This window comes from Ictalurus punctatus, chromosome 27, assembly GCF_001660625.3.
Source record: "Ictalurus punctatus breed USDA103 chromosome 27, Coco_2.0, whole genome shotgun sequence".
NCBI lineage: Eukaryota > Metazoa > Chordata > Actinopteri > Siluriformes > Ictaluridae > Ictalurus > Ictalurus punctatus.
The window spans coordinates 18086448-18158536 of record NC_030442.2 but is presented as its reverse complement, the minus strand read 5'-3'; the positions used below and the strand labels follow the sequence as shown (position 1 = coordinate 18158536).

Here is a 72089-nt window from a genome sequence, read left to right as displayed (position 1 = left end):
CAGAGTTCCAGTCATAAATATCGAGATAAAATGTTTGCTGCGTGTTTATTGGTAAGTAAAGATGTATTTTGAATAACTTTATAACAGAAATATAGCCATAAGAAACGCATGAGAGTCTGTAGCTGTACACATGTGAGCACCAGTTACAATGATCACCAGAGAAGAAACCAGGCATCTGGTGATGTTGATGGGTTCCAGACTTCAAGCAGTCACGGACTGCAAAGGTTTTTTTTTTTTTTTTTTTTTTTAAGTATTAACCATGACCATTTAATTTATGATTGTCATTGTGTCCAGTTACTTTTGACCCCTAAAAAATACAACCACATCTCAAAAGTCCTGTAGTTCCTACACCATTCACTTGATTTGGACGTAAATATCCTCAAATTACCTTGTCAAATGTCCAAATATTGACATACCTGACTGTATATATTCTTTTTGTTTATATATTAGGTTTAAAAACATTACATCATTGTATTATGTGAGCGGTGGATGCGTTGACTGAAGTGGAGGGAGCACTGTCGGTGTGTGATGAGTGATGAGTGAGGACGAGGTGGTATTTAGTGATGAGGAAGATGATGAGATGGTCACAGTGTCACAGGGAGAACGTGAGGATGAGGATGATGACGACAGTGACGATGGAGGTGGAGTTGCAGGCATGATTAGAGCAAAAAGATTAAACAATGCACTTGTAATACATTTCACATTTTATGTGTTGCGTCGTTGCCTCCAAAATCCCTCAAAATGAAAAAAAATATATTCTGCAAATAAATATATTACATTTAATTATTCTATATTACGTACAAACAAAGAACAGTACAAACTTTAGATTTTTTATTTTTTTTATATATAATGGCGTCATAATGCATACCGTAGAGATGAATTTGCACTTTTATTTGACATTTTCTTGCACAATATTTTCCACTTGAGTGTTTTATTCATCCTTTTATAAGCGCATTTCAGCATTTTTATTGCGCAGCATCAGAGAATGGAATGATATCAATTTATATTATTTACTTTTCTGTCCAAATAACAACCTTCGAGCACATTATCTTTGTAGCTTCTCCACTAAAAGGAGCAAACCTCAGACATGTGTAAATGAGATTCTTCACCAAACCGTCGAGCCGAAATAGTCCGTTTAATACGCGTATACATGACTGAATGAGAAAAACGCACAGAAACTAGAACTGATATCAAACAGTCCATTCATCGACTTGAAAAACACACCTGCATTCAGGTTCAACAATTCACTGGTGTGTTAAATCTCCTTTAAATCTTCCGACTGATCTGATATTCCATCCTTCCTGCTTTATTCTCTCTCACGTCCCTTCTGATCCCTCACGATCTAATCTCGAATTTATAATCTAAATCTCTTTATGACTACATGCTCCGGTTAATCTGCGTGTCGCAGTGCGTTCTGCTTGTATCAGAAATTTCAAAAAAAAATCTCTAGGGGGGTGTTAGGGGAGTCTGAAATGTTTTTTTTTTTTTTTTCTTTCCTTGTGTGTTAATCATCTCCCTCATCATGCTCCCAAACAAAACAGAAGCGTAGGGACAAGCCAATTCCCTTTCCCCACCATCCGTACAAAAATATCTAAAAAAAAAAAGACAAAAAAGAAAGAGGAGTGATTTTATCTTCTGAGCCTCTGAGTCACTTTCTTCATTAATCCGAGTGAAAGATTAGAATTTCTGCTCGCTCTTATCTGCCATCTGTCTTTTCATGAATAACAAAAGTTCTTGATCTTGTCGATTATTGACACGGAGTGAATTTATATAGCTACTTATTCACACACACACACACACACACACACACACACACACACACATTTATAAGTTCTCATTTAGATAATGGACCAGTACAGTTTATAATAACAAATACAGATTAAATTATTTTGAAAGCATAAAAACGTGAAATAACTCCCAAAAAACATGACGGCATGGATTTTACTTTTATAAACATAAATGAAAAGACGTAATATACTTTCAATTAGGCATATTATATAACTGATTATATACACACACATATATATATATATATATATATATATATATATATATATATATATATATATATATATATATATATATACACACACATACATATATAAAAATTACAAAATTACATTCAAGTACATCACAAGTGATACTAAAGAGTTTATTAGGTTTATTTCTAAGCTAAAAATAAATATAATATAAACATCTATAGGTGCAAATGCAGGTACACAAACACACATACAGCGAGAGAGAGAGAGAGAGACACACACTCCTACAATCGAGCACATCACATCACTGGTTATTGTTTCTCATTCAGACAATGCAGCAGGATGGAGGTTATGAAATAAAATACAATCGTAATGTCATTAACGCTGTATGAAGGCCTGGGAAAAAAAATAATAAAAATAAAGACGCTCATCCTCGCGTATAAAACATTAATGTCATTTTAAAGTAGAATAAGGCATAAAGTTCTCCCTGCAGAACAGTGATGCATCTCTTGTTAAATGTTAATGTAAAAGAAGATCGAAGGGCAGCTGCTAAATGATTAAAAGCTCGTTTCATTCCAGAAAGAAAGAAACAAAAGAAGCGCTGCTTTTCAGTTAAAAAAAAGGTGCCACTGAGCAGAATAAAAAAAGAGAGAGAGAGAGAGAGAGAGAGAGAGAGAGAGAGAGAGCTGCAGGATAACAGATGTGGAGATTCATTTTCACTTCAGTGATGTACAAATGACAGTTCTTGTCTAAAGGGAAATAAAAAGGTTGGGTTTTTTTTTCTTGTTTTTTTTTGTTACCATTCACATTTCTGACATTGAAGAAACAAAGACAACAACAGAAGAGCACAATGTCTCCAGCACCTGTTCTTACATAACACACCTCTCATCAGTGCAACTTCTCATCACTTTATTTCACTGCTTTACAGACACAGCAAGTGAACGTCAGAGTTTACATCCGAGATCACAAGTAGATCAGGAGAACAAGATATAACGGTATAAAAAGTTCTATATATTAAAACAGAATTAAAAAATGAATACGATTTTTAAAATTCCATACTGAAAAACCATATTTCACATGCGATCATGCGTTTTACACACCGCTTTTCAACATGGTGTACCTTCAGATTGGAACATCGAGTAAAATAAAAAAAATAAATAAAACATCCGTGAAAATGAATGAATCGTGTGTAAAAACATCTGAACATATATGAATCTTTTTTTTTTTTTTTTTTTTTTAAAATGACATGAACATGTGATTGAAAACGGGCACTACATGCCACAATTGTATGAAATATACGTGTCTAAATACCACATGTCTAAATTTCACATATGAATCAGGAGATTATTCACGTGTCAACTCTGTGTGACGTTTCTATAAGGGCCGTTTATAACGAGGATTTCACGAGTTACGGTTATTAGGGAAATGTTCACATATTTAAAAATAAACATGTCACGGAAATGTCACAAAACTTTTCAAAGTAAGGGTTTAACTAGCCTATAAAAAGTAAACCGGGGCCTTTTCTTTCAGAGTGTTTCTTTGGGAGTGTTTTGCATTTCTCAGTTCTTACAGTGTGAAACGTTATGATGTTTAAGAGGTTAAGGCTCAGAGCGGGTCTAGGGACGGGTCTGTGGGTGGGGTTATGAACAATACTTGGGGCGGAGTTAGTGTCCGTGCCTTTTTTTAATGACTTAATTTATACAGAATTGAATCAAATTGAAAGCACGTTGTGATCCTGTGAATTTTATCATTTGTTTGATGGAATTTGCCTGAGATAAAACTCCTTGTTTAAATGTACAAAAGAGAAAATCGATAATAAACATTTTTCCGTGTGCAAAGATGAGTGTGATATTCAGAAAAAAAAACTGTTAATTTAATGTTAAATATAGTTATAAATAATTAAAACACACAGGAAAGTGAAACGAATAACGGTGATTTTCTCATTACAGAGGCACCTGTAGAGGGGGGTTTATTTATCAGGCAGCGGGTGAACAGTCAGTTCTCGAAGTTGACGTGTTGGAAGCAGGAAAAATGGGCACGCGTAAGGATCTGAGTGACTTTGACAAGGGCTGAATTGTCAGAGTATCTCCATAACGGCAGGTCTTGTGGGGTGTTCCTGGTATGCAGTGGTTTGTACCTAACAAAAGTGGTCCAAGGAAGGACAACCGGTGAACCATGGACATGGGCTCCCAATACGCCTGGGAAGCGAAGGCTAACCCGTCCGGTCCGATCCCTCAGAAGAGCTACGTCATTTTTACTTCTTACTTACTATAGAAGTCCCTTTCCGTCTTTACAATAATACGTTATCCTTTCTGTAGTGACAGCTCATTGATAAGGACCTTTTCACAGTTTTCTTGAAGAAAGGAGTCTCCAGTGTCAGCGCTTTGTAACAGTCAAACTTGAAATATTCCGAGATCTTCAGTACAGAAGAGTTTACGCGTTGTGGTTTCTTGGTAACGTGACAGTTTGTGGATTTTTTTTGGCCTTATTAACTTTAAGAGAGAGAAAAAAAGAGAGGCTGGTGAGGGAACGACGGTTTATAGCTGCTAAGTTACTTAAATGAAGCGTACCTAACTTGTTTCACCCAATATTAAACGTAGCTATAGACAGATAAGATGTACATCATGTCCGACACTGTACTTGGTAAACGGCTGTACAGGACAGTAGGAGTTAAACACACTGGTGCATGTTTTATTACTCCGGCAAGTTATTTTCTATGAATGATGTTTAAAGATATCAAGCGGAATACGTTGTGCAATAAATGAACTACCAGTTACGGACATGTGACTAAAGAGAGAAATATTCAAAGTTGATGTAATGGGAGTGTGGAGTTATTTTCAGGAAAATGAAACCTGGTGTGTTTGTGGCCTCCTGCCCAGGAGCAACGCATTTCAAATGTCACAAATAAACACACTGCGGCTTTTCATTTGCAGAGTTCCAGAAGATAGAGGACAGAAAAATGAGAGAGAGAGAGAGAGAGAGAGAGAGAGAGAGAGAGAGAGAGAGAGAGAGAGAGAGAGAGAGAGAGAGAGAGAGAGAGAGAGAGAGAGAGAGAGAGAGAGAGAGAGAGAGAGAGAGAGAGAGAGAGAGAGAAAGCAGTATGTAAAAAATAACAGCATTAAATATAAGTAATCTATTTACAATCACGCAGAAGTAGGCTCATGATTAAATATTTATTACAGCACCATATGGGAAGGGAACATGGGGAATACAGCGGGAGGCTGTTTATATTCCAGATAGATAGATACTTTATTGGTTCAGTAATAGAGGAATGGAGAACAGTGCAGCAATCCAATAACAAATGATCAGAAAACTTTTAACTTCTTCACTGCAGTCCTGCCATTTTCCCAAAAGCTGATTATGGAGCCATCCATGAGCTGGGATGGGGAAACGCTAAGTTGTGCAGAACTGTGGGTTCTAAGTACACAGCCGGAGTCGAGACATCCTGAAAATAAAACGACATATCTCTGCAGCATAAAGACACATCCACGTCATAAATGTGTCAGGGAAGCTGTTATGCTGATGTTATCATCCAGGGATATGTGGAAGGAACTAGAAAGTTTGCTGAAAAAAATTATATTATGAGGAAGCTAAGCATGTGTAAATGTTGAATTTGTTTAAATATTACGTAGGCTCCTGAGAAATTGTCATACCAGAAACCCCTCCAAATACATCACAGTGTAACTGAAACCCCGCCCAATACATTACATTATCACTGAAACCCCTCCCAATACATTACATCATCAATGAAACCCCTCCCAATACATTACATCATCAATGAAACCCCTCCCAATACATTACATCATCACTGAAACCCCTCCCAATGCATTACATCATCACTGAAACCCCTCCCAATACATTACGTCATCACTGAAACCCCTCCCAATACATTACATCATCACTGAAACCCCTCCCAATGCATTACATCATCACTGAAACCCCTCCCAATACATTACGTCATCACTGAAACCCCTCCCAATACATTACATCATCACTGAAACCCCTCCCAATACATTACGTCATCACTGAAACCCCTCCCAATACATTACATCATCACTGAAACCCCTCCCAATACATTACATCATCACTGAAACCCCTCCCAATACATTACATCATTACTGAAACCCCTCCCAATACATTACATCATCACTGAAATCCCTCCCAATACATTATATCATCACTGAAACCCCTCCCAATACATTGCATCATCACTGAAACCCCTCCCAATACATTACATCATCACTGAAACCCCTCCCAATACATTACATCATCACTGAAACCCCTCCCAATACATTACATAATAACCGAAACCCCTCCCAATACATTACATCATCACTGAAATCCCTCCCAATACATTATATCATCACTGAAACCCCTCCCAATACATTGCATCATCACTGAAACCCCTCCCAATACATTACATCATCACTGAAACCCCTCCCAATACATTGCATCATCACTGAAACCCCTCCCAATACATTACATCATCACTGAAACCCCTCCCAATACATTGCATCGTTACTGAAACCCCTCCCAATACATTACATCATAACCGAAACCCCTCCCAATACATTACATCATAACCGAAACCCCTCCCAATACATTACATCATAACCGAAACCCCTCCCAATACATTACATCATCACTGAAACCCCTCCCACTACATTACATCAGAATTGAAACCCCTCCCAATACATTACATCATCACTGAAACCCCTCCCAATACATTACATCATAACCGAAACCCTCCCAATACATTACATCATAACCGAAACCCCTCCCAATACATTACATCATCACTGAAACCCCTCCCAATACATTACATCATCACTGAAACCCCTCCCAATACATTGCATCATCACTGAAACCCCTCCCAATACATTACATCATCACTGAAACCCCTCCCAATACATTGCATCATCACTGAAACCCCTCCCAATACATTGCATCATCACTGAAACCCCTCCCAATACATTGCATCATCATTGAAACCCCTCCCAATACATTACATCATCACTGAAACCCCTCCCAATACATTACATCATCACTGAAAACTCCTCCCATGTGTTTAGCTGATAATCTTTTCTGAGACATTATTATTTCTCAGAATCGTAAAGCACTATGACCGTATAATAAAACATTTTATGACACATATGCTAAAAAGAGCACACATAGCAAACATTATCATGTCACATAAGCTGTCGAGACATCAGCCAGTACGGCAGCTGTCATGTTAATTATCAGTAACAGACAGAACACTTAAACACAGCTGAGGACTGTGTATGGTATCTGCCCTGACACATTTATATTTTGAGTAAAACCTGCGCTCATCTCATTTCATGCTCTCTTTCATATCAAGCACATTCTGGTCAGCTTTATAACACTTCCTAACTGTAGATTTGGCATGTTCCACTCACACAGGAAGATAAAGCGAGAATGGAACAGGAAACTGTGCTCATTAAAAGGGCATCGATAACGGAGGTCAGTGATACAGAATGAACCATTACTCCCTCATCAACAGACCAGCGGAGCGGCCAACATGCAGAAGCGCCATATGACGGCCTGCTCAGGCTTATTAATATTGTTGACAACGTATGAACTTCTCACAGGTCCAAGTTTCAGATTAATGATCCGTATTTTCACGTTTTGTCTCCAAACAAGTCCACATTCTTCATGTCCTTTTCTCAAAGTCAAACACCCAAATTAACATGTGATCAGCAATCCTGTGTATATATCAATGCATTTATTTATTTTTCATTGCAGGTAGGTTAATGATGTGCGCAGCGCTGTTGCTGAATGTCCAGACTTATGGTTGGTGTAGGGACATACGATTGGTCACAAACTAGGAAACACTAAGCTGTGAAGCTGCAAGTGGATTTGTAATCGTGAGGGTGAAGTCCAGGAAGTCTGCTAAAACATGTTATTCAAAGAAATTCTCTAATAATTTATAATTACTAAATTATTAATCCGGATATAAGGCATCACCGACTTTTAAGGCTTCTTCAATCCTTCATTGGGGCAGTCAGGCTGGAATGAAGGAGTGAAGGAGGCATGGTCTAGGAGTAAATGAGGTGTGAAGAAGGTGTGGTCTAGAAGAGAAGGGGGCATGGCTTAGAACTGAAGGAAGTATAAAGAAGGTATGATTTAGAATTGAAGGAGGTGTGATCTTGGAGTGAAGAAGCAGTGAAGGAGGTGTGGTCTAGGAGTGAAGGAGCTGTGAAGGAGGTGTGGTCTAGGAGTGAAGGAGCTGTGAAGGAGGTGTGGTCTAGGAGTGAAGGAGCTGTGAAGGAGCTGTGAAGGAGGTGTGGTCTAGGAGTGAAGGAGCTGCGAAAGAGATGTTGTCTAGGAGTGAAGGAGCTGTGAAGGAGGTGTGGTCTAGGAGTGAAGGAGCTGTGAAGGAGGTGTGGTCTAGGAGTGAAGGAGCTGTGAAGGAGGTGTGGTCTAGGAGTGAAGGAGCTGTGAAGGAGGTATGGTCTAGGAGTGAAGGAGGTGTGGTCTAGGAGAGAAGGAGGTGTAGTCTAGGAGTGAAGGGGCCTAGAATTGAAGTGTAATGAAGGCATGGGTTTTCAGTGAAGGAGGTGTGGCCTAGTAGGGAAAGACTTGTGTTCTCGGAGCAATGGCTTCCAGTCCTTCATTGGAACTGACAGGCTTAAAGGCCACACCCTCAACACTGACAGACACAGAGACCATGAGAAGATAATCATAATAGTATGAGTATATAATTGATGTATTAATCTCTAATACATGTAATGAGCCATAACATTTATAAAGCCATTGTAACCCTTCATTTTCTAATTTCATGCTTTGCTATGATGCATTGTGTGAAGTGCGTTATATAAGAGAACACTTGTCCGGTGTTGAGTGAGCGATTTTATTTTTTTTTCTGTGGTAAGTAACAAAAATAAGTCCAAGCACAGACTGAAGCATTCATTATTGTTCATTATTGAGTATGTGGTTGACCTTTGACCTCTCATCCTTTGACCTGCGCTGCTCTCATCTCTCACAGCTGCCTCATTTTTATCCAAAAAAAACACACTAATGCCTTTCATGCTAATTTCTCATTCTTCTTCTTTTCTATTCAGCCTTTTGAACACCTCTCTCTCTCTCTCTCTCTCTCTCTCTCTCTCTCTCTCTCTCTCTCTCTCTCTCCACCTACACTATTCAAGTTAAAATCTCAGTAACTCGTGTCACTTTTAATGCACTTGTTGCCCTGAATAATTTTTGCAGATTTATTTGTGCAGATTTTATGTCTCAAATGATGCTCTTTTGTAAAGGTAAGGCCTCATTGTTTCTTGTAGTGGTGTTGCTTAATGTTTAATATATAAAAAGCATAATAACTATCACTTTTTTTTTTTAAACGTGGTAATCCTAAAAATGCAGAAGATAAGCTGGTCATTTTTATCCTGATTGTAGGCTGTGTTATATGATTATCCTCTCAGTTCAGTCTGCGCTATGGTTAAAACCTGAACTCCTCCAGTTTGCTCTCAGTCTGAGTGTCGACCATGATTGAAGTCACTTTTGTTAATGAGAAATCCGTTGATCGTTGGTCTGGACTCTACTCGTGAGTCTCTGAAAGTGTGTGGTGTTTTCTTCTGAGCAAATAATGTGGACTGAAGGGTGAAAAAATGGACAGCAAAAAATCAATTCCAGTATAATCCCATAACCGAAATCCTGTCCAATATAAATGTGTCATAAACAACACTCCATATGGAATAGGTCATAACAACAACCCCATCCAATATGATACAGCAGAAACATCTATTATTATAATATCATAACTGAATCACTGTCTAATACAAAACATCATAACCAAAACCCTTCCCAATATAACTGGTCATGACCAAACCCCCATGTGATGCAATGAGTCATGAATGAATCCCCCAGTGCAGTAGGTCATGACCGTACCCCCTTCCAATTCATTATAAATTCAGTACAAATGTTGTGTCATAAATGAAACACCATTTTATACTTCATAACAGAAACCCGTCCTACCGCAGTGTCGTTACTGAAACAGTGTCTAGGACGATACGTCGTTACCGAAACCCCTCCCAATACAATATGGCGTAACAAAACCCCTCTCATTCTAACGTTAAAACCAATATCCTCCCAGTGTATCCAAAGCAAAAATAATATCGTGAGAGTGCCGTTTTCAGTCCACTCTCTTTATCAGAAAATGTCAATTCTGCGAAACATACTGTGTATCATGAAAAACGTGTGTATGATGAAAATCCTGATTTGAGTTTTGCCCACCTGCCCACGCTGACCTTCATCTGAGGTCAAGCATATTAAAAACACCCTGCAAGTTCACCATTTTCACAGCGCTAACCATATTTGCATAGAACGACTGGAAACGAAGAACAACACAGGAAGCTGTTTGTCAGTGTTATGAGCTCATTTGCATATTAAACAGGATGCAGCAATCAAATTTCAATTCAGCTCACCCGAGACACATTTTGACTAAAATGCATGTGGTTAAAGTCTTATTAGGATCCAATCCAGGTGCGTTCAAGGCCCATGAAAACGCTGGGTCTTTTAAACGTGCTTGACTTTTGTGCCGCTGCTTTACGTCTGTTGTTTTTCTCTGCGGCGTACGCCGGAGAGTTTGTCAGCATCGATATCTTATTTTTCAGGCCGAGTACAATAGGAGTACTCTTTTTTTTTAGGGGGCGGTGCTATTGCGATACTAAAGCGACACAAAGGTTACTGACACGTCATTTAACTTAAATTCTTGATCGCTAAAGTTTTCCTGTTTGCTAGTGAGCGAGCAAACGTTGCGCTAACTGCTTTGCGCAAATAATACGATTATCCGGCGCGAGCTAACGTTATGCTAACCGCTGTGTGTAAATACTAAAAATAGCCATGTTGCTCACAAGCGATCTAACGTTCCCAATTTCACGATGTGCTCATTCTTAGTTCTCGGACAGTCTCCGCTAGCACGATTCCATTGCCGTAGCGAACGATAAATAAAATATGTGACGCATTGAATTAGCTGCTTGTCAGCTGAACGATTGTTCTTGAGTTTATCCAACAGCCAGTTGCTCCTTCTCATTAATAAAGTATTCAGATTAAAATGCAGTGTGTTTTCATTTATATCTGCGTATTTCTGTAAATCTGGTTCATTTTGAATTATTGAATGAATGCAATATTGTGAGGTATCGTGATACTACTTGGTATCGTGACACTCCAGCTGGTATAGTATCGTAAGACATGTTTATGGTATTGTATCGTGACAGCCCTAATACTGATACTGATACAGATAACTGACACCTAAACGAGTAACGCACGTATATTACTCAGTCATAGTGGAGCATTGTATTTAGCTCTGTTTATATTTCTCTGGTTCACATAGTGATCGTAAAAAGCGTACGTTTGCGTGTTCGTACAATTGTGCTGACGTTCCATAGGCTCATTCTTTGTAGTTGATTTTAGATGAAGTGCATTAGCTTGCCACAGGAGTTAGCTTCTATGGAGTAGAAGTTCAGCGGAGAAGAGCGGGTTGTGCTTCACTTAGCAAAAGCGCTTGTGTACCGCTGCAAGTAAAGTTAGTTTTTATTTGTTTGTTTGTTTGTTTGTTTTAATTGCATCACTGTGAATGACTTATAGCAGAACATACGAGCTGTTGTTTTCACTCACCTAGCATTATCTGTAGACATTTTTCTCTCAGCTAGCTTGCGTTTGCGGCTAGCGATGATCCGCTGAGGTTGATGTTTTAAGATGTTTTATCTGGTTACCTCTTGATATCGCAGCACAGTCTGCAGTCTGTTTTGCTTTGCTTGCCATTATCAATCATGAACCAGGTCCCGATCGCTGTCATTTCATCACATGCTGGTTTCAGAGCATTTTTCAGATGGATACCAGGTACCAGTGTCCCTAGTTCGATAACCGTATGATAAACTGACACGGATCCATTTCAGTCCCAGCGTTTTCCGTGCCGCTACATTTCCTGTTCTGAGTTTCTAATCTTTACTCGAGTTGGACAGTTTCTAATCTAAGCCTGAGTGAATAAAAAGCTCCCGAGTAATTCAGTCTGTACGATAGAGATCAGACAGGAAAGCGTTTTAGCTTTACACCGTGTCACGTCTCCAAAGCGTTGTAAATCTTTATGCAGCCTGAAGCTTATGATCGTGTTGATCTTTTGTAATAAAGTCAAACGTGGCGATGCGGAACACCTGAGGCCGTATATTTTAGCGTTTCCAGTTATTTATTTATTTGTGGAATTGTCTGCTCTGATTCAGTTTGATGCAAATCCAGAAGTGCGCTGCTTTTTAACGACGCAAGGCCAGAAAACAGGAACAATGCAAGGAGAATGCTCGGCTTTCCGAGGAAGACACAAAAATGATGTTTTTTTTTTTTTTTTTTATAATCAGAAGACACGTAAGATGGCAGATTACAAAACACTCGAGAACACAAACTAGCACAGAAGATTTGCAAAACATGTCTGAAGGAATGTTCAAGTATTTCCTTTGATGTTTTCTTCTGCAGTGACCTCGAACAAACTTCAAAAGTAAATTACAGAAATTCCAAATAGAATAATGCAACTGATAAATGGATTTATTTATTTTATATTTCACTGATCATGTTTTCCTCCTGATGTGCTTCCAGGAACCTTGTGTGCCCCGATGTGCTTCCAAAATCTGACAACAACAACAAATGAATTCCATGGTTTCACTTTTAAGAAAGGTTTCATCTAGAACTCTTAAGGTTTTTTTTTTTCTTTTTTTTTTTTTTTTTTAATCTTGTCCATCTATGAAACTCTTTAAAGAACCGTTAAACAAAGAGTTTCCCAATACACTATACTGTATAGTCCACTTTAAGAAGACAAAGACCCCTTAATAATCCAAGGAACCATTGAGGAACCTTTTCTCATGATGTTGCAGCATCACAAGTCATTCCGTTTTTTAAAATATAAAAACCTGCATGGATCCTTAGGATGTTTTGGGCATTTTTGGGTTCTACTTTGAACATTTTCTGATTGGAAAACCCTCTCCCATAGGGTTCTACTCAGAACCTTATTTTGGTAAAGTGAAGAACCCATTTTTTTTTCTAAGAAAACTGGATGTAGAACCTTACAACAAAGTACAATCATAAATGCCAAGTGAAAAATGGAAGCAAAGAAACCTTAATTTTCCAATGAACCCTTTTGTTCTGCAGAGAACCTGTCAGGTCTTTAACATTTAGCTGAAATATCTCTGCGCTGTCTTAAAAAAAAAAGGGAGTTTTTGAAAGGTTCTTCATGGGTTCATTGGATAACCAAATATTCTCAGCATCTGGTTCTACTCAGAACATTTAAGAGTTCTCCCAGAGGCACAAACCAGAAAACCTTTCACAGATCCAGATTTAAACTTTTTTATTTAAAGAGTATCTCAGTACATTTTGGTTCCTCAAGGTATGCATCATGTACATGTGCCCTCAAAGTCCAAATCCAAAGCTCCAAAGTCTCACAAGAACCTTCTAAAGGACTTTTTTTTTTTTTTTTAACAATTCCTCAACCCATTAAGGTTTCTAACCTTATTTTGGTAGAACCCAAACAAAACGCAGTGACCTTCTGAAGATATTTTAATAACAGCAGCATCACAGCTCCATCTCTAATCTTTAGCTTAATTGAAAATGAAATGGTTCTCTGTTTGTTCTCGAAATCATTCTGAGTCTGGCCTGCAGCACACGCACAAAGAAAACAGATTCATGTTGTAATTTCTGCATCCAGACAGAGCGGGGAATAAAACATATCACAGTTAAACCCCCAGTTGTGTTCTCCACTTGTGCTGCTCTGATTGCCAAGTTGCTGAAGAGCCTTGCATGAACCATCTGCTGCTTTATTCACGTTCCAGACTAAAAAACTTGTCTATGCTGTTTCCTTCTGTCTCTGTGCTTCTAAAAAAAGCAGATTCGTCTTCTATTTTTTTTTCTCTCGGGAGTAATTGTTTTTTTTTTTTTTTTTTGGTCTACGTTTTCTTCTTCTCCGTGATTGACGTTTACTTTGTGATAGACTCTGGAAGGTTCTCCAGGTCACGTTCCAATGGATGATAATTGGAGTTGATCAAAATGTATTGCGGCTGCGAGGCCGTGACCGAGTCGCACGTAATCATCACCGTCAGGATAAGTTTGATATGGTGATGATGGTAATTAAAGTGGTCAGGAGGAAAATCAAACAGACGGCTTCAAATTGAGATGGACGTTGATGGTCAGCGTGGAATGTGAAATGATGGTCCACAGAGAAAATCACTCGGTTTACAGCGTGGGATCTTTTTTTGTTTATGAGAGTGTACAGGTATCATTTTGTATCTCAAAGTACAAACAATGCAAATGTGGCCTCTTCCTGAAAGCTTCATTAAGGGTGCATTGTATAATGTATGATTTGCTTGTATTTTCTCATTTGTAAGTCACTTTGGATAAAAGCATCTGCTAAATGAATAAATGTAATGTAAATGAAAGGCTTCTTAGTAGGGTTCCACTGAGAAACCATTCTGATAAGAAAATGTTCTCTTTTTTTTCGTTGGGTTCTGCATGAAACCTTTAAGGGTTCCCCGGTCGTACAACTGAAACAAAACCCTCGATTGTCCAATGAAACCTTAAAAAAAAAAAAAAAACCTCGAAGAACCCGTTTTTCCCCCCTAAGAGAGTGTGTATTAACTGGGTAAGTCTGCGGTACAAACTCCAACTTATTGCTGATTATGTTCTTTTTAATACCTAGAACCTGTCTGGAGTTTAGATAACTGTCTTGGTATCTCTTAATAAAAGGTTCTTGAAAGGTTCTTTAATGGTTCACTGGATGATTCATTGAGTTCTTAGCTTCCAAAAAAAGATTCTACATGGACCCCCCTCTGATAATAAAAAAACAAACAAACAAACAAAAAAACCTCTTTGTTATTTGATTCTACATGGAACCTTTCTTCTTAATATCTAGAACCTGCCATGAGTTTAACATTTAGCTAAACTGTCTCGGCCCTTTCTTAGTCTTTTTAAAGGGTTTATTAAAAGTTCATTAAGGGTTCACAGTGTAACTAAAGGCCTTCTTAAAGGGTCTACTGAAAACTGTTTCAGACTTCTTGTAGCATTCTACACAGGACCTTTACTTCCTTAGACAAAATGGTTTTTGGAAGGTTCTTTAAGGGTTAATTGGATAATTAAGGGTTTAGCATCTTCAAATAAAAAAAAAATTCTTTCTGGCAAAACCTTTTGAAAAAACAAAACAAAAAAAAACAACATTTTGTTGTAGGGTTCTACACAGAAACACAAAATAGAGAACTTCTTATGGATCCAGACTTAATGTATGTTTTTGAGCCTCAAGGAACCAAGGTCCAAATTCTCAAAAGAAACTTTTTCAACCCTAATAGTTCTCTGCAAAGAATCTTAAAGGGTCCTACCAAAGGAGCAAACCGGAGAACCTGCAGGTTTGCCGATCTCACAGGTGGAGAAATATGAAAGCACTTCCTGTCAGAATTCCATATAAAGCGAAAGCACTTTACAAGTGCAGTGTGTTGAAAATCAATACTCTGACTAGAAGCTCTTCAGCGCAGCACTTAGTACTGATCAAGAGCTCGGCATCGCTTAATGACGGGGATAACATCACGTGATCAACCGCAAACCATTTCAGGATTTCGTCTTCGCGGAAATCGGGTTCACTTAGTGCCACCCCGATGTCTTCCCTCAATAAATACACCGATAAATAAATAAATAACCAACGATGACCTGGCGAATTTATCGGCGCCTCGGAACGTCTGGAGCGTTCAGGGTCTAAGTGCGGGTCCGAGATTTACATTTCCAACCCTTTATTTATTTATTTATTTATTTATTTATCTGTTAAATGAAACGATGGTTCCGTACATGAGTCGGGTCTTCTACAGAGGTCATAAAACATGCATGTTGCAATGATATTGCCGGAATTGCCGTCTTGGTGGGATTTCTCTATTAAAAATTCAGTTTTTAGTCCAGGACTAGACATAATCAGGCTTGTATAGTAACGAAAATGGGGCTTATTATCGAATATGCAGCCCATTAGCACATCGGCATGTGTTTTAGAGCTCAGCGAGGTCTTTACTGTTTAATGCGCTGCATCAACGTGAGGCGTAGAAGCCCTGGTGAGACGCTGCCCTCTGCTTTGATAGTGTCATTTATATTTCATGAGCAGTCTAATGCCAATGAGTGTAACACGGATCCACCTGAGTGTTATGAAGATGGACACGAGGTTGGGCGATGTTCAGCAGATTTTATAAATGTTCAAAAGCATTAAGAGGAAGAAAGACGAAGACATACGGTGACATACGGAGTTATATAGACCGAGGACTGCTTTCAAGGCGATTAAGGGGTCCAAGCACTGAGCGATGGAAATGTCCTGAATTATTTAACTATTCTTGTTATTATTATCGATACAGTTACGGTTATGGCAACGTAATGAGCGCTGTTGTATGTACTGCTGGTTTTGTCTTTATTCTTTTATGACATAACAGTTTTATCATTGGCAAATCGATGTGCTGTTATCACTCTGCGTCATCACACTATGTTGTCGCTGATTGTTTTACTATAACTGCTTAACACAGAGTGGTTTATTCAGTACTTGGCGAATACTAGCTTCAGTACATCAACCTGCTTCGGGTTTATCTGAAGCAGAGCTATAATTGAAGAGTTGTTTTAATAGAAGAGGATTGTGTGCTTTGTGTGAGAGTGAAGTGTAAACAAGTCCATGATCACTTCTTTTTTATTTCGTTTGTTTGCAGCATTTTTCTTTTTTTTTTTCTCAGTTTAATGGAACAAAGCAGTTGACCGAGCTGAACGAATCTATCCGTGAAGAGGAAGCTACGCTAGGCGGGAATTTTTTATTTATTTTCTGGATGAAGTTTAAGTGCCGCACTTATAGCAGAAAAGCTCTCACGGCACCGAAAAAGTCGCCTCTGATTTTATTTATTTATTTATCCGTTTATTTATTTCTTCGTTTTTTTTATTTATTTTTTTTTTTAAACAAAGTCCTTGTGGATTACAATATTCTGATGCAAATCAGGCACATTGCATTCACTTGTCCAAACCGTGACAGTGTTTTGCTTTTGTTCATTTGGAAAGGTTAACAAAAGGCCCCTGGTGAGATGATTAGTTTGGAGCTCTCAAGGGTAGAAGATGGAATGGAGACAGGAGAAGAGAAATGTGCAAAAATCTGTCCAAACACATTCTCACACACACACACACACACACACACACACACACACACACACACACACACACACACGCACACACACACACACACAAGCACAGCTTGTTAATTAAGCAGAAAGACTTTAATCAGAAAACGGTGAGGCTGAAAAAAAAAAAAAAAAAAAAAAAAGGAAACAATCTCTGGGACTCACTCTGGTTCTGTGCTGCTGGATGTGATTGAAAAGTGTACTTTAAACTAATTAAACCTGAGAGAAGATGTCGAAGAGCCAAACACAGATACAATTAACAAGCGGAACCTCTCATGCACACCACTGCAAACGACTCCTCGTGCTTGATTGAAATGTCTAGCATGGAGTGTAAATACTATATATATATATATATATATATATATATATATATATATATATATATATATATATATATATATAATGTGTGTGTTTACCAGACGTCAGACAGTAATCATCGGGCAGCAGATGAGGCTTGATTACTTCTCACACTGCTGCAGGAATCAGACTTTGATTAAGCTACGAGGCATCTCGTGTAGGAAGTTTAATGAAATGATGTTCGAGCTTCAATTAAAAACCGAAGCGCTTTACCTGAAGGTGATGCGGTGAAATAAACAAACACGAGTAACGTGGATTATCCAGGGAGGAAAAAAGAAAAAAAAAAAACAGAACAGATGCTCAGGTGGAAGTGTGATATCCCCGCAGCGAAGGATCAGCGTGGAGTGCCGTGCCAAAAAGATTCGAGATTCAACGTTGGGTTAGAATGTAGCTGGAGGAGGTGAGGACGTGAGCGATTTAAAGGAACAGAAATGTACTCGATGGCCACCAGTTTAGCATCACACAGTTTAACAGCAGGGGTAACGTCCACACAGCTTTTTGTACCTATTAGGTGTTATATAAAGGAAATAGTTGGCTATACATAGGTGTTTGTTTGTGTGTGTATGTGTGTGTATATAAATTTGGCTCAGAGGTTAGGACTGATCAGGAGATCATAAGTTCAAATCCCAGCATTGCCAAGCTGCCACTGTTGGGCCCTTGAACGAGGCCCTTAACCCTCGACTGCTCAGGTGTATAAATGAGATAAATGTAAACGTAACAGGAAACATGGCAAGCGCATCACACACACACACACACACACACACACACACACACACACACACACACACAACACTGTTGCCAAACTTATTAACAAAGTCGAAAAGACTGGAAGCGTTGTGGTTCATGGACGTCCACTGAAGGCACGACCGGCGTGGTGCTGTTCTGGGACACCCTGTAGTAAGAAGTATAATTGTTGGCAAATTGCTGTGGTATAAGAGGAACATAACCTTGAGGTCGTGCTGTTACAGGAAACTAAATAACTTCAGAGTGCTTACAGTCACTCAGCAGTGGATTGGGAAAAGGATTTCGTTTTCTAGTGTGTTTTTTTTTTTTTTTTTTTTTTTTTGTGGCGGGAAACAGCCCGTGAAGTGTTTGATGAACATGTAAGCAGTTGACATAAAACTACTCCTTTTTTTTATTTGGAAGGAGAAATAAATGTTCTGTTAGGAAGAGCTCCTGTGAGGGACACAAAATAAAAAACCCTAAAATGCGCCAATGCTCAGGGCTAAATAGTCTTCAGCTCGGGTGTTGAAGGAAGCCCGCTGGAGTCGCTTCGTAATCCACAGCGAAGAAATGAAGCCTTCAAAAAGTACAGTTACTCCTCAGGATCTCGAATGAACTGTGCACTATCATGAACACGTGTTTAATGTGGAATATTACACTACTGGATGGATTCGCAGAGCCCGCTCGTTCTGAGGGAAATGAAGCCGTCTGAGCCTTGGTGCTGAGATTCGTTTACAAACTGAAAGGCGTATAATCAGTTTTTTTTAAATGTAAAGATTAATAAAGATCACTTTGTATAAAATATGGGTTAGGTCATGTTTTAATGCATACAGCTTTATACGTATAGCGTACAAGTCTTTATTAATAATGCAGTTTATACTCCGCCGGCATCTTTTCAATAAAAGCACAACAAATCTTGTGAGCAAAGTGCACTGAGGGGAGCTGCTGAGGAACTGCTTTAACATTAGGCTCCAATTATGTCAAGAATATGGAAAGCCAAAAGGGTCTATCGAGCGATCGGGGCAATACGATAAAGCAATAAGACAAAACCTACGAAGACATACAGTGTATGTGTGTGTGTGTGTGTGTGTGTATGTGTGTGTATATATATATATATATATATATATATATATATATAATATGCTCAGACATTCTGTGAATATTTTGAGGCTGCAATGTTTTGTTTTTGTGGCTGCTGGTGGCTTCAGTTCATATTATTCAAATGTAAAAATAATAAAATAATAATAATTATGTTATTAAAAAGAAAAAGGTGATCAGGTCTATAGCTGAGCACCGAGTCTGTGCTAAAAAATAAACTAAAAAGGTAAATACAACTAAAACATGTGTTTTGGAGTATTACACTAGGGGAAAAAATAATGCATTGCATAAAATGTATTTATAGTAAAAAAAAAAAAAAAACTCAGAAAAGAAAAGAAAGAAGAAGAAGAAAAAAAGGAAAATGTTGAACTCCAAACAAACAAACAAACAAAAAAATCAACATAAAATCAATAAATATCTGTTTTTGAAAGAATTGAAAAGAAGAATTGAAATGAACGCACATAAAGGATTTGAATGTTTGAAAAAAAAAATCTACAATGTAGAATTCTACAAAGGCGTTAAAAACAAAAACAAATTAATATGTGGAATTGTACAGACTTTAGATATTACAGGGGATTATTATTATATTATTATTATTATTATTATTATTATTATTATTATTTTATTAAAGTAAAATTCTAGAGATAAGAATGACTTTAAAAGTAAAAAAAAAACACTTCTAAGAGCATCACATTTTAGGAAAAAAAAAAGTAGAAAAGTAAAGACAAAAAAGTTTAAGGAAATAAACAACAACAAATGAATGTAGAATGTCCAGAGCTTCAGATGTTCAAGAAGAACAAGAACAATCAAAAAAAATACACATTTATATCTAATTCTAAAGACTTTTTACATTTTAAAACAAATGTGTGTTGTGTGTGTGTGTGTGTGTGTGTGTGTGTGTGTGTGTGTGTGTGTGTGTGTGTGTGTGTGTGTGTTTTATCCTCAGTTATGTTTCTGATTTGTTGTTTTTTCATTTTTTTTAAACAGAATTCACTTCATTTGCTGTGAGACTGATTGAAGCGCTCAAATTCTCAAACATTCACTGCGTGTGTGTTTAATCGAGCTCTGTAATGAAGTGTGTGCTGACATTTCAGACAGAACAGAACTTCTCACTGCGTTCTCGTCTCAAACACGCACACACACACACACACACACACACACACACACACACACACACACACACACACAGCGTCCGGATCCTGAAGACAAGCATTGTGGGATTGTTCAGGTTCCTGTTAAACCCCAGGAGAGATTGGGGACGTCGATGAGAAGGGACACTCAGGACTCCGAGATTAAATTAGGATCCGTGGCGTTGTGCCGATGTCGATGTGGACTGTGATGAAATCCGCTTCGGAATGTTTAAAGGAATATTTACTTTCAGGCCCTGAACATGACTCGATTGATTCTCCTCGTCTGCTTCAGGGACTTAATTAACATGTGTTTTCTTCGATTCCTCGTACACACGCTCAGAGATACACACACACACACACACACACACACACACACACACACACACACACACACACACACACACACACACATATACACACAGACACAACTATGTATACATACACACACATGCACACCTGTACACACACCTACACACCTATATATATATATATACATATATACACACCTACACCATACACAAACACACATTTATATACACACACATACACACACAAACACACACCTATGTATAAACACCAACACCTTACGCACACATATACCTACACATCTATGCACACACACACACACACACACACCTACACGTGCACAAACACATACGCACCTTTCTTCCCTTCTTTCTTTCTTCCATACTACATTTATTTTCCTATTTCTTCCCTTCTTTCTCTCCTTTTTTTTCTCATTTTTCCTGTCGTCGTTTTCTTCTGGTAAAATTTCTCCCTTTTCCTCATTTTCTGCTTTTCGCTCATTCTCTTTCTGTCTCGTTTTTTTATCTGTTTTTTTTCTCTTTCTTCAGTTAATTTCCCCCCGCTTACCGCACACTTTCCTCGCGTTCGCGTTCCTCTCTCCGTCCCTCTCCTTATTCATCTTTCATTCTTTCTCTTATTTTTGTTTCGCGTTTTTTCCTTTCTTTCTTTCTCTTCTTCATTTCTATTTCCATTTCTCACATCCTCTTTGTAGCTACATTTCTTTTTCATTTTTTTTCCCTTTATCCTTCCGCCCCCCTCGCATTCCTTTCTTCCTCTTCTCTCTTGCTTTAACGCTCTCGTTCCTTTTCCTCTCTTTTTTCCCCTCACAAAAAAAAAAAAATCAAATCCATCCCATCATTCTTTTCCCTAGATAAACATGTAGCTAAAATGTAGTTGTGATATCAGCAGGTGTTTAAACAATAAACACACTACAGTTTCATTATTGTCTTTTAATAATCTTACCGTCGTCTAACAGCGACTCACCAATCAGATTTCAGCAGCACAGACGTCGCTAGCCGATCAGGATCTGGCAGAGAGGAGAACCCTGCTAGCTTTAGCAGTGACGCTACAGGTGTTAAATAACTGTCCTGTCTCATGTTTCACTTCACGCTACAATGAAATAACTGCTGATTTGCTAAAGTGTAAAAAAAAATTCAGTCATATTGCAGCTTTTTATTCATTCACAAGCGGATGAAAGGGTAAATATTAGGACTAAAACGCCGGTTGATGTGTAGTGAAGTGCAATAAACATCTCCGTTATGCCTTAGAGCGGCGGCGCAGTGATACACACCGAACATGGCGGGTTTTATGTATTACCCATCAACGTTGCGTGAGCGTTGCATCATATCATCGCTGAAAGCAAACAAACAAAACGAACGAAGCTGTCAGGCGAACAAACAATTGAGATAAATGCATTTAAACATCAGCGTTGGGAGATGTGTCTGAAGTTCGAATTACTTCCTGCTTCAGATGGATGATATTACTTTGCCAATAGCAATTTTTCTGTTTCTGAAGCCTTTTCTCTCGCCGTGTTCGATACCGACTCGAGCTCGTGGCTGTACACGTGTGAGACGTTTCATGAACAAATCTTGTATCATTAAGGACAGATAAAAGTTTGTCCTGGAGTGGTGTGTGTGTGTGTGTGTGTGTGTGTGTGTGCGTGTGTGGTGATAAAAAAAAAAAAAGACAACAAGAAATAAAATGTATTAAAAATTCAATTAAAAACATTATATATATCTATATATATAATAAATAAAGCCAGTGTTAGTGTTAATTCGATGCTCGCGGTGTGAAGGATAATCTGACCTGATAATCTGACCTAGCGCTCATCTGCTATGCTAACAGACACACTTTAACTTCTTTTATCGCTGTATACATGAAATATTCAGTCAAGTTCAAGGTCAGAATCAGTCGTAACTGAGACACGCCTCCGTTGGAGATAAACTCCGCCCCCTGTGTGGGCAACCTCTGTATTCGCTGGATTATATATATATATATATATATATATATATATATATATATATATATATATATATATATAATTTAATCTAAGGAAATCCATAAAATCCATAAAATGTTTTAATAATATAATACTTATAATATTTATACAAGTGTAAGGTTCATTACTTTTGTAAAATATATTTAAAGCCATCAGCATGATTCAGTGGTTTGAACTGCATTGTTTTGTAAACTGTAATTGTTCTGAAGATGATCGTGTTTTTATTCCTAACGAAAATACTGTTCGCTTCTAGTTTTCATTTCCGTTACGTAGAAAAACAGTTCCACATTCCACGGTTCCGTGGTTCCGGTTCCACGTTATCGTCATCGTGAACATGAAACATCTCTTCCTCACGAGGTACGAGTACGTAGAGTAATAAAATATGGCTGCATTTCAAATCAACAACTAAAGTTCAACGGATTCGTCAATATTTATCTGGGGGAAAGTTCCTGGTATTCAGAGTCGGGTTACACGCACACACTTGAGGGAATTTCCTGAGTGTGAAGTTCACTCCTGCGGGGTTGATATATATATATATAAATCTAACATGTGTCTCGTATATCACCGATATATCACTGCATGAATAGTCCTAGTTGTGATTCTCACATTAATCCTCAACATTGAACAAAATGTCTCCCACACTCGTTATTGTATTAATATTTAATTTATATTTCATACGCAGCTCTGACAGTTACTCGAGCGCAGCTTCATGAAGCGAGGAGATTTTAAATGGAGGTGATGAAATCGTAAAGTGCGTGAGATGCCGGAGATTTTATCGCACTTTTGTTTAATCCGCCGCTTTGATTTGTTTCGTTAATAAAATAAAGCCACTGTTTGTGTTAATGCGATGCTCGCGGTGTGAAGGATAATCTGACCTGATAATCTGACCTAGCGCTCACCTGCTATGCTAACAGACACACTTTAACTTCTTTTATCGCTTTATACATGAAATATTCAGTCAAGTTCAAGGTCAGAATCAGTCGTAACTGAGACACGCCTCCGTTGGAGATAAACTCCGCCCCCTGTGTGGGCAACCTCTGTATTCGCTGGAATCTGTAGTTACAGCTGAGATCTGAATAGTGATGTGTGGAATTTCAGTATTAAATTCTCACGACACTGAATACGGCTCGCGGTGCATCGGTGTTCATTATGAAGTCGGATGAACCCTCGCGCTGTAATTAGCTTCTGCGGCGTCATTCTGTCGTTCCTCCCTGAAATACACACTGCGCTATTGTAATTGTGTTTCTCCTCCACGTGCTGCTTCATTCACACTCCTCAATGACAGACTGTGTATCATTCCGTCATCCCTCCCTCACACACACTCATCCACCGTCAATAATCTCTCTCTCTCTCTCTCTCTCTCTCTCTCTCTCTCTCTCTCTCTCTCTCTTTATATCATTCATCATGTATCTTTCTTACTCTCTGTCTCTCTCTCTCTCTCTCTCTCTCTCTCTCTCTCTTTATCATTCATCATGTATCTTTCTTACTCTCTGTCTGTCTCTCTCTCTCTCTCTCTCTCTCTCTCTCTCTCTCTCTTTATCATTCATCATGTATCTTTCTTACTCTCTGTATCTATCTCTCTCTCTCTATCTCTCTCTCTCTCTCTCTCTTTATACCATTCATGTATCTTTCTTACTCTCTGTATCTCTCTCTCTCTCTCTCTCTCTCTCTCTCTCTCTTTATCATTCATCATGTATCTTTCTTACTCTCTGTATCTCTCTCTCTCTCTCTCTCTCTCTTTATATCATTCATGTATCTTTCTTACTCTCTGTATCTCTCTCTCTCTCTCTCTCTCTCTCTTTATATCCTTCATCATGTATCTTTCTCACTCTCTCTATCTATTTCTCCCTCTCTGTCTCTCTCACTCTGTATCTCTCTCCTTTCTACCTCTTTCTTTCTCTGTCTGTCTCTGAATATCACTCTCTTTTTCTCACACTCTTTTTGTCTCTTTCTTTACACCATTCTGTCTTTTTCTATCTATCTATCTATCTATCTATCTATCTATCTATCTATCTCTCTATCTATCTATCTCTCTATCTGTCTACGCCTGCATGTTTTTGTCTTCTTTGTCTCTCAGACACTTTTTTCTCGCTCTCTCTTTATACCATCTGTCTCGTTCTCACTCCACAGTGATGAGTAAAGGAGTGTGTGAACTGTTCTGGAGAAAGTGCTGACTCGGGAGCGGTGCTGAACCCTGCGAAGCACATCTGTGTTTTCTGCCTCCTTCAGTCCTTCAGTCCTCCCTCCTGTAAATGAAAGGTAAAAACACACACACACACACACACACACACACACACACACACTCACATTTGACATTAAGCAGAGTCACTCCCGCTGTGTTGGGGTTTGTGGTGTAGTTTAGTAAATGACTTTGTGCATCATAAAACGCTTGTAAGATTCCATTTAACAGGAAATGAACTCTGTGAAAAGTTTTCCTGATTATTTTAGCTGCGAATCATCATCAAGTTTAAATACATCGATAGAAACCGATTTGCAGGCGGTTTAAAGTTCTCCTGCTATCACGTACCATTTGTAATCGCACCACCTCCGTTCGTTTTGTCTCCCAGACTTTTTATTGTAAAGTCTCTCGTTCCTCCACACACTCGCTAATCGATAGAACAAACCAGCGAGGATTGATAACGCCGAGCCTGAACTTCACGGACCTATTAATAACCACGAGACGATTCGATGAAATAATGATTGTTGAGACGGGGTTCTGTTTCTCCCGCAGGCTGTAATCCATACGTCTGCTCCTGAACCAGCTCCAGATCTGGTCCGTGAATTGCTTTGCATTATTAAATCATAAATAATAATTAAGGATAAGTGACTGTCAGACTCCTGCAACATTTATAAAAAAAATAAATAAAAAAAGTACGGTTAAGAAATATTTTTCCATCATACACGTTTATTCATTCATTTATTTATTTATTTATTTATTTAGCTTCCACGTCATTTATTTCTGGCTCTCTGTGTAAATGCACGACTCGCGGATCTCTTCGTTCAGACGTGACAGAAGGGAAACAGTATTACGGCATCGCCACTATGTAAATATTTCACATATGCTTGACTTAATTTGACTTTCCGTGAAGACTAAGCGCTTAAAAATTACCTAATTAATTGCGCCGTTCCCTTCTCCACATCCCTACGAGGAACTAAGTGCAGTAGATTCAATTATGTTTTGTAGGTTTTTGTCTTTTATTTCCATAATGTAGGCTTTAATGGAATTGCTTCTCTAAGAGCAAAGCGTTGGTATTTATCATTTGAAATTCAGATGGGTGCCTTTTGGAAACTTGCTGACAAAATTGAAATCCATAAAAGTGCTACGCAAAGCGGTTTCACCTCATTTAATTAGGCAGAGAGGATCGTATGAGTAAAACAGAAGTACGGAGGCTCGAAGCTGCCGAAGATAATTGTCACGATGAGCCGGTTCTTGGCGTGCCGAGACGTGCAGACGTCCTAATCTGCTCGCTTTCCATCAGGAAATGCCTAATTACTGAAGATTGCACCGCGGCGCTGCTGACTTCTGGATTGTGATTGGTCAGAAGGTGTTGATTAGTTTTCTATAACAGCAGCTCTTTATATAATGTACACAGAGCTTCATTTGTAAATCTGCAGGTCCTGGAACAGTAACAGGGAAGTGATTCGGCGGGTCGGGAGGCACGGAAGGTCCCGGTCCTCGAAGGTCCTTACAGACACATAAAAGTGCTTCCGGTATCTCACATAGCCAGCGATTCTCGATGCTGATAGGTCGGCCTATGTAATTAATCTCACTGGTACAGAGACGTAACGAACTCGATAGCAGTGAGTATTCTCAAAGATAAATATTTATGGATCGCACATACGATCGGCCTCCGTGCCGTCACCTTCGGTTAGCTACAGAACACACTTGCACAAAGCACTTCGAAAACTAAGCTACGTTTCATGAAGTTAGCGTACTTACAATGAACTAGCATTTGTCTATTTGAGTCCCGGTACTCCCTAACTCTACGTAGACTGTTAACTCTATTTCATTCTGGGCTGTCAAACTCTCTTTCAAAGCCATGCGCAGGTTGATAACGTTTAGCCTCGTAACCGCTTCTAAAAACCCTCTACACTCAGGCTAGCGTCATCAGTGCTAGTCGTGGGAGCGCTCACCAGACTGCTTCATCAGTGACCCGCTGCCGCTCGCGCTCTTGGACTCTCGCCTTTTCAGTATTTTGTTTGTGTTTTAAAAAAATGCTGGTAATGATATGTGCTTTCTTTTCGCCATGACACACACATGATACGTGACTGTAGGCTTTGCTCCGTGACGACGGACTCGGGTGACCTTTGAACTTGAAACGATTACGCTATGTGAAAAAGGCTATCGATTGGCTATTTGCAATATTTGAGCATTTCTATTGGTGTTTTTTTTTTTTTTTTTTTTTCGTTATTCTGTTTTACTTTTGGTAAAATAAAACTATGTTTTGTTTATATTGCTGCGGAATATTAATGAGGTGTTCATTCAGACGCGGAAGTAAACCCGAGGCTTCAGTGATGAGCTTCTTGCGTTAACGAATGAAACAAAGCTGATGAGTAGCGCAAAAAAAGACCGAAAATCAGCATCAGGAAGTCTTTATTCAGCAAAAACGCAGCTTACAGGGGCATATGACAAATCAGCATAAGAACACACACATAGAGTACATACATATACATATAAATATATCCATGTATTCAAGCGCACCCGGCGAAATCCCATCTTTCTGTTTATGTGCGTGAATATTTTACCTGCATTTTCAGCATTTTTCAGTGATGAGCATCATTACTCTCTCTCTCTCACACACACACTCTCTCTCTCACACACACACACACACACAAACACACACACGCACACACTTACAGAGACTCGGATTTCTCAATTCATGTTGGGATTGGGACAAAAACTAAACTTATGGTTTGTGCGCAATTGCTCGAAATAACACTTGCTCTTGACTTAGTTTTGAGTCAGAATGAAGTCCAGAATATAAAACACAGTATTTCTTTAAAAGTCATAATATTTGAAGTCAAGCCATGAGGCATAAGGTTTGAAACTGACTGAGTCATAAGTCATAAGGTTTGAAGTCCAAATCAAGTCATGAGTCATTAATCATACGTTTTGAAGTTGACGTTGAATCATGAGTCAAAATGTTTGAAGTCCAAATCGAGTCCTGAGTCATAAGGTCTGAAGTTGACGTTCAGTCATGAGTCAAAACGTCCAAATTAAGTCATGAATCATGAATCATGAGGTTTGAAGTTGATGTTTAGACATATGCCACAAGGTTTGAAGTCCAAATCGAGTAGTGAATCATATGGTTTGAAGGCCAATTCGAGTCGTGAGTCATAAGGTTTGAGTTCCGTTTCAATTCATTAGTCATATGTTAAAAATGAAAAAGATTCACCTTCAAGAACAATCTATGATTGTCTTTAAGTGTGAAACTTTTTCCCTTCCGTTCATTTTATAGCTAACAGTGTCTCAGAAACCGCATTAAAAACCATCATGCACGAGGATAAACTGCTGGCTATAAGCTTCGTCTTCTTCCTTTACCTCAGAAGATTCCATGTAAGTCTATGCTGACGGGTGAAATTCGGGGAAAACGGGATACTGGGGACATTAAGCTTGCTGTTTGTAGCTCCTTGCTTGGATCACTTGCTTAACTCCCTCCATTAAAGAAATTTTTCTAGAAATATAAACTAAAGTAGATGAATTAATAATCATAAGCTTGCAGATTCACTGTATTCAGGTATTTACAGGGAAACGAGCCAACCAGCTGATTCAGGGATAATATTAAATAAGTGACTAAATAAAGAATTAAAGATCTACCTGAGGGAGGACGACACACACCTGGTGTTTCCCGTCTCAGCACTAACGCTGGCTCTCATCAGTGCTGTCCCAGTTCCCCTCCGTCTCTCCGCTCCGTTCCCAGGCAGCCGTATCATTTACCACCAACACACCAAAACCTTTTGTTTACACAAAAAGCTTCTCACTATTGCGTCTCCAGGCACTTTGTTGACACTGTTTTTTTGGGGTTTTTTTCCGTGTGCGTTGTCATTTCTGCTGTCACGTCTCATATCTCGCATCGCTCAGAGCCTCTGCGCTGAAGTGGGTGCCGCATACATTAAAGCAGTGTCAACAGCTCCCTTAATTACGCAGGAATTCTGGGAAATCAAAGCTGTGTTTGGCACCGAGAACAATCTTACACTCATTAAAAAAAAAAAAAAAAAAAAAAAAAACAACTCGTTCAGCTTGAGGCTTTTTATTTATCTTGTGTTTTAAGATGTGTAACGTTTACCCGAATCGCCTCGTTTAGGGAATGAAACGGAGTCGAATGTTTTCTTTTTGGCTGTAGATGATTTCATGGACAGTTTCAGATCAGGTGCTGTCTCTAGGCTTTTTGTGTGTGTGTGTGTGTGTGTGTACTATTCGTTTCACTTTATTCAGTTATATGTGAATGCTTTCTTCAGCCTTAATGCTTCTGCTGTTAGTATTGCAGCGTGCTTAGAGCAAACTTTTGAAAAGTCGTTAGGACTTGAGAAGAGTTTAGGTCATGATGTTTAGCTATCTGATGGTAAAGGGATATGTGATCTACATATATAATGTTTTTTTTTCTGTATGTTTCTGTAAAATGCAATCATCTCAAAGCGCAATGTAAAATGTTCTTTACTATTTAACGTCATGTACCATGTTTTCATCGGTGAGCTAAGTGGGAAGCTGTATAATGCTCCCGCAGCTCTCTCAAGGCCTTCTGTCTAAAGCTGGACATAATGCAGGGAAGGCCATTCAAATAAATGCAATAAGCGTACATGACTATATAGCGCCATGGCTCTCTGTGAATTATATTGTCCATTCAGAGCACAAGACGCAGAAGGCGTTTGGCAGACGTTTTGGCACCAGGCCTTCACACCTACTGTATATGAAAATCCGGAATGCTCAATCACCTCAGCCGTAAATCCCGCACGCCGGAGAGCTGAGGTCAGTCTGTGTTTTACACTCCATATGAAAGCCGCTTGAGCTGAAAAAGTGTGATTTTTAGACACGGTGATGCTTTTCGTTTTCTTTTTTCGAGCTTTAAGCTCGAGCTGAATGTTGACCGTGAAAGCTCTGTACTTTTCATCCGCCCTCTTTTCCATCCGAGGAAAGCCATTTTCATTTAAGGACAAAATCATAGCATGTGTTGCATCGACTGCTCAACTGTGGGGATGGAGGAAAAAGCAGCACACAGAAAGAAAAAAGCAGCTAAACGCACTTCATTACTCTGGAAATATTTCAGAAGAAGCTGGTTCTACAGTTACTCTTCAAAAACAAAATAAATATTTTAAATGTTTTTTTTTTTTTTTTTTTTTTTTTTTTTTCTCCAGTCTTATTTTTTAAAACGATTTCTTCTTTACTTTTAATGGAACATTATCACTTTCATAACAGTTTATGGTTAGGTGTAGAGGTGTGCACAAGACTGAGTTTTTTTCCCAGTCCCCCTCTTGCCTGTTCCCAAAGGAATTCTGACCAATCCCATCCACTCCCAAAGGAATTATCACCCACCCTGCCCATTCCAGAAGGAATTATAACCAACCTCACCCATTCCAGGAGAAATTCTCATCAATCTCAGCCACTCCCAAAGGAATTCTGACCAACCTGCCCATTCCTGAAAGAATTATGTCCAAATCTGTCTGTTCCCCAACGGAATTCTGACCCATCCTTCTGTTACTGAAGGAATTACAACCAACCTCACCCACTTCCCATGGAATTCTGACCAATCCCTTCTGATTAAAATCACCCCGGAAGGAATCTCATCCACTCTTGAAGGAATTCTGACTAATCCTACCCATTCCTTCCTGCTCTCGAATGAAATCTGATCAATCCCGCCACTCGTGGAGGAAATCTAACCGCTTACAATCACTCCAGAAGGAATCTCATCCACTTTTGAAAAAATTCTCACCCATTCCTTCCTACTCTCCTAATCCTACCCATTTCTTCCTACTCTTGATGGAAATCTGATCAATCCATCCACTCCTGAAGGAATTCTGACCAACCCATTTACAGCTGGATGAATTCTGACCAATCAAGCCCTCTGCTAAAGAAATTATGATCAATCCCACCTTCTGCTGAAGGAATTCTGCCCAATCCCATCCACTCCTGAAGGAATTCTGCCCAATCCCTCCACTCCTGAAGGAATTCTGACCAATCCCTCCACTCCTGAAGGAATTCTGACCAATCCCTCCACTCCTGAAGGAATTCTGACCAATCCCTCCACTCCTGAAGGAATTCTGACCAATCCCATCCACTCCTGAAGGAATTCTGAGCAATTATGACTGTTCCTTAGAATTCTGAAGGATCCAGTCAGCTGCCAAAAGAATTCCACCAAACTCCCGAGGGAATTCCAGGCATTCCCACCACCCACTCCTGGCTGCATGAGAGTAAAAACTCCCTGATCCTGTGACTCCTTTATTGTTTCCCGTGGGATCTCAGTCCTTCAGTTAAGCGCTCCGTGTTTAAGTGTCTAATGCTTTAAAGCAGCATAACCTGACAGATGTAGTATTTCACACTTTTATTGCACTGATATATTCATTTTTGTTGTTAAGAGCGTAGCATTAAAAAAAAAAAAGAAAGCACTGAAGCTGGACATGTAATGTGAAGCCTGTGTGTGGATTTTAACTGAAGTGCAGTTTGAGTCGTTCCCTGCTGTTGTTTATCAGCATTTGATCATTTTTTTTTTTTTTTTTAAAAGGCTAAAAACCGAGAATGCCCCGTCAGTTTGGATTTAACGACGGGAAAGACAGCTAGTCACAGAGGAAAAATGAATAACCGTGCACGCCCTGATTCATAGTCGTTCAGTGAAGAGAGAGAGAATGAATTGGATGTATTTGATGATAATAAAATAATAAATGAAGTAATAATTTACACCCGGCAGTGTGAGAGCTCTTTGTGTTGCGGTAGAGAGGTGAGGTAGGTAGGTGAGAGACTTACTGACCTTTCTGAACACTTCCTGTCCTGCAGCGTCGCCTCCGTCGCTCTTTATATTAACATTTCAATACATCCAGCCTGCTCTGGGAAAAAAAAAAAAAAAAGATCTTCATATGACCTTTAGGGAGAACAGACTTAAATGCTGCCCCTCATTTAACCTTAAAAAAGAGAAGACAAAAAAACATGAGGTGGCTCTCATTATCGACTGACGTGAAGAGAAATCTTTCTTTTTTTCTGTGGTGGAGTTGTGGAGCAATCTCTGTGTGTGTGTGTGTGTGTGTGTGTGTGTGTGTGTGTGTGTGTGTGTGTGTGTGTTGGCACTCTCTCCTTTCTGCCTCCTGAATTTGGTAGGTCATGAAGATAAACAAGGCACTTCTAATTACAATGCACACATTCAAGCACTCACACACACACACACACACACACACACACACACACACATACACTGAGGCACACAAATAACACTGAGACCACACATCTGCCTGGAAGGGAAACAAAATGGATTCATGCCTGTTAGGTCCCTGGCAAATGAATACTGTTGACAGAACAATTAGCATTTAAAAGGAAGAATAACCTTCGCTCAATGCATCACTTTTAGTACCGTGGACCATCGTTTTCACCAGACATCACCACTCTCACCCCTCTCACTCCGCCTCGGGGCTCATAAACAGGCTTAGAATCGTGACATGTCTGAGGAATCTTTACTAATCAAATCAGAGATACAGAAGGAATGAAACACTGTGTGTGTGTGTGCGTGTGTGTGTGTGTGTGTGTGTGTGTGTTACAGTAAAATCAGTGCGGTGTGATATAACAAAGTCACTGTTACCACCCTGATTGTATTTCCTATAACAGCACGTCTCTAAGAGAAGTATTCCTCTTAAACCACAGCAGTTTCATAAAAGTCATCTGTAACGTGTAACTGTGGACCCCTCGAATCTGATTGGTCAGGAGGTGTTGATTAGTTTTCTATAACAGCGGCTCTGACAGGAGCGCGGCTCCACATCACAGGTTTATATGTAATGAATGCGCTCGTTCTAATACGTCATCGTTTCTATAGCAACAGCTCGTTCACAGGGACGTGTACGGGTCTGTAAAACATTGGAACAGTACGGCGAAGTTTCCCTGAAGTAAGGAGATGTTTATGGAACGTGTAGGGAAGGAGTCTCCAGTGTCAGCACTTCGTAACAGTCAGCTTTACGGTTTACGGTTTCTCGGTAACATGACCAGCTGCGAAAAAACAAAAGAATAAATGACTGTTTATAGCGGCTGTAACGTAAGTGAGAAGAGGAACTAATTAACAGAGGTTTCCAACATTAAAATGTCATTATAAAGGGATAAATTGCTGTGGTATAAGACGAATAAAACACAATAACTCCGATATTCAGTAATATCACTCAATATTTATATTTGACTGCATGATACACGGTGTTTTTCAATTCTCACTGATCTCATGGTGATACTTTGTATACATTACCATATATACTGTGTGTGTGTATATATATATATATATATATATATATATATATATATATATATATATATATATATATATATATATATATATACACAGTATATATGGTAACATTTACAGAGAAGCACCATATATACTCGGTATACTGTGAGTGTGTGTGTGTGTGTGTGTGTGTGTGTGTGTAAATTTATTTGCTAAAGCGTCAAAGTTGTACAGATAAACGTTTTCACACTACACAGTGGATTTCTCTTTCACAAGCACTCGCCTTTTATTCTTCTCTTGATCCATCTTCACATCAGCGTACACACACATTCCCACGATGACAGCGTGCGTGTGTGTGTGTGTGTGTGTGTGTGTGTGTGTATGTGGTGTGTGTGTGAGCGTTTTCTCTTCTCCCAGCATGCTTGATGTACCTGACCACACATTTAATGCCTGAACTCTTTCCTTTTAGGGTGATGGATGGATTTATTTATTTATTTATTTATTTATTTATTTATTTATTTATTTATTTATGTTATGTTATGTTTTTATCTGATCTAAAGTGAAATCTGACAGTGTGGAGGTGAAGGACGTGTGTGATGTCTTATTCCAGAAGACAACAGGATGCTGGGTTCAGTTCTGCTGCGGTGTAGGAGGTGCATTCAGGTATTCTTTTTCTTTTTTCATGAGCGTAGAGTAAAATAAAAGTCAAATTCAGGTAGATTTTCCATTTAACCCGAGGTGTAGCTGATGTAGTTGCATATTACGAGACTCACGTAGCTGAGAACTAGCTGAAGTTTACGGTTTAGATTTAGAAGTGTTTTAGCATCACGCTAAAGTCACATTTGAGGATAATCAAATACACGTTTTATTAGCCAAATGTAGCTAACTGGCTACGTTTCAGTCGTTCTTATTTAGTTTAGCTATGGTGTTGCGCGGCTAATGGTGCCAGCGAGTTAACACGCTTCTAACTAGGCTACATGTTAGCTAAAAATAAGTAAATAAATTGCTTTTCGTGTCATGATATTTCCCACTTTCTCGAGAAATTCCTGCTTTCAAGTGCACTGCTAACATTAGCCAGTTAGTTTAGTTTTTTTGCATCTTAAGATGTTAATCACGGTGCTCATAAAAGACGAGAAGCCGTAAAATCTCATAAAGTAAACAAAGCTTCAAGACATATGAAAAACAAACAAACAAATCCAACAAACATTTGACCAACATTTTACAGAGCGTTTGCTTTTTACGCTCACAGTCTTCTGTTTTATTTGACACGGCGAGATGTTCATGAGCGGCCGGAGAACGGAATTCGCTCCGTATAAATACATTTATTCTATTTTATTTGATGTATTTTATTCGTTTTTTTTTTTTTTAATTTGGTCCCAAATTAAGTCTAATTGTTGGCCTGTGTGTTTAAATGGACCTACACTGAAGAAATTTAAAAAAAAAAATAAAAATAAAAAAGATATCTTAGGAAGTAAAAATATCTTGAGTGAATTTAGCTAATATTTCTAATGATGAGATTATTATAAATGAAATATAAAATTATTCAACCTGTTTTGAGATGCTTTTACACAGTTCTTGATTGTTTGTTGTTTCTCAACTTACTGGAAGTTAGGGAAAAAATGATATCTGCCAATAGAAAAAGATTTTAAGCTTTTAAATAACATTAATTCGTGATTTAAAAAAAAGAGGGTTTTATAAGCATATTTTGTTTGTGTTTTTTGTTGTTGTTTTTTTGGTAAACATATAAGAGGAAATTGTACATAAATTGGAGTATGTTTAAAACAATTTACTTGCGAAAATGCCATGTTTTTAATCTAAATGTAGGATTTTTAATAACGTATATGTTTTTAAATTCGAGGTGTCAAACGCCCGCGCTTGTGGACTGTGATCCGAACACTGCTCCTACATTATTATTATTACCGATTATTTAAATATTACCAAACAAATGGTCTAGTTTATGTGCTTCTGTATTCTGGATACAGAAATATGTAATCATGTACCGCAGATATAATATTTATTAGCAGTGGTTGTTAACTGCGTGATTAGGTTTCAGCACTCACTGAAACACACTTCCTGCTCTTTTATCAACTCGTTTTCATCCGGCTGTTGTAAATGGCGCACTTATTGCTGTGATTCATTTGATATTATGTAGGATTGTACTTTGTTCACAATCGCTACATCTTCCTGCTTTCTTAAAATAAACATCGCAGACTCTAAAGCTAATCAGCATGCGATGCTAACCATCTTCTTCCACCCCACGACTCGGACCACCTTCAGACCGATTTGAATCTCGCAGAAGAGAACGGTCCGGGCCTCGTTATCTTTCAGAAGGCTCCAGTGGAGAGATTTGAATCTACTCGCTGGTCAAGCGACCACTAAAATGAACTCCATTCCTCCGAACGATCTCCTTAAGCGAATATGCAGCTACCGACTCGGTGACATCGCTCTCTCGCTCGCTCTCCCACGCCGTTTAGCATCACATGCTATAAAAAAAGTAAATACGGTCAGGATAAACCCAGCGACTCTAAAGCTGTCCCCTTTTTGTGTGTGTGTGTGTGTGTGTGTGTGTGTATTTAATTTCACACATATTTGCACAGCAGAATTACATTTTTACTTATCTAATACGGCCGAGTAAATATCGGGTCCATCTACAGGATGGTGGACTGTTAACAAGCAAAACCTCCAGCTTTAACGTTTCAGCTGGAAATAAAAATTCAAACAGAGCTTTGACACATTAATGACTTTATACTAATGAACTTATCAGTTTGAAATTACGAGCAATAAAACAAAAAAAGTCATTTATTATAATATTTTACAGTTTAAGCCTTTATTTATACCGCAGTGCTCTCAGGGAGTCTTTTCATCCCCTGTGTTTCCTCCGGCGTGTTCATTTTGTTCATCAGAAAGCTGCTTTGTGATCGTGTGCATTGTTAAAGTCTAGATATATACATAGAATTTTATTGAAATAAAATAAAAAAAGTTTGTGCACCCTTGACCATTGAACGTCCCATTCCAGATTTATTCCCCCTTTGCTGTTATAATGCGCTCCACTCTTCTGGGAAGGCTTTTCACCAAACTTTGGGGCGTGGCGGTGGGGATGTGTGTCCATTCAGATACAGTACAAGAGCGTTAGTGAGGTTCAGATCATGCGCTGATGTTGAAGTGAGGAGACTCCAGTTCCAGTTCATCCCAAAGGTGTTCAGTAGGGTTGAGATCAGGGCTCTGTGTAGGATACTCGAGTTCTTATACCTTCTCCCAACCTTCACACATCACGTCTTCACGGAGCTCGCTTTGTGTCGTGCTGGAACGGTGTTTGGTTCCTCTTAGTTCCAGTGAAGGGAAACTGTAATGCTACAGCACACAGAGACGTTCTACACAATCATGTTCTTCAGACTGTGTAGGAAGAGTTTGGTGAAGAAACACATATGGGTGTGATGGTCAGGGGTGCACATACTTTTGGCCATGCAGTGTAACTTGTTTCATGGCTGTTCCACAACATTATATGTAGAGTAACTATATATCAGTTGATTATTTTACAGTAACATCACTACAAACATTCGTTTATTCCTAACATCTCACGCTTTGTATCATTAAGCATAAACATGATTATTTTTAGACAGATCTGGGCTTATTGGGGACGTGTGTATCATTAAAAGAAAACGAACACTTCCTTTCCTTCAGTGGCCGTTTGTGCTGTTTTTGGTGCTCGAGCATCACAGCGAGTCGAGTGTCTCTCCGCGGATTTGCTGCGATAAAGAGAAATCGACGCTGAGGAGAAGGCGTAGAAGCTGCAGGAGATCTCTCGCTTCCCTGTTGAGAAAGTTATGAACTTGTCTGGGAGACTGAATTAGAAGACCCAGGGTGAATGCAATATTTATTATTCTCTCGGCGTCGGCAGCAGACACAAACAATGTATAATGGATCAAATATCTTCGTTAAACGCGGGTTCTCGTAAAAAGGGAAAATAAAATAAAGAGCCGGTGGCTTTGCTTTGCTTTGCTTCCTACTCGCGTTTTTCAACCCAATTCCAGGCGGTTTACTAAATACAAATCCGGCCGGTCGCAGGGCTTCATTTCGGCACGTTTGTGGCTATCTACACTGCTGCACTTTTCTTTTTCTTTTTCTTTTTTGTTTTCATTTTAGCCTGAAGTGAGTTTTCATCTTCAAAGTGTAGCCGAAGTTGTTTTGAAGTGCGAGCAGGTTTGCATCCCTGCATCCTTTGTTATACTAATCATCCCACAGGCAAACATGGCAGATAACAAAGCCTGGAACAACAAGCTGTTATCTGGAAAGAAAAACGGGAAATAGATAGCCCCAATGTGCATAATTTCCTCCTGTTCTCATTTCTCTCCCTACTTTTCCCTCTGATACGGCGAGTGCGAAAGCACCGGCGTGGATGAGAGAGAGGATATGAGTCTCTCTGCTCCTCTACATCGCGCTACGATTGATGATCTTTGCAAACAATGGAAAATAATACTAGTCAATATAATCTTCAGACCCGTGGCCTGTTCGCATGCGGTGTATTGTTTTAGTTTTATTTCATCCCACAGCGATGTCTAATACTGAATTCTTATTGGTCAGGACGTGTTGATTCATTTTCTATAATATCATTTTCAAGTCACTGTCGTGTCAGGAAAGAAAGAACCGTGAAAACATTTTCTACTGAAAGAATGGCCCGCCGAGCTGTCATAAAGATTTGGAAAAACAAGCGGAATGTACGGGAATGTCTCCATCGCCAGCACGTCTAGACCTTCTTGCAGCGAACGTGTGTGCTAAAATATCTTTCAAATATACTTCAAACCGGAAGGAATCTGTTGAAGAAAGACTATTTCAGACGGTTGACCTTGCTGTGACCTTGACCCTGTTTGGATATTGTTATGTCTGAGGACGTATGTTTAGTTCGAGAGGCGTGTTCACGTATATTCTGTGTTGTATTTGGATGTGTGTTTGTTCTCGGCCTCCGTTCTCTCTCCCTCCATCGTTAATGCAGGCACTCTGATTGACCTGTATTCCGTTAATCGATGTTTGAGGTGATTGAATGGCGTACGGGCGGAGCAGAGGTATAAGCGGCGTTGGATATGTGGAGAGAGAAGAGAGACTTCCTTGGACGAGGAAGAATCCTTCCTCCTGTTTCCAAGAATAGTGTGTTGAGGAATAATGTTGAGTTGTTTCTGAGTAAGTGAGCTCAGGGGTTTGTGATGAAGAGTTATTTAACAGAAAGAGAACTACGCTTGTTGAATTTGTCTTGATTTGCCTTTACGCTCCACTTCTGCTGTGAGTAGTTTGTTTTCTCTGTATCTTTATTTCTTTCTTGTTTGGGGAATGTGTGTGTGTGTGTGTGTGTGTGTGTGTGTGTGTGTGTTGCCACTTTTATTTCCCATCCTGATTTCCTCCTGGTCATGGTTAGACAGGGAGAAAGGGAAGGGTTTCGTGATATTTTTATTTTTTTCTAGGTAATTTAAAGAGGGTTCTCGGTTAGTTGTTTGTTTTGTTTGTTATTTATGGCCGTCCCCTCCCCTGAAGCTATTGTCCCCAATTCTTATTATTATTCTCTTTGCTATCATTACTTCTGTTATGTTTATTGTTGCTTTTGTGATTTTTACCATTCTTTACAACTTATTTTCCTTGACTTGGTGGTGGTTGTGTTGATTCTGGGACAGGAGGTTGGATGTCCTGGTTCTCTCTCCAAGGTGTTCTTTTTCTTTCATTATCTTACATTTTTATTTACTTTGTTACTGGCTGCCCAACTCTAGACGGGTAGTTATGTAACAATATAATGATGATATGATATAAATCCTTGTTCTTGAAATATCACGCTAACGAGAAGCTCAGATGGATAGACGGACGGACGGACAACCAAAAACATTACGCATCATCACTTAGAGGCGGAGGGGGGGGGGGGGGGGGGGGGGTCAGTCTGAATATTCAAACAAGTTTCATTATAATTGGTTCAGATTACGGACGTGTCAGGTGTATATTGTGTTCCTGAATGAGCTCTGTCTAGATAATGAATAAAAAGTATCCAGTCGTTGGCTTTTCTACACAACGGCTTTGATTTCTATCAGTCATGTTTCAGCATCATATCACAAACCCTGCACTGATGGAGGTGGACCAGGCTGAGCTTTGAGCAGAAGGCTGACTGCTGGTGTGTGTCTGAGGACCATCACTGCTCATCGAGGTGAAAGTGTGTGCTAAATAACAGACCTTCATCCCCCCCCCAGGGAGGCTTGAAAAGGGCATTTGCTGCTCTCTGAGGGAGGTTTCAGGGATAGGAAGTCGCTCCTATCTACGCATGACCTCCTCAGACCTGGAACTGTCTTGACTGAAAACTTGTCCATTGCGCCCCCCTCCCCCCCCTCCCCTCGAGGAACTTCATCCAAAACCTCTCTGACATCCCGCCATCTCAGGAGATGATAAATAAATAAATAAATAAATAAATAAATAAATAAATAAATAGGCGACTGCTGTGTGGAGTGTGGAGTCGACTCGGTCCATCCTGAGGCGGAGAAGCTCCACTTCTACTGACCTTGAGTGTGGAAGAAAGACCTGGAGGTTTGGATTGGACGGAGTCGTGGAAAGGTCGCATCTTGAGAAGATGGAGAAAAATATCCCGGGGACTCGGGTCCATTTCTGGTGCATGGTTTATAATTCTTGAAATATGTTTTTTTTTATGAATTCATGCACACAAATGGGCAGATTGTATGAGTGAGAAATGGAAAATACTGTACGCTGATACAGATACTAGTTGAAATAAGGAATAAAGTGTGCTGATGTTTATACAATAGTTGATGTAAATAACTTGTTCTACAGGCATTCTACAACATTATATACATTAAGTGAATGTAAATGGATAAAAAAAGTACACGTCATTCTTTATAATGTCATCATTGGCAAGTTGCTGTGTTGTAAGAGGAATAAAACACTTCAGGACATGCAGTTAAAGGAAAATTGTCAACTTTATGGATATATATCGACTTGTCGTCGATTATTTTACATTATACAACAACGTTATTCCTCACTCGTCACCCTTTGTATCATCTCACAAAGAGAAACACACGCTGCTGAACTCTTGTCTGTAACATTTCGATAAACTGTAACGTCTCCATCATCATCAACATGAAATATTTCATTTAATTTTTAGGATACAGCTGAAATAAATAACTCTTGTATTTCTAATGAATTCTGAACCCAGACACGGTTAATACAGAGCCGCAGATTGAGACTATTCATCACTTTGTGCTAGATTTCCCCGAGTTCTCGAGTAAATCAGAAAAGCCAATTTCTTTCCAGCTGACTGAAGCCTGAATAATTGGTCTTCTCTATGAAGATTGACAGGGGACGAAAGTCGGTTATTAATATGGAGTGAACCGTGGCAGATTGTTTATTAGAAGCTTGTCATTGTTTACCACTAAAATGGCTCGGCGTTCAGACTTCGGTGACTGAAAAGTTGGACCGAGGTTTTAAACAGCAGCCATTTGCTGTGAGCATGTTCTTCATTTCTTCCATGAACGTCCATGTTCTCCAGTCCTCGGTCGCAGGCTCTGCTCTGAGACGTCCACCCTCGTCATTTTAGCCTTCTGAGGGAGCGGAAATCACAGAGATGTAATGAGTTTCTTTTAACCCGTACTTTACTGTAGCTTTGAACTGTCGGAGTGAAAGAGAGCTGAGAAATCCTTGAAATGAAAGTGTAATAGCGTTTCTAAAGAAGCTAAATTCAAATACAAACTGCAAATGGAATGGTTCTGTTTGAACATACTTTCCCAACTATATGTGAGTAATAAAACGCTGTGTGTGTGGTGCTGTTATAGGAAAATAATCAGTGACAGGATGATGTGATCAAGCAGAGTTAGTAGTACCTCCCTGAAGCTGAGATTTTCCTATAACGACACGTCTCCAAGTGTTTCCGTCCTCTTATACCACATTGTGACGGCGAGCCCATGCACACAAAAACTGACGCCCAGAGTCCTCACGCTCTCACCATTCCCCTTCCCTAACGTATTAAAATAAAACATCAATCCTTTTTGCACCTAATCTGCCTCCTGAGTGTCTGTGTTCAGACTGTCGCAGCCTTGAGTAGCCACTCACACATTTTTTTTAAAGAACGGCACATCATACTTTTTATCTGTTTATACTTTAGCTACGTTTAATGTTGTGGAAGGTCCAGTTTCTGTTCTCACTTGCATTATAGCAGCTATAAACAATCGTTCCCTCACCAGCCCTCGCTTTTTCATTTCATTCTTCAAGTTAATAAAACAACAACAACAACAACAAAAACAGAGCAGGAAACCACAAAGCGTACACTCCTCTGTCCTAAAGATGTCAGAAAAACGTCTGGGTTACGCATGTAACCCTGTTCCCTGAGAAGGGAACGAGACATTGCGTAGCTTTGTCATACCAGGGCAGGCCTGTGAATCGCGTCTTCGCTTCAGATAATAGAGGCTGACGGCGCGGTTCACAGGTGCCGTATTTCTATCACGCGACGCACGTAATTGCCACGTCACCTGATCATGGCAGGCCTATGAATAGGCATGATTTTACACAAGCTTCAGATGCTGGTCACGAGCAAGGGGCGCTCCCATAGTGTTATGCTAAATGCAACGTGGAGTTCCCTTTGAAAGAGAACCTAAAGTTACAGCTCTGACTGTTACAAAGCTCTGACACTGGAGACTCATTCCATAAGTGGTACATAAATATCTTTCAAGAAACATTTACCATATCAACATTTATATGCTTCTTTAAAAAAAAAAAAATCCATTTACATACTGTAGATTCCTGTAGTACAGATGGTCTGATTACTTTAATTCCTACTGTTCCTTCTTCTAGCTTAAATACAGAGTTCGCTACCTCTAGATAGATAGGTCTATTTTTTACAATGAGGGAAATATCATGGAAGATACCAATATGAAGGAAGGAAATGACCATGGGATGTATGTAGACAGGATGCCTACATATCAACGTGACCACCATGTGACACTGTGTCCACTACTAATGTACTATCCTCACCTGTTATTGAGCACGAACACTAACTGGTTACAGTTTAGTGTTTCAATTATTAAAAAAAAAACAAAAAACCCCAAAACTCTCATATACCGTAGCATTAGCAAAGCCACCAAAATGTCTGTTTATCGTACCAGGCTTCGAGAATTTCAAGGTTAGTAAATAGTTTTAAAAGTAAAGTCAGAGTCTTTATTTGAGACGCAGATCATGACAACGATCACGAAGACGGCGTTTAACATCACTGTGTGTGGAATCGCTAAACATCGTACGCTTCAGAATCAGACGAATGACGTGGCTCTGACATGACAGCTAACGGATGCCTTAACGTTCTGTATAACTTTGAAATGATACCTGGATTTTAAAATCGAGCGCATTCTGCATCAGTGGTACTTCAGCAGTTAAGATCCTCTCCTAGTGATTAGAAGATTTGAGATTCTGACCAGAAAATGTGGCACTGTTAGGCTTTGGGTTTGGACTGGATTCAGTTGCGAGTCAGTATAAAACTGCCATGCAAACATAAAAGTGAATACATTTTTGTGAATTACGAGTCGTCGTTTTTTTGGGGAGAAACATCCAGAACAGATGGTAATGCAGCAACGATGCTGAAACAATGCGACACTGCCAATAAACCTGAATCCTCATGTTTTTTAATGCATCCTTCCCATGTATAGTTTATGAGACATCCAGGAAATGCAGAAAACCTCATAAACTGACAAAACCAACAGCCTCTTCCTCTCTGTGTTTATTTAACAAAAAACAAACCCGGCCTAAATCTTGTGAGAAGCGCAGGCCAGATTAATTCCCCTGCTAAGACCCATAAGCAACGTGCGACTCGGTGTGATATTGGATGGAGAGCTCGAGAAGGCCCTCTGTCCCTCTTTTTTTTCCTTTTTTTTAGTCCCTCCTTTTTTTTTAGTGCCAATTATCCGTTCCGAGTCCTTTAATCATATCAAGATGACAGTCATGGCCATAGTGGACTGTAGACACCTGTGTTTCTGAGAAGCAGAGCTGTGAGAAGAAAGACCTTGGAGGACAACATTTCATGCCAGCAAACTCAATAAAGTCGAAATGTGAAAGATTTATCCACCAAAACAAAGGCAGCAATGGAAGAGCTATAGTACGTGTTGACAACCTTGAGACCCATGAAGAATAAAGCCGGCGAGAATTAAATGGAAGAAACATTTCTCTTTTTGTTCCTCTAAAGGACTCTGTGCCTTTTTTATTTATAGCGTTTCTTTTAAAGCACAGTCAAGGAAAAGAAATGAGAAAGAATGAAATTTTAATGAGATTTTAATTAAAAAGCTTAAAATTCTCATAATGCCCCAAATTATTCATATCACAATAATTGCAAACGTATTATCGTGCTTTACGATATGCGATACATCACCTTGCTTTTCTAAATAAGCAGGTTCAGACTATCCTGCATATCCTGGACAGCAATGCAGTGATCTGACATCATGTAGAAGTTCACAGCACATCTGAGACTCGTGTGTACATATTTAGATTGTTTTCTTATAACAGAGTGCGTTATTCCTCTTATACCACATCATTTCCAGGTTCTGCAGTGGTAGCTCAGTGGTTAAGACATTGATTGGAAGGTTGTGAGGTCAAACCCCAGAACTGCCAAGCTCTCACTGGTGGGCCCTTGAGCGAGGCCCTTAACCCTCAACTACTCAGGTGTGAAAATGAGATAAATGTAAGTCGCTCTGGATAAGAGCGCCTGCCAAATGTCATAAATGTAAATTAAAGAACAATACAGCAGCTGTATATACAGCCAACCCCAGCCTATCATTTTCTCTCTCTCTCTCTCTTGAATTTAAAAAAATACTGCTGACACTGGAGACTCCTTCTGTAAAAATGTTAAATAAATGTATCCTTACAGAAAACTTTCATGTTTTTTTTTAAAAATCTGAATATGTAGAGCATCCTCCATACAAGTCCCTGTAAACGAGCTGTTACTATAGAAGCTATAACATTTTATAACGAGAGCATTAATATAAACCTGTGATTTTCTGACGAGCTGCTATTATAGAAAATTAATCAACACTCTCTGATTAAAAAACAAACAAACCTGTGTATCTATGCAGAGTAGTGAAGGCCCAGTTTCCACCAGTTCAGTTTACTGATGCAGAACAGGGCCACAAATTAAACTCAGTAGAGAGCCAAACATCGACCATGGAGCAGGCGTTGGTGGGCAGCGAACCCCCGTGTGCTTTTGATTAATATTGAAAAATGGTTGGCGAGATCCAATCGTTTGGGCCCGGCATGTCCCGTCTGAAGTGTTGGGAGTAAATGAATGAATAAATGAGAACGAGATGAGAGAGAGAGAGAAAGAGAGATGAGAGGGCGATGAGGCTGATTTCTGGCCCACCTGCTGCTGGAGATTTTCCACACGTGACATTTATTCTGAGGAGGGCATGGACGATGCTTCAAAGTCGCTTTGTGAAACAGCCAAGAAAGCTGAGAACGCTCCCGTCTTTCACATCACACACAGCTGGGAAAATCATTTAACCTGCACTGGATGACAGAAGAGCTTCAGGATTCTGTGTTTACAATGCTGGGGCTCTGCGAATTACCTAGAAACAGTGTTGCCAACTCATTTCAGGGGACAGCTGATGCACGTTCAATAAGTAGCTACAAGTCGCCATATAGTCACAGACTAATTTGCATATTCATATGTCGTCATGATCATTTGCATATCAAAATGTGTTCCATGAAGATTTTCTGAAGACGTAAGTAAAATAGAGTACTGCCAGTATTTTCAGACTGTAATAAATGGTGACTCTTTTCTTATTGAAATAAGTCTTTGGTCATGGCACCTCAAACGAACTATTTCCTTTTTATTTAAAACAATCTATAATTTATATCAAATGAAGCAGTAGTAGTGGGGAGCTGGGAAACAGAGATGACGGAATTGGTTAAGAATGGAACAACTCACTTTTTTTTTTTTTTTACTGTAAATATCGCCAAGAAGAGAGCGTCTAGTAAACAACAAAGAATTGTGCTGTTGGGGGAACAATGATGATCTGTGATTGGTTCTTTGGAACAATGGTGATCAGTGATTAGTTGTTGGAAACAATGGTGATTGGTGATTGTTGGGAACAATGGGGATAAGTGATTCGTTGTTGGGAACAATGGTGATCAGTGATTAGTTGTTGGGAACAATGGTGATCAGTGATTGTTGGGAACAATGGGGATAAGTGATTCGTTGTTGGGAACAATGGTGATCAGTGATTAGTTGTTGGAAACAATGGTGATTGGTGATTGTTGGGAACAATGGGGATAAGTGATTAGTTGTTGGGAACAATGGTGATCAGTGATTAGTTGTTGGGAACAATGGTGATCAGTGATTGTTGAGAACAATGGTGATCAGTGATTAGTTGTTGGGAACAATGGTGATCAGTGATTGTTGGGAACAATGGGGATAAGTGATTAGTTGCTGGGAACAGTGGTGATCAGTAATATTTTTTGGGGGAACAATGGTGATCAGTGATTAGTTGTTGGGAACAATGATGATTGGTGATTGTTGGGAACAATGGGGATGTGATCAGTTGTTGGGAACAATGATGATTGGTGATCGTTGGGAACAATGGTGATCAGTGATCGGTTGTTTGGAACAATGGTGATCAGTGATTGGTCGGCGGCTTTATCTTGTATAACCAGTAGCTGTGAAACGAGGCAGAGAACTGTATCCTGTGCAGGACAGTCGTTAACGTCTACTTAAAAAGTCACACGAATTATTGCTTTTTTTTTAAGAGGACAAAGTCATTCAGTTGTCAACACTGCATACAAAACATAAAAGGCACTTCATTTTATTTCAGCACTAGCCCTCATTAGCTTTCCAGTTTCTCATTCTTACACTGCTTTTCTCCTGCAAATTCAAGTCGACATCGTCCATTAATCATCGTCTAGACAGTAGTAGAAAGCCATCAGATGCAATGAGCTACAGATGAGCAGACATACATGACCTTCAGGTCCAGCATACCCATCAGCGTCCTGAAGGAAAAATGGGACAGTAATAATTCAGACGGTCCAGTTCGAGGGGCCAAAACAGATGGATTGATAGCACTATTTTCAAGCCATTATTTTTCACACTCGCCGGTGGAATTCATAAAATGCAGCACTGTGAAGCACAACAATAATATCTACAGTGATAAGTCAAAATTAGACTGTCAGGCTTTCTCTTAACACTCCTCCTGATTGGAAATATATATATTTTACAAGGGAAAAAAAACAAAAAAAAAACGTCACAGCTTTTGAGATTGGATGAAGAGTAAAAAGGTCAGAGAGAGAGAGAGAGAGAGAGAGAGAGAGAGAGAGAACTAAAGAAAGAACAGGTAGTAAAAAATATGCAATAATATATATATATATATATATATATATTTTTTTTTTATATATCATTGCATTTTTTTTTTGTTACTATCGGTTCTTTCTTTTGTTCTCTCTCTGTCTTTCTCTTTAATCAATTAAATTAATTTAAATAATTAATTAAACAGTCTGTGAAGAAATAAAATGAAAATAATGTGACCGTAAAGAAAATGTTTGTGACAAATATTAATTATTAATTAAAAATGAATAAAATTCTGACTTGGAATGGAAGCTATGAATTTTTCTTTTTTCTTCTTCTTTTTTTCCTGACAGAAAGGTGTATGGAATACAACCTGCCCCTTAACTACTGCACTTATTTACATAACAGCTGGCCTGGGTTAATTCCCACCGATTGGTTGCTGCCGTATAGAAAAGCCAAACTGCCAAAGTTGTAGATGTAGACATCGCTTTCATGAGCTAGCGTTTAGCCTGTAGTCAGGAGCAGTCTGTCACACACCTGCTGTCAGTGCGGCTCTGTCTCCTGTAGTTATTTGTAAAGAAATCAGAGTGAAAAGGTCCACCTTTGTGTTTCTGTCACAATCACTGTACATCTGAAGGTCTGTTGAGCAGTCATGACCGTCATCCTGCAACGCTACAGGCAGGACTGCAGTGACGTGGTGGACGCTGTCAACAGTCAGGAGCCGTGCAGAACGTCACGTTCGTTTACGAAAACCAGTTATAGTCAGTGTTCCTGACCTACTGACTGATGGACCTTCTGTGACCGAATGATCGGTGGTCCATTTTACCAAAACCAAAAATCACAAGGAATAATTTGAAGTAAAAGAGTGCAAGCTCATTCCTATTACCTTTCACTGAAACCAAAACAAAACCAGTTTACAATCAAATATACACTACATTTAAAAGGATGCGTCAGAGCAGCAACACTTCCAGAGGTTTTAGGTAACGTTTATAGCCTACATACCTGTTTTGGTCGTGTGACATACTAATGACCAAGCACAACTGGCACTTTAAACAGAGAACACTAATCCATGTGAATCAGTCAGAATTATTTATTACAGATGTCCTCTGACATTACCTGTCAGGCGTGTTTGTAAATGTTAACCCACAGAAAGAAAAATGAGTCCGTTTTTATTGCTCTTTTGTTTTGGTTTTTGTTATATCAAAGATGTACATAGATTTTAAGATAAATATTTTCTTTATCGCGATACTGTGAAACAAGGTTAGGGCACCGAGATAACCAGGTTATCATATGGTGGAAATTTTAAACTGTATCACGCATTAAAGGTTCCAGTAGTTAACAAACCAGTTAACGGACTCACAGAACAAATTGTGTAAAGGTACGACTTTTTGTGTGGGGTTGAGGTAACTACAGACATCATGAAGTTTACGAGCAAAATATTTTAAAGCATTTTAAATCTGCCTTTCCTCAAGTCCTAAAATGTCAGAGTCTGACTTAAGCCCTGGCTCTTACCCTTAATGAAACGGCTTAAAATGATCAATAGGTCCTGACAGGAGAAATAAATTTCCAAAACACTTCTCGGTCTGAGTCAAAGCTCGGGCTCTAAAACATATCTTTCTTAGATTACCCCGGTATATGCTGTCCCTTTCTGTTTTTCTCTCTTTCCCTCTATGCATGTCTTTTTTGTTTTGGTTGGACATGTTGGGGATTTTTATTCAGAAGATGCCTCAGCCCACAGGTGCTGTGCATCTTATCATTGCACTCACATCTGATGAAAATCAGACTCTGACAAACACAGGTACTGCCACATTCATCTTGTATGTTTTCATCAAAGGCGGATAAGCCGGATGACAATATAGACAAGACAACAACGCCAAGGCAAATCTCACCTGAATTTACTCCTCGGGATGCCTGATATGGAGTGACATTTGATTTTAAGAGAAAAAAAAGTGAAGATGGGCGAACTGACAAGGCATTGGCCATCCAAGTGGATGAAGAATCACAGCCGCTGGTCTCTTTACCACCTTCTCTGTGTGCATCCAACTTTCATCTCGCCACTTTGCATTTAATAATTTGGAGGAAACAACTGGAAAAATCTCCTGTCATCGTGCATGCATGCAGATCCAGGTGTTTATTTCTTTCTTTGGTTGAATTATTTTGAAAGCTAGAGGGTCGGAATTACTAAGGCAACAATTACAGCTGCAATCAAAATGATTCAGCCCCCAGTGCAGATCAGGTTTATTGTTGAAATGTTCAGACTTTCAGCTGTTTGCGATGAACAAATCAAACAAAAGCGATTGAAATAGTTCGACACAATGAACGCTTCAAGTGTTTCCCCAAATTCAACTGAAAATGCAACTTCTCCAGTTTTAAAATTATTCACCCCCTTCATGGCGAGCATCTTTAGTATTTAGTAGAGCTCCTTTTGCCGTTATGACCTGCTGTAAACGAGATGCAGATCTTCTGCAGCGTTCCTGAGGAATCTTCTCCCGTTCCTCATGAGCAGTGGCCTCCAGTTCAGTAATATTCTTGAGTCTGCGTGCTGCAACCGCCTTCTTCAAATCCCACCAGAGATTTTCTACGGGGTTCAAGTCAGGTGACAGTGATGGCCCTGTAGAATCTTCCAGGACTTCTGCACCCAAGCCTTGGTGGAATGTGAGGTATGTTTGGGATCGTTGTCCTGTTGGAAGGTCCAGTGACGCTCAAGCTTCAGCTTCCTCACAGACGGCATGATGTTTTCTCCTGGGATTTCCTGATACTTTAATGAATCCATCTCGCCTTCCACACGCTGCAGGTCTCCAGTGCCAGAGGATGTAAAGCAGCCGCAGAGCATCACCGAGCCCCCACCATGCTCGACTGCGGACAGAGTGTTCTTTCTTCATTCTTCTTCCTCCAGACATACCGCTGATCCATCGTGCCGAAAAGTTCCAGTTTTGTTTCATCGCTCCACAGAACACAATCCCAAACCTTCTGTGGATTATTTATATGATTCTGAGAGACTTTTCTTGTGCTTTTGGGTCAGTAGCGGTGAATGTCTTGGACTTCTGGCATGGAGACCTTCTGCGTTTAGTACACACCTTACTGTGCTCACTGAAACCTCAGAGCCTGTTACACCAAGTCTCGCTGCAGGTCTTTTACAGTCACTCGAGGGTTTTTCACCACCTGCCTTCTCACAAATCTGCTTGCAGCCGTCGATATCTTCCTTTTTCTGCCCCGTCCGGGTATTTCATACATTTTCTACCCCTAGCCAGTTCAGGTATTTCATGTGTTCCAGCTCAAGCACACCCGGAGCAACTAATGAAGCCCTTGATTAGTTGAGCCTTGAGACGACACCTGTTTCTCATATGTGTGCTGTTGTGAGGGATTCTATTCAGGGGGTGAGTAATTTTTAAACTGGAGAAATCATTATAATTTGCATTTTCAGTTGAATTTGGGGAAAACACTTGAAGAAGTTCATTGCAAAAAGCTGAAAGTCTGTAAATTTTGGCAATAACATTGATTTGCAATGGGGGTAGAATCTTTTTGATTGCAACTGTACATGGCAACCAAACTGATCCTATGTACGCTCTGGCCGTACTGTTCAGGATGGAAATAGAGAAGAATATAAAATATGAAAAGGGGTTTTTTAAAACTTTTTTTCTGACCTGGCGCACATTAAAGCCTGTGGCTGGTTTTATACTGGACATTTTGATGTTCACGCTTTCATTTCCCATGAACAAAATGATCACAAATGATCAAACATCACTTTAGTCTAGAGAAGACAGCCCAACGCATTTCAAAATTAAACTCCGTTAACTCTGACTGAAGGTAATGTTTTTGTATCTTAAAAATTCATATCACCGGGGCTTCAATATTTAAAGGGATCATCAAGGGCTCATCTACAAAGTGCTAAGGTGATCGGGGTTCAATATTCCATAGAGTTAGCTAAAATAATTGCTAACTACATAATTTTTTGTGTTACTAAAAACCCATTTTTCCAGTTTAAGCCTGAGCCTTTAATCTGGCCAATAGAGTAACATGATGCTTTGCACTGCATATTATAAGTGCAGTTAGCCATTTAGTTATACGGGTTCCAGCTAAGTTAAGGAACTTGCTGTAACCATTCTAACACATAAAACGTTACAGTAACCAATCATACTACATTTCCTGCACAAAATGTGTTTCAGTAACCGGTTGGACCCTAGTTCCCGCCCAACATTTATTGTTATTGTAACCACCTGGACCACAGATGCTGTCTAAAATGTTACAGTAACGAATCAGAACACCGTTACTTCTCACATTGTGTTACAATAAACAGTAGGAGGACATTTGCTGCTTAAAGTCCATTTCAGTAACCAGCTGGACCACAATTCCTACCCAACATGTGGTACAGTAACCAAAAGGACAGTGGTAGCTCAGTGGGGGACAGTGGTAGCGGTAGTGGTGGTTCAGACATTGGACTACTGAACGGAAGGTTGTGAGTTCAAATCCCAGCACTATTAAGCTGTCACTCCTGGGACCCTGCGCAAGACCATTAATCCTCAACTACTCAGATGGTTAAATAAGATAAATGTAAGTCTGCCAAATGACAAATGTAAAATAACCATCGTACCTGACTTCTAATTCAGATGACATGAAGAAGATCAAAGCTTTTTTCCCTGTTCTGCAGGAGAGGTAATGAATCATCTGAATAATCATCTGAATGAATAATCTTAGTGCGTTCTAGATTGGCTAGAGATTATACAATTGAGGCCTCAATTATAACATATAGAATTTCCCATGCAGTGTTATAACCAAGAGCTCAAATCTGCCATGGACATGTTACCACTCCTCTGAATCCTTCTGCACTAAATGGTGACTTTCCACCATGCCACAGCTTTCAGCAGTCACATTCTGACTGACAGGCGCTCCCCACAGAACACAGGGTAATTGGCATTCAGGATCATCCAGATAATAGGAAGAAAGCTCTGATTTTTTTTTCTGCAGACACTCCCTCTCCTTCGTTCTGTTCAGGACCCAGAGAAAGTGGGTTGCTTTGCATGCAGCCTGTTGGATCGTCCCTTGAGGGAGGGGTTTGAGTGGCAGAGAGCTGCTCTCTCTCTCTTTCTGTCTTTCTGTCTCTCTCTCTCTCTCTCTCTCTGTCTCTCTCTCTCTCTATGCATGAGCTGAAATCTTTTTCTCCTTCAGCTCTGTGTTTTTCCCCAGTGGCGTTCTGTAGGGATTTATGACCTGTCACCCTCAGAGTTGATTTCTTGCCGTCACTTTTCCGACGGCCGACGTGCCACTCTGGAGCCCAGGTTTACTCGGCAAACCGCATCAGCTGAAATCCACATATTAACAAGGGGACAGGACGTGGCAGATTTGCAGCTTCAGCTATTCATGACATGTCAGTCTGGGAAATAATAAAACCATTCAGCAAGGCTTACATACCTCAGAAATTCCAGGACTTTTTTTGTCAAGTGATTTTGATGCACTGGAAAGTGCCAGTATTTATGACCGTGATGTTTCTGGGTGATGAAGAAGATAAGCTGTCTCTCTGTGTCAAAGAACATTTAACCAGTATATAAATACCTAAAGGTGCTGTATTTAAATGGCTACAGTATAAAGATTTGATCCAACAGTCCAAATGTAATTTCCTTCTTCCTGCAGGTCTTATATTTCTGTAATCGAGTCTCGGTGCTGTAAATCATATCTCAAGCCCCTTTTCATGAAGATCTCTACACAATAATTCAAGATTATGAAAATATATTGTATATCACTGATTCAGCATTCCTCAGGAGATTGTGTGGAGGAGAAAATGTAGCTTTAAACTGCATCTGTTTTACTATAGTTTACTCCATGAAATAGATTTTTTTTTTAAAGCAAATAAATAAATAAAGGACCAGTATACACCAACATGATGCAGGTCTCCATGTCCTGATGTTCTGTTTGTTTCAGAGGTCATTAAAATATATTACACCACTGCCCTGTGAATTCTGGATGCTGACTGGTCAGAACATCAGACTCATTTTCTTTAAGAGAACATCCTCAAGTGTTTTATTCTTCTTATACCGCAGCAATTTGCCATTGATTACATTGTTTATTAAATAACGGATGGCACATCATAAAATGTATTGATTTATACATTTGAGTTAGTTCTTGTTCTTTTTGTTCTATAATAACATCTGTAAAGCCATTCCATCACCATTCTCTCGTCTCTCTCTCTCTCTCTCTCTTCCATCCATACATTTTCTATACCGCTTATCCTACAGAGTCACGGGGAACCTGGAGCCTATCCCGGGTACCGTGGGGTACAAGGCGGGGGATATCCAGGATGGGTTGCCAATCCATCGCAAAGTACAATCACACACCCATTCATACACTACAGACACGTTTGGACATTCCAGTCAGACTACAAGGCACGTCTTTGGACTGGGAGAGGAAACCGGAGAGCACGGAGAGAACATGCAAACTCCACACACACAAATCCACAGAGGGAATCGGAACCCTCAACCCTGGAGGTGTGAGGTGATCGTGCTAAGTACGAAGCCACCTCTCTCTCGCTCTCGCTCTCGCTCTCTTAATAATGATTAAATAAATTAAAACCTAGCTTGTCAAATAGTGAGAAACCACAAAGCGCAAACTCCTCCGAAGATGTCAGAAAATGTAAAGTTACAGCTTTTACCTCTGACTGTTATAAAATGCTGACACTGGAGACTCCTTCCATACATGTGCAATAACAATCTCCTTGCAGAAAATTTCACCCCATAAACATTTAAAAAATAAATAAATAAAACCTGTTAATAAGGAGGAGATGCTGTGCAAGTGCCTGTTATAGAAAAAAAACAACATGCTGAAACGTGCGCGTTAAATATAAACCTGTTCATCGCAACAGCGCTACTGTCAGGACTGCTGTTCTAGAAAATTAACCAACACCTTCTGACCAATCACAATCCAGAATTCAACATTTCTCCACAACCATTTTCTTCCCAGTAACAAGAACAATGAAATGTATTCAGAACCACAATCACCCTTCATTTTTATGTACGAGAACAAACAGATTGACAAACTCTGCCTTTTTCTGAGTTTGACTTTTTTTTTTTTTTTAATAGATATGTTTTGTAACTTTTGAACTTTGTAGCTGGTCTATATTTATGCTATAGTCACAGTATGTTCTCATTTTATACCATTCTATTTCGTTTTCACTCGTCTCTTTGTACACTCTGCATAAGTCTGAATGCTTCTTAGTAAATTCACTCATAAATTCTGCATGCCGGACTATTGAAATTCTGACTGTTTTATAAATAACAGCCAATTAATTTTCCCAGCAGACGTGCTGAAATTCCTTTGAATATTGTTTGAAGATCTATGCATGATCTCGCAGGATTAAAGGTCACAGAAAAGTCCAAGAGAATTAGATTTCCCCCTCCGACTAGAACACAAGAGAGCAATTTAATTTTTCCAGAGATATTGAAGATTAAGGCTTTGATATGTCGCAAGTGAACATCAAACAAAAGAAGGCAAAAAAAAAAAAGGAGTTTGTTTCCTGAAAGGATCTAAATTAGGCTTTTTCTTTCAGCCGCCTGCGAGATCAAAAGCAGCTTAAGATATTCTTCAGCGAGGTAAATTTCAGAGAACAGCCACAGGAAATCAAAGCGTCTGTACTTCCTGTCTGGGTCTCTCCTGGTCTTGAAATCAACAAATCTGTTGTTGAGGAATCAAAGTACGCAATTGAAAAACGTTTAAAAAGATTTGCGTTTTACTCTCAACGTGAGATCTACATTAATGATGATTTTTAAAAAATATATTAAGTTAAAAATATTGTATATTTGTATGTTTTCTGGAAAATTTTTAAGGCTTGTGCCAATAGTTTTATACAATATGTTGGTTTATGGAAAAGAAGCTGACTTTGTGGAGAACTGTGAGGATCTTAGAACAAATATTGATAGAGTATTGAAGTTTGATATGAATATTGATGTAATCTGTAAAACAAAACAAGTCCTGCATATTTTTAAGGAATATAGTACATGGCGATATAGTACAATAATGAGTGAAGTTTATTATTTTCCTGTAAGAGCACTTCCCCAAGGATTCTACTCTGATTACAATAGATAGATAGATAGATAGATAGATAGATAGATAGATCGATGGAATGATTTTAGTTTTATAATATTCAAATTGGACCAGACTTAAATGGATTCATTCTTCTCACTAAAACTTAGCATGTTATGCTATCGGCTGTCGTTTTCTGAACACTTGCGGATGTTTTCTCTACACCAGGGGGAGTGAAGCCTGGTGTTTGGAAGCTCTCGGTGAGTTTGGCTCGTTACAGTGAGCTCACCTGGAGGCAATTAGCCAAGCTTGAAGAACCCTGCTGTGTGTGAGCTTCATTTGGCTTCAGTTTCGGTCACACTGCATGCATTAGCTGTCTTTCAGTGCAGGTTTTGCTGTCTCTGAAGTGTGCTTGTGTTTTCAGTGAGAGTTTGACACACAAGCGACTTCTACAGTGTGCCATGATGGAAGTTATAATAAAAAAAAGAATGTAGGAACATCTACATCACTTGAAAAAAGAAAAGAAAAGGAAAATGATGTGGGTGGTAAGCGGAGGAGGAAGGATTGGTTCTTTAGTGAAGTGGACACACACCTGCGGTGTTCTTTCTTTTTTTATATTTATAAATGTCTTCTGTGAAGGTCATTTTCTTAACTTCAGTCAAGGGTAAATCATTAAAGTATTTTAAAAAAAATAGCATTTCTTACTTTTAAATACATATTTATGCACCACGCTACAAAACCTGCTAATCTTGAACCTGAGATTGAAACAGTGAGATATGCAAATTCTAGAAGTATAACTTTTTTTTTTACTTCTATCTTTCTTTGTTTATTTGTTTGCTTGACAATGATGTGTTTACAAACTACAACATATAGAGAGGTGCTAATCAGGACGAATCGAGACATAGGTGATCGTGGTTAAGACATGCAATCTGCTGGGGCTGATGGGAAATGAAAGTTCAGCGTCCCTTTGGTGCTACCATGAGAAATGTCATTCAATTATTATTTGCAACTGTACAAAAAAAAAGTCAATGTATTTATTATACAGCTGCAATCAAAATGATTCAGCCCCCAGTGCAGATCAGGTTTATTGTTGAAATGTTCAGACTTTCAGCTGTTAGAGATGAACAAATCAAACACAAGCAATTGAAATAGTTCGACACAACGAATGCTTCAAGTGTTTCCCCAAATTCTGAAACTGAAAATGCAACTTCTAATGATTTCTCCAGTCTCAAAATTATTCACCCCCTTCAGGGTGAGCATCTTTAGTATTTAGTAGAGCTCCTTTTGCTGTTATGACCTGCTGTAAACGAGATGCAGATCTTCTGCAGCGTTCCTGAGGAATCTTCTCCCGTTCCTCATGAGCAGTGGCCTCCAGTTCAGTAATATTCTTGGGTTTGGGTGCTGCAACCGCCTTCTTCACATCCCACCAGAGATTTTACTGGGATTTCCTGATACTTCAATGAATCCATCTCGCCTTCCACACGCTGCAGGTCTCCAGTGCCAGAGGATGTAAAGCAGCCGCAGAGCATCACCGAGCCTCCACCATGCTCGACTGTGGACAGAGTGTTCTTTCTTCATTCTTCTTCCTCCAGACGTACCGCTGATCCATCGTGCCGAAAAGTTCCAGTTTTGTTTCATCGCTCCACAGAACACAATCCCAAACCTTCTGTGGATTATTTATATGATTCTGAGAGACTTTTCTTGTGCTTTTGGGTCAGTAGCGGTGAACGTCTTGGACTTCTGGCATGGAGACCTTCTGCGTTTAGTACACACCTTACTGTGCTCACTGAAACCTCAGAGCCTGTTACACCAAGTCTCGCTGCAGGTCTTTTACAGTCACTCGAGGGTTTTTCACCACCTGCCTTCTCACAAATCTGCTTGCAGCCGTCGATATCTTCCTTTTTCTGCCCCGTCCGGGTATTTCATACATTTTCTACCCCTAGCCAGTTCAGGTATTTCATGTGTTCCAGCTCAAGCACACCCGGAGAAACTAATGAAGCCCTTGATTAGTTGAGCCTTGAGACGACACCTGTTTCTCATATGTGTGCTGTTGTGAGGGATTCTATTCAGGGGGTGAATAATTTTGAAACTGGAGAAATCATTATAAGTTGCATTTTCAGTTGAATTTGGGGAAAACACTTGAAGCAATTGAACTATTTCAATTGCTTTTGTTTGATGTGTTCATTGCAAACAGCTGAAAGTCTGTAAATTTTGACAATAAACCTGATTTCAACGGGGGCTGGATAATTCTGATTCCAACTGTACTAATCTAGTGTTCATTTGGTAGTGAAAATAAGTACTCAGCATCTGATTGGTGCATCAATGCAAACGTGATCCTTTCACAAACACAACACAATAATGGAGGTAGAAAAGAAAGACAGAACCACCTGCTCCGTTTCCCAGAATGCTCCGGAGTACCCACAGTCTGAGAGAAGATGTTAAAAATGATTCTCAGTCTTCTGTTATTATGAAGATCCGTGTGTGGTGATGCATTTGGGAGAACATTGGCTCTCGAGGACAGTGATTACGCTTCTCGCTCCTCTCTATATTAAAACCCATACACCTGTTCCACTTTCTCCAGCTCTAATTCAGTTGTCGGGATAAAACAGTAGAGTAAATAGAACAGCGAGAGGAAAATACAGTAGTTAAGCCGTGATGATAGTGGTGCGGTAATTAAAGCCTCGAGTCTTGAAGAGCCCGGGCTTACTGCAAAACAATAGCGACAAAATCAAATGAACGTAATCATGAACAGATTACTTCTGAGCACTTATAGTGTTGTATTTTGTCTTAGTAACAAGGGGAGCTAAAAAAAAATGTTGCACTTCAAAACCTGCTTTAATATTGGAACTTAATTCTTTATTTTTATTATTGCTTATAACCAACTCATAATTAGCTTCTTACTGATGGATATTGCCAGTCCAATACAGGTGTACAGTCAGTCCAATAATGTGCTCGTTCACTCGTACTCCTTCCTATACCGACATCCAACATCAGCTTACATAAGCCTAGTCGCACTAATGATCAGAGGTCTGGACATATTTCCAGAACTGATTACTGAGTGATTAATAAGTAAGGAGGTTACACATTTCGGTATCGACTTGTACCAAAAATACCAAAAAAACATGGACTTGTACTCATACCCAGTCTGAGAAATGAAATATCGATGCATTTATACTTCTATTGTGGATTTAACAACTCTAAAAGAAAGGTTGTTTTTTTCTTAAATAAATAGGTAGGTTAGGGTTAGGTTGTGAGTTCGAATCCCGGCACCGCCATGCTCCCATTGCTAGGCCCTCGAGCAAGGCGCTTAATCCTCAGCTGCTCAGATGCATAAATGAGATAAATGTAAGTCACTCTGGATAAAGGCGTCGGCTAAATGCCTTAAATGTAATGCAAATACAAATTGCAATCCTTGGCACATCAGTGTTTTATAAGAGGGATAAAACATGCCGTTATATAGGAAAATAATCAACTTTGGAATGGTAACAGTGATTTTCTTTCGATAACCGATTAGATATTTTTTTTTTTACTAGAACAGCAAGACCCTGACACGTTTTATTCCTTACTAATCTAATTATTCATCCATAACTGACTCTGCTCCTGTGTGCGAGACCTTTACACCGCAGTGGAATTGAGCTGATAGTCACACAGACTCCTAAAAATAATCTCCACCACCGGTCATGAAACTCAGCGGGTGGACACGAGAACCTTTCCGCTCCTGACCTTGTGGAGAACGGAGACACCTGGTCAGGCCAGAAATAGAGGTGTGAAGGTTCAGAACATGAGAGCAAGTGTCACCGGATGACAAGCCAGCACTCATTTATCTTCATTTGGCCTCCGTTCTCTGGCCTGTTGCTACCTCTGCGTACAGAGAGATGTGTAATGGGACAAGCCGGATAATAAAGCTGAGCCTGACTGAGGGAAAAAAAAACCCTTACACAGACATTTTCAGACTGTCACTAAACCTGTGCGAGAGGGTTCCTCAGCCTGGCAGGAGGAGGAGTGTGAATGGTAATGGGAAGTGAGATTAGAGATGAATGTAGAATTAAGGCCTGTTCACACAGGGATGCTGTGAACGTTTTGTGGCGCTGAAAAACACTCGTTTATCACTGAGAAGAAGAAGAGAGCCGGTGGTGACGCGTTTGCAAAAAGACGAACTGGCTAATTTTATACAATACACTCTTTTTAAATAAGCAATGATTTGATTTACATAAAAGTCACAGCAGTAGCATTTACATACTTATGGGAATACCCGAATTATTTTATTTTTTTTGGAGGGGGTGTGTGGGTATATAATATTAACGTTCCTGCAAAGTGATGAAGTGTTGACTATGAAAAGTCGTTTTTGTGGTCCATATGATAATACAGCAACGCAATAATGGAACACTTAGCTATATGAATAAGAGGCCAAGAATACTTATATGCAAATATATGCCAGGTGCAAAATAAATACAATGGACTATCAATCCGCGGATTATCGTTGAGCAGAGACGTGAAACATTCGCCGGGAAGAGACAATGAAACAAACGATGCTATTTGGTGTTGTCACGATCTCCGCTTTTGGCAGCGCGCTCGGAGAGACGAGGGTGCGCGCATGCACGGGCTACGTGCACGAGTGCTCAGCGAGCGCATGCCCTTCAAATGTTGATAACCGTGACATTGTTTACTGTGGACACGTGCGTTTGTTTGGTTTCTGTTCTGTCTCCTCCCTGTTTTGTCAGTGGTTGTTGTTCGAGGGTGTGGCTTCATTGATTTCAGCTGCCAGCACTTAACGCCGATTATGTTCTGGATATATACCGCTCACTTCCCGTTACACCTCGCAGAGTATTAGATATAGTTAATATAGTTAGATGGATTTAGCTAGATTAAGGTTAGATTAGTTTACCTAGACTACGCTGGTGGTTTCCGCTCCCAGTTCCCAGTCTTAGGTTCATGTTCCATGTGTATGACCTTGTTTCTCGTTGCCTCATTGTGATTTCCGCTTAGCCCAGTTTACGCCTGTTTGCCGATCACCTGACCCTTTGCCTGTCTTGACTACGTTTTTTGGATTACGATTTGGATTTGTCTGCCTGCCCTTAAAATAAATACGTCTTTACCTGCACCTACTTCTGTATTCCATTCAGCCTCCGTTTCCGAGACGTGACAGGTGTAGAAAGCAACACTGAAAGAATTAAATGGATCGCTTGGAATATATCCTTACATTTCAGTGTCGTCAACAAAATAGCCATAACATAATCGTATTAAACGAGCCATGACGTTCTCATCGGTTTTGAACTAGAATATGGCCGACTTGAGGCTTTAGCTCCATTGTGTTGCTGCATATATACTTTAGGAGCAGTCTGGGTCATTTTGAATCTTGTGCTTTTAAAGGATACCTTGTCTATGTGTGAGGGCAGAAGGATTTATTAGCAGTGAGGCTTTTATTTCGGGTTTGTCACTTATGCACTCTCTCACTAAAATGGTGGATGCTGGTAAAGAGGTTTCAAGAGGAACCCGTGGACTTATTATCGCAGGTTCCTGAAAACCATTTCACATGATTGTTTTTCAAGGGTTTAGTTGCGATGTTTATTAAGTACCACAGCTACTTATGGACGTTGGCATGTCGATTGGCGTTGATTTGTAATAATACAGCCACAACAACTCCCTCTTATCAATATTTTTGTAGTCGCTGTGGCGTTTGTCATAAAGTTCTTGGCGTTCAGACACCAGCAGCATAACGTTCATCCTGCTTCTTGCTTGCATCTTCTTCTTCGTATTCTTATTCTTCAGGTACTGACGTGTGCACAGCAAGACAGTTTTGTGCTTGAGCGCAACCAAGTCGTGGTTTTTACGTAACTTCAGCGGTTAGATATGAGAGCACGGAGAACATAGGCCACGCCTCGATACCTTTACTCGTTCACTGGGACTGTAGGCAAGGAAGCCACGCCTCTTATACTGGTACTGGCAGAGAGGTCACACCTACAGTATTTCAGCATAAATGATAGGACTTTAGAAAGAGGTCACACCTTGTTTACTCTGACTGACTGCACACAGGCCACACCTCCTTCAACAAGGCTGTAGACATAGAAGCCATGCTTCTTTCACTGCAAGCCACGCCTATTTCACTGACACTACAGGCAGAGAGGCCATGCCTGTTTTTAATTACACTGACAGACAGAAAACAGAGGTATATCTCATTCGCTTGAACAGTTGATCAGAGACCACACCCCCTTCAGTCATTCTCTTAAACAGTAGACAGAGATCATACCTCTATCACTCATTTATAGGGACTGGAGGTACAAATGCCACGCCTCCTTTACTGAGACTGTATGCACACAGGCCACACATCCTTCACTTCTTTACTGGGGCTGCAGGCAAAGAGGCCATGCTTTCTTTACGAGGACTGACAGATAGAGAACAGAGACAATGATTTGTTCACTCCTTCAGTGAAACTACTACACTCACTTTACTGAGACTGGAGGCCACACCTCCTTGACTGAAACGATATGTTCAGAGAACAGAAGCCACGCCTCCTTCACTCATTTACTGGAACTGGAATAGGGGCCATGCTTCCTTTATTTATTTTTTTCGCTGGACCTGTAGACACAGAGTGGCCTCGTTCATACATGCATAGAGGCCACGCCCACTTCAGGTTTAGAGTACATAGGCCACGCCCACTTCCCTTTATCAGTGAAACGCTGTGTGTGTTCCTGAGCCATATGGTGAAGACCAACAGGCAGTCAGAAATTTGGCACAGTCATACACTTTGAGCTCAGCTGTGTGTACGTGTGCGTATGTGTGTGTGTGTGTGTGTGTGTGTGTGCAGCCAAAATTCAAAATGGCAATATCTGATACATGCGGGAACTGGAAAACGGAGCTCGGTGCTGTGATTCAGTCAGGGTTAATCATGTCGCAGGAGGCCAGATCTGAGCTCGGTCTCGCTTTGTAAACCTGAATTAAAAGAGTGAAGGGCCTCCCTCGGTTTCACTTTGGCTGTAAACAGCACAGTTAAATGTTATGTTCCTCATTATGGTGTAAGTGGGTTAGCATATTCATTTGCCGCTGAAGTAGGTTATACCTAGAAGCGCCTTCGCCACTGATTAGCATGGCATCAACAAGCAGTTTCTGCCCACGCCGGCCTCTTGACGATCCACGTGTGCCTTAGATAATGAAAATTAAAGCAAAAAATCACGGCGCTTTTCGGTCGCTTTCCTCTGGAGAGTTGTGCACTAATTGTACTGAAAAATGGACTTAATCTGCATGCTCGCTCCATAAGAGTCCTCTGCGTTAAAGTTGATGGAAAATAAGGAAATAGTATTACGAGTAATTAAGGCTAAGCAGAATAAATTATGCGAGCGTGCAATCCTCTGGGGGGGACACTAAAAGGAAACTAGACGCTAAGTGTCTGCACTTCTGGATAGTCAAGCTTACTATCCTATACTGCTTACAGAAAAAGTTAAGTACACACTAAAAATAAAGTTAAAGCTCTAAAATAATTGAAGTCAGTGTATTTACGCCGTTTGCTGAGAAATCAAATTAGCATACAAACTAAAACTGCAGGAGAGAAAAAGACACAGGAAGTAGGAGAGCAAGGGCAAGACCTGGCAACCCGTGCCTTATATTCGATTAAAGTCTCATTACAGCAAAAACAGAAGAGTGCAAGCAGCTTAAACAGAGAGTAATTTCCCATCTCTCGCTCCATGGGTGAGTTTAGTTCAGATATTAGCATTTTTTTTAAAGCATTTGCTCTGTGCAGACTTTCTCCATCGACCAAAATAAATAAATAAACAATCACGGCGTAAAAAAAATGATCTTAATTTATTTATTTGTGTGTTTGTTTATCTATCTATTTATTTATGCAGGAAGAGTTTATGCTGATTGTCAGGTTTGGGTTTTTTTCTTCTTCTTAAATACATGACTTTGTGTTAGGGCTGCACAATACAGGATGTAATCCATGAAATGCACTGACAATTTTGGTAATAATATTATATGGAAATTATACATAAGCAATCCCTCTGACAAGCCATTTTTAATTTAATTATTCTTTTTTTAAATTAAATATATTAATACTGTCTTCATTTGTGACACATCAAAGTATTTTATTTTAACAAATACATACAGGGCAGTCCTGGTGGTGACAGGTTAGAGTTATTATTATTACATGTACTATTATTATTACCATTATCATTATCACAATTATTATTATTATTATTATTATTATTATTATTATTATTATTATTATTATTATTATTATTATTATTATTATTATTAAGTTTTAAATATTATTATTGTCATCATCATCATCATCATCATCATCATCATCATCATTATTATTATAAAGTTTATTATTATTATTATTATTATTATTATTATTATTATTATTATTATTAAGTTTTAAATATTATTATTTTTGTTATCATCATCATCAGCATTATTATAAAGTTTATTATTATTATTATTATTATTATTATTATTATTATTATTATTATTATTATTATTATTAACCAGATGTATAAATGCAGGGCACTCTTTAATAATTTTTTTTTTCTTTTCCTTTTTCTTTTTCTTTTTTTTTTTTTTACATCCATACATTTGGTTTTTCATGTCGTACTTGATTTCTGTGGTGTTTTTATTATCGTATAACAGCATTATGGTGCACTGTGTTTTCTCCACACAAACATGTTTCCTTCCTCCTCACACACACTGTCCCGTCTGTCCTGTACATGCTGTGAAAATCTGCATCTGTTCCACCGGGTCTTATTCTCGGTGACGTACTGTACATGTATTGGATGATTTCAATATCGGATCTGCACCTGAGACAGGCCCGGGGACGTGTCACACACGTGTTGTTAACCCGTTCTTAGGGACATTATCAAATCATGCAGATGTGTGTGTGTGTGTGTGTGCCAGATGTGTGGTTTTGCTCGGCTGAACCGAGACGTCCGAGCCACCGAGTGTGACATGACGACATTTCTTCGTAAGGGATCTCCCGGGAGAAGAAGTTTGTTCCTCATCAGTAGAGAGCGTACAGTGTTAATGACAGATGAGATGGGGTATTTATTTGCTTCAGTGGCTCGTAAGCCCCGCCCACACAGGAAGTAAGGAATAAAATACAATGAAAGAGTGTTTTATTCCTTTTATACCACAGCTATTTTTCATTTAATAAAAAAAGACACCACACTATTTTTTTTAATCCATTTATAAATGTTCATGAAACAAGTCAGTATTATTAACATGTAATTATCATACGTATTACTTGCATATTGTTATGCATTGCGTCTTATTAGCATATTTCATTATTAAGTATTATTAACGTTATCATATGCATTATTTACATATTGGCATGTATTATGAATTATTAGCATATTGCATTAAGATTTTTAACACGTTATTAGCATATCGCATCATTAAATATTATTAACATGCAAATATAATATGCATTATTAACATGTTATTTCCATATGCATTATTGAGTATCATTACCATGTTATTACCATATGCATTAGCATGTTATTACCATAAGTATTACTAACATGCAATTATTATATGCATTATTAATATTAATATAATGCATTGCGTATTATTAACATATCATTATTAAGTATTATTAACATGTTATACATATAAATGTATTACTACATTTGGTGTATTATTAAAATATGATCCAACTCTTACACATTATGCGTAGCGGTAGCTATTCATTTAGTTTTTTTTGCGATTTTCGTTTCGGCTCTACGCACCACTGAGCTGAAAACATCTTTGTATGTACTTGTGTGTCACACACTGAAGGTGTTTTTTTTTTTTTTTTTTTTTTTTTTTTTTTAATAGGCTTGATTTCGGAATCTCACATCACGCAGTTTTCTCACAAACGCAGGTGTCCTCATGTTATATTCACCGACCGAATAATTTTAAATATCACTGAAAAGTAAATGTCTTTAATGGAGACGTTACCCAGTCCCAGTGTTTACTGTGTAATTACTCCATGTTCGATCACTGTACAGGCGCGCCCACAGCCCGTACTTCCTCATGGACCATACCTCTGATCATCTCTGCAGACATTCTGCTCTGATTTTTCAGGTTTTTTTGTTTTGTTTTGTTTCCAGTTTAGGGTTAAAACCCGACAGTAGTGTTCACGGAGTCTTTTTTTTTAACGGCAGATAAAAGAGAAATAAAGAACAAAGTGACGTGTAGAACGTAGCATCAGCAGAACTTCAGGTTTTTGAAGCTGACAGATGAAGTTAAAATGTTCTAAACACTTCCTGGAGTTTTTTAAGTAAATTTCTCCCAAAGCTCTGGAGGCCTGCCAGAGCGCTCATTAATATTCACACCCCTTATCGGCACGTCCGTGCTTTTAGAGCGGTTTATTTTCAGAAGCCACGTGCCGTTTCATTGCCTTTGAGCGACTGACACTCAGGGTGTTTCATATAACACAGGAAAAACGACACGAGGAACAATAGGCATGTGACAGCGTGTCATCTAACAGAGCTGACAGAACAAGGTGGGGTGTTTTTGGAAGAAAACAGGGACTGTATGGATGAAGTGTAAAAAAAAAATGTCAGTAACGAGAAAGAATCAGTGGGCGCACAGGTGGGCGAGAGGGGGCCATGGCCCGGGCTGATTATGTATCAGCTAAAACTAATTAATGAACTAGTTCTTCATTTAATATTTCATTTCTGTTTGTTTAATTAATAATTATCTGTTTTTAGTAATTCAATAACAAGTAATGTTACCTTTTTTTTTTGCTTCACGCATATTCTTCTCCTTCTTCTCCTTCTCCTTCTTCTTATTATTATTATTATTATGTTTTGATTTATTCATTCATTTGTCATATAGACTAAAGTAATAACGCAGACATTTCCTGTGATGCTACGCTTCTTTCCTTATTTCCCAAAAGAAATTTTAATTCACCAAAATAGCTTCTTTAATAATCTCCTTATTAAAGATTTTTACAGTTGAGTTGAGTTGATAAGCCACTTTAACAGTCATTTATGATGTAGTGCTCAATATGACAAAATAATAATAATAATAATAATAATAATAATAACCAGATTAGCATTGCTTTTGTGGAGTACTGTATTAGCTCTGATCGTCCCGTTGCACCACATTAGCCGGGTTTCAGTTGAGAAGTTTGGTTAAGGTAAAAATGAGCGTTCCCGTGTTTCCGAAATTAAAAAAAAAAAAAAAAAAAAAGATAGGAAAGATGAATCTTGCTAGTTTTCATGGCTTCACTGCAAATCATCATAATTACTTCTGACATCATAACGATGTGTTTCTGAGCTGCTCCAGTGGCTTTGCAGAAATGTTTCATGCCGAGCGTTTGCAGGTGTGTCCCAGACCGAAATCTAACTTCATCTGAACTCCTTCTTCGTCGGGAGCAGCAGAGGACGGTGTGTTGGAGAGGCAGGTGCTCGGCACTGAAGACGTCCTCGTCCGTGTTGGATACGAGTGCACCTGCTCGTAAAATCCGAGCTGACGTCTGTAATCTGGCGTGTCACTAAAACCCGCCTGGCAAACAGATCTGCTGTGAAAGTGTATCGATGGGACTTACACTCCATTTCACTTTCGCAGTGCGTGGAGTTGAATTTATTTCTTTATTTTTTATTTATACATAACATGTTTGAGTTTTCTACAGTGGTCACTGGCATTGCTCAGTATTCGCTCACACATATCCGGATGATTTTTTTTTCCTGTTCATTTGGTCAGATGTTTCACATCACATTTTCTAGCCGTGAAAGCAGTTAGTTCATTTTTATTATTATTTATTTTTTATTTTTTTACACCTGTGTTGTGCACCTGTGTAACCCGAGCTATACGATCTTAATACTCAGAAATAATACTTTTTTTTTTAATACTTTTTTTTTACAGCACATTTTTCCAAAAATATTATCGGTATATTGATGGGTTTATATACATTTTATGGGTTTTTTTGTGAGATACTGGAGTTTGGACATTTTCACTTAGGGGTGTACTCACTTTTGTTGCCAGCGGTTTAGACATTAATGTCTGTGTGTTGAGTTATTTTGAGGGGACGGCAAATTGACACTGTTACACAAGCTGTACACTCACTACTTTACACTGCAGCACAGTGACATTTCTTCAGTGTCGTCACATGAAAAGATATCATCACATATTTACACAAATCTGAGCAAATTTTTTAAACATGTTGATATTTCTTTGGACTACGTCATCTTCTCTGTCAATAAAAAAAAATGTATATCTGTCTATTTCTTCTTCTTCTCCTTCTTCTTCTTCTTCTTCTTCTTCTTCTTCTTCTTCTTCTTCTTCTTCTTATTATTATTATTATTATTATTATTATTATTTTATTTATTCTTTTTTTTTTTAAAGCTTGTGTAGCAACATGTCTAGTTTTCACAGCCCTTTATCCCTTCATCTGGCTCCTGTGTTCATCATCAAAATGTCAAAAAGAGTAAAAATTCATAGTTGCGTCGACTCAACAACGAAACTAAAAACACATAAAAGCTGTGTGTAAGTACACGCTGTATGGTTGAGTGGAGTGAAATATTTGCTTTCGGATAAAAGCTACATTGCAGACCGGCATTTCCCTTTCATCACGTTGTTAAAATGTTTCATATTCATATTATTCTGAAAAAATTTCACTGATGCATTGATGCACCAAGCGTTTTATTAAAACTATTACATTCAGAGACAATGGAAAGAGATAAAAGTTGGTTTAAAGTTGCCGGCCCTTGTTGCTGTGGGTTTTTTGGGTTTTTTTGGAGGGGGCTGGTGTTGGTGATGGAGATAAAGTGTGATGTGTAGTGAAGTGGGAGTGGTAATGCATCACATTTGCATTCGCTCCGGGACGTTCAGTATAGAGTAAAAACGCCCTTTTTATCTTTCTCCCATTCAAATCAGCTCTCATGTCTGTCATTAGGTAGCGTCCGGCTCTTTTTTTTTGCCATTCCGCCAAAGCTTTCGAGTTTGAGTCACATTAGCTGCTGTGTACTCACTGCTCTGAAGAGGGAATCAAACAAAAACATGCCGGAATGGGACAAAATAATGGGAGCTGCTGTGCACTTTCTCATTTCCAGAATGCTTTCTGATCATGAAAGTGATACAAACTCGGAGAACACACACACACACACACACACACACACATACACATACACAACTAAACAATTTGCTCCATTCTGATTCTCAGCATGTGAAAGGCGTTTAGACGTGGCCGTGTGTAAAACCATGCATTAGAACGTTTGTTTATTTGTTGGGAGACTTTTGTTTTTGGTGTTTTCTTTTATTTATGATGTGGGTGTGAGCTTTTAACTCAGATTTACTGAAGAACAAAAGAGTTGGCAGAAAGACAAATGTCTGAGTTCACAACCAAGAGCTGTGTTCATTCCACAACTTACTGCTACCACCCTGAAGTTTATTATTTTCATATAACTCCATGTCCCCATCCATCCATTATCCATTTATCGTTACATTTAATGCTGTGGAACGTAGGGTAAAACGAGGTAGTTCCCGTTCTCAATTGTGTTATCACGGCTGTAAACAAGTTGTTCCCTTAGCAGCTTCTGACAAAACAAAAATAAAGTGTTTCTGATATTGGATTAAATACAAAAGCAACCCTTTTTGTTGTTGTTGTTGTATTACATGATTTTTTTAGACTTTTTTACACAGCTAAATCATATCGAAATGACTCTGTCTTTGAACTGTATTGTTTTGAAACCGTTGTGAATCGTATCATATAACAACGGCTCTGGATTGTGTATGATTGAAATGGTTCCCATTCATATCGTATCAAAATGCTTCAAAATTGGTTCCCTTTGAAACGGTTCTGAATCAGCTGAAATAGCTCTGCATCAGATCAGATCGAAACAACTCTGAATCGTATCACATCGTATCAAAATGTCTCTGAATTGTGTCACATTGAAATGTCTCTGAATCATATCATATTGAAATGACTCTGAATCATAACATTTTCAAATGACTTTGAATCATATCATTTTGAAATGACTCTGAATTGTGTGATATTGATGCAGTTCTGAATAATATCATGTCGATACATCTCTGAATCATATCGTATTGAAATGACTCTGAATCATAACATTTTGAAATGACTCTGAATCATATATCAAAATGACTGAATTGTGTCATACTGATGTAGTTCTGAATCATAACATTTCAAAATGACTCTGAATCATAACATTTTGAAATGTCTCTGAATCATATATCAAAATGACTGAATTATGTCATATTGATGTAGTTCTGAATCATATCCTATCGATACAGCTCTGAATCATATCATATTGGAATGACTCTGAATCATAACATTGATATGACTCTGAATCATATATCAAAATGACTCTGCATTGTGTCATATTAGGGTCTGAATGGGTCTGAATATCATCTTATTAAAAGATTCTGAATCATATTTCAAAATGGGTGCATCCGATTGAAACAGCTCTGAACCTGATCGCATGCTAATGTATATGGAACATGTTATATCCAGTTAATTATTGGAATAAAATGATTTAGTTTAGGCAAAAATGAACCCCTCAGAATGTCGCTACATCAACTCTAGTTGATCAGCTAAAAGCATTTCAGCTGGTTTCTGATAATTGAGATTCTCAGCAGATCTGGCTGGATTTCAAAACTGTCGCTCACACAAAGAGGCATAAACTCAAAGTGAGGCCTGTACAGATTTCTGGATTGAGTCTGTGAATCGTTTGAAGTTAGACTCTATGCATGCTTTCCTCTCGTCGATTCTTGACAGCTGCAGGATTCATTTCCACATAGAGTAGACGATTTCATGCTGCTCTGCCTGGAGGAGATGTGCCCCGAGTGGAAATCAGAACATTTTTGTTGTTCAAAACCCCCAAGGTTTTCAAAATAACAGTTTCTCAGGTTATAAGATGGATCCACAATTCTGAGAGTGGCAATTTCGCAGGACTTCATTGGCCTTGAAAGATTATTTTTTTTCTGCCTTTCTCTTATTCCAGGGCGAGTGAGTCATTTTGAAGAAGAATCTGGAGCAAAACTTTGAAACAGAGGTTGTAGGTAGATATATAAAACATTTCATTGTAAGTGTGTTTCTACACAAGTAAGTTTAGTATTCGTGGTAGTAAACCAATGAACAGAATAATATTAATAATCAAAACAATTCTATACAATTCACTGATTTGAATCAGTGACCCCTCTTACTCTGCAAACAGTTTGGCTTTTGAGGGTTTTTTTTTTCTTTAGAACCTCAGGGGTCATATAGCTAAAAAGTAATCTAAATAAAAGTAATCTAACTTCCACTTTAGCATAATGCAAACTGCATACTTAAATCATGAATCGGTCGCCTCAGTCGGCTTTGTGTAATTTTTGTGGTAATCATAGAAACATTTCTCAGTCTTACTGTATTCAAATGATTCTTAATTGCGTCTAAGTGAAACGGCTCTGAATCATATCAAAATGATCTGAACCACATCATATCGAAACAGCTCTGAATCATTCTGTATCAGTACGGCTTTGAATCGTATCGTTTTGAAACGGCTCTGAATCATATCTTATCAGTACGGCTCTGAATCATATCATATCGAAACGGCTCTGAATCATATCTTATAAGTACAGCTCTGAATCGTATCGTATTTACACGGAACTGAATCATATCTTATAAGTACAGCTCTGAATCGTATCGTATTTAAACGGCTCTCATATAATGTCAAAATGGCTCTGAATCAAATTTTATAGAAATGGTTCTGAATCATATATCAAAACAGTTCTGGATTGTGTTGTATTAAAAAAGGTCCTGAATTGTATCCGTTTGAAATGGCTCTGAATCAGAGAGGATCGAAACACTTCTGAATCGCATCAAATTAAAATGTCTCTAAATCATATTGTATCAAACAGCTCCAAACCAATCATACCAAAAACACCCTGAATCATATTATATCGGAATATTCAATAATCAAAAACAGCTCTGAGTCTTATCAAATTGAACCACCGCTGAATCACACTGAAATGACTCTGAATCATATTATACAAAAATGGCTCTAGATTGTGTTGTACTGAAACATCTCTGAATCATATCATTTTAAACTGCTTCTCTTTTTCATAAGAGATGAACATGATAACATTGAAGAGGCCCCCCCCCCCCCCCCTCAAAAAAAAAAAAAGACTTTGGTGTCACTCTACAGTTCAGGGGTGTGGCCTAAAGTCTGAAAGTAAATTATAAGCAAGCACTAATTTAATTTAGATGATATTATAATACCAATTTGATTTGTATATTCATTTATTTTTATTTAATATACAACAGATGTCTGTTTTATGAAATAGGAAGCTTGTAATATTTTCGGTTTGCAGTCTGCATGATGCTAAACGGGTGGCTAAAATCTTCTATCACTTGTTAGCAACATTAGCCTCATTAACATCTCCAGTGCATAAATAAAATAGTTCATACATTGTGCGGTAACAGAGACATTGTTTGCATTTTATTTATTTTACTGTTGCATTAATATTGTAGGCTGATGTTTAACTATATATTTTTTCATGGGATAGGAAAAGTGCACTCCAAGAACGGAGACTTTGATGGAACATGTGAGGAAATAAAAGCCCGCAGTTTCATGGGAGTGATTTATATTTGACGTTAAGCAAGTCTCTTGTTTTGGTGACCTTTGCGCTGTACAGCTGACCACTATGAGCGTAAACCTAATGATCGTCGCTGTGGCATTTTCTATTGGCAAAATGTCACTTTCGGCTTATTGCCTGACGGATAAAGCTCTGAGACTGACTTCACTTCTTTTATTATTATTATTATTATTATTCTTATATTTTTAACCTTAGCTGTGAACACCACATGGGTACTCTCCAAGGAAATATGTCAGACTGCAAAAAAAGAGAAAATGGCGTATTTAATATTTGTGCCTCATGCGGTGTGTAGTGGGATGTTGACTGGCTTTCTCAGGATGAATCCATCATTAAGACATATCTATGCTCCCTCAGGAGCGTCCATGCGCTGATTACTCCACATGCCTTTGATAAATTGAGCATAATGACTGATTAATTAATTGTGTAATCATCACAGGTTGAGCTCTAAAAAATAAATAATGATTTTTTTTTTTTTTTTTCAACAGTGCTGATGATATGCAGTAGATAAAGAGCGTCGAGTACTGAATACCGGCAGATTTCGTCGAACTCGTGAGGTCTGAGATTGCGCAGCTTAATTAAGTCATAATTAGACTTTTCAGACCTATAGGAACCAGGGCTCTGGGTAACTTCGATAATTGCGCTGCCGAAAGCCTTTTGTGTCATCCACAGATAAATTGCATACAGTGTAATTACAAGGATAAGACCAGAGTGACACTGCATCGATAAAAGATTTATGCTGGGTGGGCGGGGCTATCTAACCGAATGTTTCACAAACTTCTGGAACAGGAGTCTAAAATAGAAGCTGGTAAAATGGGCGTGGCCTCTCAGTCTTCATCGCTATCACTATATGCGATCAAATATGAATTGTTTCCACTTCACAGTTCCAGGGTCCCGGCTTCGATCCTGATCTCAGGTTACCGTCTGTGTGGAGATTCATGTTCTCCCCATGTCTATAGGGGTTTCCATCACGTTTTCTGGTTTCTTCCCATGTCCTAAAAACATGTCATAGGTGGACTGGCGATGCCAAATTGCTCCAGATGTGAATGAGTGT

The 72089-nt window shown here is 39.0% G+C and overlaps 1 long non-coding RNA gene across 1 annotated transcript; it reads left to right on the top strand.

The window, feature by feature from the left end:
- The first annotated feature begins 28214 nt into the window (after positions 1–28214).
- LOC128629282 (uncharacterized) lies at positions 28215–66658 on the top strand. The gene is made up of 3 exons (XR_008393629.1): positions 28215–28319; positions 33729–33831; positions 65766–66658. It is a non-coding gene; the product is annotated as an uncharacterized LOC128629282 (long non-coding RNA).
- The last annotated feature ends 5431 nt before the right edge of the window (positions 66659–72089 follow it).